A 72,089-nucleotide genomic window follows, 5' to 3' on the forward strand; every position below is an offset into this window, starting at 1 on the left:
CCTGTTTACCGGTGCGTTTGTGAAAGGGCGCGCAGGTAGGGTCAGAGCCCAGGAATGCTTTGAAAAGTACTCAGCCTTTTCGACGGATTGCGAAACTTTGGTGGCAGCCTCGTTTTCGTCGCTGCCGTCTTCCTTTTTTCAATGTTATTGGCATTGTGTGACATTTTCAGCGACCTTCCTCTGTGCATCTAGTCCCATTCACATGCGCGTTGACCCAAGTGGTCAGCGTGCTTCTGGAACTAAGTGTGTGTTGGCTGCTACCTTGCTCTGCAGTCGATAGGGTTCATTGAGAATGTGGCATGTGAGACATTTTGGGAATCATTTTAAGGGACAAATCCACAATTAATGTGAACACACCTACAATGAAGGCTTACGTCGCCGATTTCGATGGATCCGCAGGGCATTCTTCTTGCTTACGTTTTAGCTTATGTTATTGTGTAGGTTGTACTGAAGACTGTTGAATTCCAGCGTCATGGTGACGACGTAATGAATACTATGGAGCCATCACACGCTGACGTCAACGGCGTGAAACGCGGGAGATGGTGACGCTGTGACGAGAGGATCGAACGATGCTGATTCCATGTGAACACCGAAGAAGTTGGGCGCGTCACAATTTCCAAGTTGCCTATTCTGACCAATGTACCCAATGACACAAGGCAAATTGGAAGTGGTTTATGGCTCAGGCTATTTGTACGACCGCGTGCCACGCCGTGTTCGATTGCCGGCCTTCTGTGCCGCTCATCTTTTTGAGGTTTCTTCGTTTGTTCCACAGTTTACGTCGCCCGCCGTGCCGCAATTGGCAGTGTGACGACGTGTCATGCGTGGCTGTTCTCGATGAACACATATGCGCCCAACGACCTAGTGAACACCACCTGATCCGTGGTCTTGCGTCTAGCACACTCGGCAGGAATGGATCAGGCAGGTAGAGGCGTCAGCCTGCTGCCGGCGGTTGGCGGGAAGCAGCTTGTGTACTGGTGCCCTTATGAAAGGGCGCGCAGGTCGGGTCAGAGCCCAGAACTGCTTTAAAAAGTACTCACCCTTTTCGACGGATTGTGAAATTTTGGTGGCAGCCTCGTTTTCGTCGCTGCCGTCTTCTTTTTTTTCAGTGTTATTGGCATTGTGTGACATTTTCAACCACCTTCCTCTGTGCATCTAGTCGCATTCACATGCGCGTTGACCCAAGTTGTCAGCGTGCTTCTGGAACTAAGTGGGTGTTGGCTGCTATCTTGCTCTGCAGTCGATAGGGTTCATTGAGAATGTGGCATGTGAGACATCTTGGGAATCATTTTAAGGGACAAATCCACAATTAATGTGAACACACCTACAATGAAGGCTTACGTCGCCGATTTCGATGGATCCGCAGGGCATTCTTCTTGCTTTCGTTTTAGCTTATGTTATTGTGTAGGTTGTACTGAAGACTGTTGAATTCCAGCGTCATGGTGACGACGCAATGCATACCATGGAGCCACCACACGCTGACGTCAACGGCGTGAAACGCGGGAGATGGTGACGCTGTGACGAGAGGATCGAACGATGCTGATTCCATGCGAACACCGAAGAAGTTGGGCGCGTCACAATTCCCAAGTTGCCAATTCTCACCAATGTACCCAGTGGCACAAGGCCAATCGGTAATGCTTTATGGCTCAGGCTATTTGTACGACCGCGTGCCACGCCGTGTTCGATTGCCGGCCTTCTGTGCCGCTTATCTTTTTGACGTTTCTTCCTTTGTTCCACAGTTTACGTTGCCCGCCGTGCCGCAATTGTCAGTGTGGCGACGTGTCATGCGTGGCTGTTCGCGATAAACACATATACGCCCAACGACCTAGTGAACATCACCTGATCCGTGCCCTCGTGTCTAGGACACTCGGCAGGAATGGATCAGGGAGGTAGAGGCGTCAGCCTGCTGCCGCCAGTTGGCGGGGACCAGCTTGTGTACCGGTGCGCTTGTGAAAGGGCGCGCAGGTCAGGTCAGAGCCCGGAACTGCTTTGAAAGTACACATCCTTTTTGAAGGATTGCGAAATTTTGGTGACAGTCTCGTTTTCGTCACTGCCGTCTTCTTTTTTTCAATTTTATTGGCATTGTGTGGCATTTTCAGGCACATTACTCTGTGCATCTAGTCCTATTCACATGCGCGTTGACCGAAGTTGTCCGCTTGCTTCTGGAACTAAATGTGTGTTGGCTGCTATCTTGCTCTGCAGACGATAGGGTTCTCTGAGAATGTGGCTTGTGAGACATCTTGGGAAACATTCTAAGGGACAAGCTCACAATTAATTTGAACACACCTACAATGAAGGCTTACCTCGCCGATTTCAATGGATCCGCGGCGCATTCTTCTTGCTTACGTTTTGGCCTAAGTTAATGTATAGGTTGTACTGAAGACTGTTGAATACCAGCGTCATGCTGACGACGCAATGAATACCATGGAGCCACCACACGTTGATGTCAACGGCGTGAAACGCGGGTGATGGTGACGCTGTGACGAGACGATCGAACGATGCTGATTCCATGCGAAGACCGAAAAAGTTGGGCGCGTCACAATTGCCAAGTTGCCAATTCTGACCAATGTACCCAATGGCACAAGCCCAATCGGAAATGGTTTATGGCTCAGGCCGTTTGTACGCCCGCGTCCCACGCCGTGTTCGATTGGCGGCCTCGTGTGCCGCTTATCTTTTTGACGTTTCTTCGTTTGTTCCACAGTTTACGTTGCCCGCCGTTCCGCAATTGTCAGTGTGGCGACGTGTCATTCGTGGCTCTTCGCGATAAACACATATATGCCCAACGACCTAGTGAACATCACCTGATCCGTGGCCTTGTGTCTAGGACACTCGGCAGGAATGGTTCAGGGAAGTAGAGGCGTCAGCCTGCTGCCGGCAGTTGGCGGTAACCAGCTTGTGTACCGGTGCGCGTGTGAAAGGGCGCGCAGGTTGCGTCAGAGCCCGGAACTGCTTTGAAAAGTACTCACCATTTTTGACGGATTGCGAAATTTAGGTGGCAGCCTCGTTTTCGTCGCTGCCGTCTTCTTTTTTTTTTTCAATGTTATTGGCATTGTGTGACATTTTCAGCCACCTCACTATTTGCATCTAGTCCCTTTCACGTGCGCGTTGACCCATGTTTTCCGCTGGCTTCTGGAACTAGGAGTGTGTTGGCTGCTATCTTGCTCTGCAGACGATAGCGTTCTCTGAGAATGTGGCATGTGAGACATCTGGGGAAACATTTTAAGGGACAAACCAAAAATTAATGTGAACACACATACAATGAAGGTTTACCTCGCCGATTTCAATGGATCCGGGGCGCATTCTTCTTGCTTACCTTTTGGCCTAGGTAATGTATAGGTTGTACTGAAGATTGTTGAATACCAGCGTCCTGCTGACGACGCAATGAATACCATGGAGCCACCACACGCTGACGTCAGCGGCGTGAAACGCGGGTGATGGTGACGCTTTAAAGAGACGATCGAACGATGCTGATTCCATGCGAAGACCGAAAAAGTTGGGCGCGTCACAATTGCCAAGTTGCCAATTCTGACCAATGTACCCAATGGCACAAGCCCAATCGGAAATGGTTAATGGTTCAGGCCATTTGTACGACCGCGTGCCACGCCGTGTTCGATTGCTGGCCTTCTGTGCCGCTTATCTTTTTGACGTTTCTTCGTTTGTTCCACAGTTTACGTTGCCCGCCGTGCCGCAATTGTCAGTGTGGCGACGTGTCATGCGTGGCTCTTCGCGATAAACACATATACGCCCAACGACCTAGTGAACATCACCTGATCCGTGGCCTTGTGTCTAGGACACTCGGCAGGAATGGATCAGGGAAGTAGAGGCGTCAGCCTGCTGCCGGCAGTTGGCGGGGACCAGCTTGTGTACCGGTGCGCTTGTGAAAGGGCGCGCAGGTTGCGTCAGAGCTTGGAACTGCTTTGAAAAGTACTCACCCTTTTTGACGGATTGCGAAATTTAGGTGGCAGCCTCGTTTTCGTCGCTGCCGTCTTCTTTTTTTCCAATGTTATTGGCATTGTGTGACATTTTCAGCCACCTTCCTCTGTGTATCTAGTCCCATTGACATGCGCGTTAATCCAAGTTGTCCGCTGGCTTCTGGAACTAAGAGTGTGTTGGCTGCTATCTTGCTCTGCAGACGATAGGGTTCTCTGACAATGTGGCTTGTGAGACATCTGGGGAAACATTTTAAAGGACAAACCAAAAATTAATGTGAACACACATACAATGAAGGTTTACCTCGCCGATTTCAATCTATCCGCGGCGCATTCTACTTGCTTACCCTTTGGCCTAGGTTAATGTATAGGTTGTACGGAAGATTGTTGAATACGAGCGTCATGCTGACGACGCAATGAATACCATGGAGCCACCACACGCTGACGTCAACGGCGTGAAACGCGGGTGATGGTGACGCTGTGACGAGACGATAGAACGATGCTGATTCCATGCGAAGACCGAAACAGTTGGGCGCGTCACAATTGCCAACTTGCCAATTCTGACCAATGTACCCAATGGCACAAGCCCAATCGGAAATGGTTAATGGCTCAGGCCATTTGTACGACCGCGTGCCACGCCGTGTTCCATTGCCGGCCTTCTGTGCCGCGTATCTTTTTGACGTTTCTTAGTTTGTTCCACAGTTTACGTTGCCCGCCGTGCCGCAATTGTCAGTGTGGCGACGTGTCATGCGTGGCTGTTCTCGATAAACACATATACGCCCAACGACCTAGTGAACATCACCTGATCCCTGGCCTTGTGTCTATGACACTCGGCAGAAATGGATCAGGGAGGTAGAGGCGTCAGCCTGCTGCCGGCGGTTGGCGGGGACCAGCTTGTGGACCAGTGCGCTTGTGAAAGGGCGCGCAGGTCAGGTCAGAGCCCGGAACTGCTTTCAAAAGTACTCACCATTTTTGATGGATAGCGAAATTTAGGTGGCAGCCTCGTTTTCGTTGCTGCGGTCTTCTTTTTTTTCAACGTTATTGGCATTGTGTGACATTTTCAGCCACCTCACTATTTGCATCTAGTCCCTTTCACTTGCGCGTTGACCCATGTTTTCCGCTGGCTTCTGGAACTAAGAGTGTGTTGGCTGCTATCTTGCTCTGCAGACGATAGCGTTCTCTGACAATGTGGCATGTGAGACATCTGGGGAAACATTTTAAGGGACAAACCAAAAATTAATGTGAACACACATACAATGAAGGTTTACCTCGCCGATTTCAATGGATCCGCGGCGCATTCTTCTTGCTTACCTTTTGGCCTAGGTTAATGTATAGGTTGTACTGAAGATTGTTGAATACCAGCGTCCTGCTGACGACGCAATGAATACCATGGAGCCACCACACGCTGACGTCAACGGCGTGAAACGCGGGTGATGGTGACGCTGTGACGAGACGATCGAACGATGCTGATTCCATGCGAAGACCGAAAAAGTTGGGCGCGTCACAATTGCCAAGTTGCCGATTCTGACCAATGTACCCAATGGCACAAGCCGAATCGGAAATGGTTAATGGTTCAGGCCATTTGTACGACCGCGTGCCACGCCGTGTTCGATTGCCGGCCTTCTGTGCCGCTTATCTTTTTGACGTTTCTTCGTTTGTTCCACAGTTTACCTTGCCCGTCTTGCCGCAATTGTCAGTGTGGCGACGTGTCATGCGTTGCTGTTCTCGATAAACACATATACGCCCAACGACCAAGTGAACATCACCTGATCCGTGGCCTTGTGTCTAGGACACTCGGCAGGAATAGATCAGGGAGGTAGAGGCGTCAGCCTGCTGCCGCCAGTTGGCGGGGACCAGCTCGTGTACCGGTGCGCTTGTGAAAGGGCGCGCAGGACGGGTCAGAGCCCGGAACTGATTTGAAGAGTACTCATCCTTTTTGACGGATTGCGAAATTTTGGTGGCAGCCTCGTTTTTGGTCCCTACCGTCTTCTATTTTCCAATGTGATTGGCATTGTGTGACATTTTCAGCCACCTTCCTCTGTGTATCTAGTCCCATTGACATGCGCGTTGACCCAGGTTGTCCGCTGGCTTCTGGAACTCATAGTGTGTTGGCTGCTATCTTGCTCTGCAGACGATAGGGTTCTCTGCGAATGTGGCATGTGAGACATCTTGGGAAAAATTTATGGGACAAACCCACAAACACTGTGAACACACCTACGATGAACGCTTACGTCGCTCATTTCAATGGATCCGCGGCGCTTCCTTCTTGCTTACGTTTTGGCCTAGGTTAATGTATAGGTTGTACTGAAAACTGTTGAATACCAGCGTCATGCTGACGACGCAATGAATACTGTGGAGCCACCACACGCTGACGTCACCGGCGTGAAACGCGGGTGATGGTGAAGCTGTGACGAGACGATCGAACGATGCTGGTTCCATGCGAAGACCGAAAAAGTTGGGCGCGTCACAATTGCCAAGTTGCCAATTCTGACCAATGTACCCAATGGCACAAGCCGAATCGGAAATGGTTAATGGTTCAGGCCATTTGTACGACCGCGTGCCACGCCGTGTTCGATTGCCGGCCTTCTGTGCCGCTTATCTTTTGACGTTTCTTCGTTTGTTCCACAGTTTACGTTGCCCGCCGTGCCGCAATGGTCAGTGTGGCGACGTGTCATGCGTGGCTGTTCTCGATAAACACATATACGCCCAACAACCTAGTGAACATCACCTGATCCGTGGCCTTGTTTCTAGGACACTCGGCAGGAATGGATCAGGGAGGTAGAGGCGTCAGCCTACAGCCGGCGGTTGGCGGGGACCAGCCTGTGTACCGGTGCGCTTGTGAAAGGGCGCGCCAGTGAGGTCAGAGCCCGGAATTGCCTTGAAAAGTACTCATCCTTTTTGACGGATTGCGAAATTTTGGTGGCAGCCTCGTTTTTCGTCGCTGCCGTATTCTTTTTTTTTCAATGTTATTGGCATTGTATCACATTTTCAGCCACCTTCCTTTGTGCATCTAGTCCCATTGACATGCGCGCTGACCCAAATTGTCCGCTGGCTTCTGGAACTAAGAGTGTGTTGGCTGCTATATTGCTCTGCAGACGATAGGGTTCTCTGAGAATCTGGCTTGTGAGACATCTTGGGAAACATTCTAAGGGACAAGCTCACAATTATTGTGAACACACCTACAATGAAGGCTTACCTCGCCGATTTCAATATATCCGCAGGGCATTCTTATTGCTTACGTTTTGGCCTAGGTTAATGTATAGGTTGTACTGAAGACTGTTGAATACCAGCGTCATGGTGACGACGCGATGAATACCATGGAGCCACCACACGCTGACGTCAACGGCGTGAAACGCGGGTGATGGTGACGCTGTGACGAGAGGATCGAACGATGCTGATTCCATGCGAACACCGAAGAAGTTGGGCGCGTCACAATTTCCAAGTTGCCTATTCTGACCAATGTACCCAATGACACAAGGCCAATCGGAAGTGGTTTATGGCTCAGGCTATTTGTACGACCGCGTGCCACGCCGTGTTCGATTGCCGGCCTTCTGTGCAGCTCATCTTTTTGAGGTTTCTTCGTTTGTTCCACAGTTTACGTTGCCCGCCGTGCCGCAATTGTCAGTGTGACGACGTGTCATGCGTGGCTGTTCTCTATAAACACATATACGCCAAACGACCTAGTGAACATCACCTGATCCGTGGCCTTGCGTCTAGGACATTCGGCAGGAATGGATCAGGGAGGTAGAGGCGTCAGCCTGCTGCCGGCGGTTGGCGGGGACCAGCTTCTGTACCGGTGCGCTTGTGAAAGGGCGCACAGGTCGGGTCAGAGCCCGGAACGGCTTTAAAAATTACCCTTTTTGACGGATTGCGAAACTTTTGTGGCAGCCTCGTTTTCGTAGCAGCCGTCTTCCTTTTTTTTTAATGTTATTGGCATTGTGTGACATTTTCAACCACCTTCCTCTGGTATCTAGTCCCATTGACATGCGCGTTGACCCAAGATGTCCGCTGGCTTCTGTAACTAAGTGTGTGTGCTGCGATCTTGCTCTGCAGATGATAGGGTTCTCTGACAATATGGGTTGTGAGACATCTGGGGAGACATTTTAAGGGACAAAGCCACAATTACAGTGAACACACCTACAATGAAGGCTTACCTCGCCGATTTCAATGGATCCGCGGCGCATCCTCGTTGCTTAGGTTTTGGCTTATCTTAATTTATAGGTTGTACTGAAGACTGTTGAATACCAGCGTCATGCTGACGACGCAATGAATACCATGGAGCCACCACACGCTGACGTCAGCGGCGTGAAACGCGGGTGATGGTGACGCTGTAAAGAGACGATCGAACGATGCTGATTCCATGCGAAGACCGACAAAGTTGGGCGCGTCACAATTGCCATGTTGCCAATTCTGACCAATGTACCCAATGGCACAAGCCCAATCGGAAATGGTTAATGGTTCAGGCCATTTGAACGACCGCGTGCCACGCCGTGTTCGATTGCTGGCTTTCTGTGCCGCTTATCTTTTTGACGTTTCTTCGTTTGTTCCACAGTTTACGTTGCCCGCCGTGCCGCAATTGTCAGTGTGGCGACGTGTCATGCATGGCTCTTCGCGATAAACACATATACGCCCAACGACCTAGTGAACATCACCTGATCCGTGGCCTTGTGTCTAGGACACTCGGCAGGAATGGATCAGGGAAGTAGAGGCGTCAGCCTGCTGCCGGCAGTTGGCGGGGACCAGCTTGTGTACCGGGGCGCTTGTGAAAGGGTGCGCAGATCAGGTCAGAGTCCGGAACTGCTTTGAAAGGTACTCATCCTTTTCGACGGATTGCGAAATTTAGGTGGCAGCCTCGTTTTCCTCGCTGCCGTCTTCTTTTTTTTTCAATGTTATTGGTATTGGGTGACATTTTCAGCCACCTTACTCTTTGCATCTAGTCCCTTTCACGTGCGCGTTCACCCATGTTTTCCGTTGGCTTAGGGAACTAAGAGTGTGTTGGCTGCTATATTGCTCTGCAGACGAGAGGGTTCGCTGAGAATGTGGCATGTGAGACATCTGGGGAAACATTTTAAGGGACAAACCAAAAATTAATGTGAGCACACATACAATGAAGGTTTACCTCGCCGATTTCAATGGATCCACGGCGCATTCTTCTTGCTTACCTTTTGGCATAGGTTGTTGTAAAGGTTGTACTGAAGACTGTTGAATACCAGCGCCATGCTGACGACGCAATGCATACCATGGAGCCACCACGCGCTGACGTCAACGGCGTGAAACGCGGGGGATGGTGACGCGCTGACGAGACGATCGAACGATGCTGATTCCATGCGAAGACAGAAAATGTTGGGCGCGTCACAATTGCCAACTTGCCAATTCTGACCAATGTACCCAATGGCACAAGCCCAATCGGAAATGGTTTATGGCTCAGGCAATTTGTACGACCGCGTGCCACGCCGTGTTCCATTGCCGGCCTTCTGTGCCGCTTATCTTTTTGACGTTTCTTCGTTTGTTCCACAGTTTACGTTGCCCGCCGTGCCGCACTTGTCAGTGTGACGACGTGTCATGCGTGGCTGTTCTCGATAAACACATATACGCCCAACGACCTAGATAACATCACCTGATCCGTGGCCTTCCGTCTAGGACACTCGGCTGGAACGGATGAGGGAGGTAGAGGCGTCAGCCTGCTGACGCGGTTGGCGGAGACCAGCTTGTGGACCAGTGCTCTTGTGAAAATGCGCGCAGGTCAGGTCAGAGCCCGGAACTGCTTTCAAAAGTACTCACCATTTTTGATGGATAGCCAAATTTAGGTGGCAGCCTCGTTTTCGTCGCTGCCGTTTTCTTTTTTTTTCAATGCTATTGGCATTGTGTGACATTTTCAGCCACCTCACTATTTGCATCTAGTCCCTTTCACGTGCGCGTTGACCAATGTTTTCCGCTGGCTTCTGGAACTAAGAGTGTGTTGGCTGCTATCTTGCTCTGCAGACGATAGCGTTCTCTGAGAATGTGGCATGTGAGACATCTGGGGAAACATTTTAAGGGACAAACCAAAAATAATATGAACACACATAAATGAAGGTTTACCTCGCCGATTTCAATGGATCCGCGGCGCATTGCTCTTGCTTACCTTTTGGCCTAGGTTAATGTATAGGTTGTACTGAAGATTGTTGAATACCAGCGTCATGCTGACGACGCAATGAATACCATGGAGCCACCACACGCTGACGTCAACGGCGTGAAACGCGCGTGATGGGGACACTGTGACGAGACGATCGAACGATGCTGATTCCATGCGAAGACCAAAGAAGTTGGGCGCGTCACAATTCCCAAGTTGCCAATTCTCGCCAATGTACCCAATGGCACAATGTCTATCGGAAGTGGTTTCTAGCTCAGGCTATTTGTACGACCGCGTGCCACGCCGTGTTCGATTGCCGGCCTTCTGTGCCGCTCATCTTTTTGACGTTTCTTCGTTTGTTCCACAGTTTACGTTGCCCGCCGTGCCGCAGTTGTCAGTGTGACGACTAGTCATGCGTGGCTGTTTTCGACAAACACATATACGCCCAACGACCTAGTAAACATCACCTGATCCGTGACCTTGCGTCTAGGACACTCGGCAGGAATGGATCAGGGAGGTAGAGGCGTCAGCCCGCTGCCGGCGGTTGGCGGGGACTAGCCTGTGTACCGGTGCGTTTGTGAAAGGGCGCGCAGGTCGGCTCAGAGCCTGGAACTGCTTTGAAAAGTACTCACCCTTTTTGACGGATTGTGAAATTTTGGTGGCAGCCTCGTTTTCGTCGCTGCCGTCTTCTTTTTTTTTAATGTTATTGGCATTGTGTGACATTTTCAACCACCTTCCTCTGGTATCTAGTCCCATTGACATGCGCGTTGACCAAAGATGTCCGCTGGCTTCTGTAACTAAGTGTGTGTTTGCTGCTATCTTGCCCTGCAGACGATAGGGTTCTCTGACAATATGGCTTGTGAGACATCTGGGGAGACATTTTAAGGGACAAACCCACAATTAATGTGAACACACCTACAATGAAGGCTTACCTCGCCGATTTCAATGGATCCGCGGCGCATCCTCGTTGCTTAGGTTTCGGCATATGTTAATGTATAGCTTGTACTGAAGACTGCTTAATAGCAGCGTCATGGTGACGACGCAATGAATACCATGGAGCCACCACACGCTGACGTCAACGGGGTGAAGCGCGGGTGATGGTGACGCTGTGACGAGACGATCGAACGATGCTGATTCCATGCGAAGACCGAAGAAGTTGGGCGCGTCACAATTCCCAAGTTGCCTATTCTGACCAATGTACCTGCTGGCACAAGGCGAATGGGAAATGGTTTATGGCTCAGGCTATTTGTACGACCGCGTTACACGCCGTGTTCGATTGCCGGCCTTCTGTGCCGCGCATCTTTTTGACGTTTCTTCGTTTGTTCCACAGTTTACGTCGCCCGCCGTGCGGCAATTGGCAGTGTGACGACGTGTCATGCGTGGCTGTTCTCGATAAACACACATGCGCCCAACGACCTAGTGAACATCACCTGATCCGTGGCCTTCCATCTAGGACATTCGGCAGGTATGGATCAGGGAGGTAGATGCGTCAGCCTGCTGCCGGCGGTTGGCGCGAAGCAGCTTGTGTACTGGTGCGCTTGTGAAAGGGCGCGCAGGTCAGGTCAGAGCCCGGAACTGCTTTGAAAGTACTCATCCTTTTTGACGGATTGCGAAATTTTGGTGACAGCCTCGTTTTCGTCGCTGCCATCTTCTTTTTCTTTCAAAGCTATTGGCATTATGTGACATTTTCAGCCACCTTACTCGTTGCATCTAGTCCCTTTCACGTGCGCGTTGACCCAAGTTGTCCGCTGGTTTCTGGAACTAAGTGTGTGTTGGCTGTTATCTTGCTCTTCTAGATGATAGGGTTCTCTGACAATGTGGCTTGTGAGACATCTGGGGAAACATTTTAAGGGACAAACCAACAATAATGTGAACACACCTACAATGAACGTTTACCTCGCCGATTTCAATGGATCCGCGGCGCATTCTTCTTGTTTACGTTTTGGCCTAGGTTAATGTATAGGTTGTACTGAAGACTGTTGAATACCAGCGTAATGCTGACGACGCAATGAATACCATTTATCCACCACACGCTGACGTCAACGGCGTTAAACGCGGGTGATGGTGACGCTGTGACGAGATGATCGAACGATGCTGATTCCATGCGAAGACCGAAGAAGTTGGGCGCGTCACAATTCACAAGTTGCCAATTCTGACCAATGTACCCAATGGCACAAGGCCAATCGGAAATGGTTTATGGCTCAGGCCATTTGTATGACCGCGTCCCACGCCGTGTTCGATTGCTGGCCTTCTGTGCCGCTTATCTTTTTGACGTTTCTTCGTTTGTTCCACAGTTTACGTTGCCCGCCGTGCCGCAATTGTCAGTGTGGCGACGTGTCATGCCTGGCTCTTCGCGATGAACACATATACGCCCAACGACCTAGTGAACATCACCTGATCCGTGGCCTTGTGTCTAGGACACTCGGCAGGAATGCATCAGGGAAGTAGAGGCGTCAGCCTGCTGCCGGCGGTTGGCGGGGACCAGCTTGTGGACCAGTGCGCTTGTGAAAGGGCGCGCAGGTCAGGTCAGAGCCCGGAACTGCTTTCAAAAGTACTCATCCTTTTTGATGGATTGCGAAATTTCGGTGGCAGCCTCGTTTTTGGTCGCTGCCGTATTCTTTTTTTCCAATGTTATTTACATTGTGTAACATTTTCAGCGACCTTCCTCTGTGCATCTAGTCCTATTCACCTGCGCGTTGACCCAAGTTGTCCGCTTGCTTCTGTAACTAAGTGTGTGTTGGCTGCTATCTTGCTCTGCAGACGATAGGGTTCTCTGAGAATGTGGCTTGTGAGACATCTTGGGAAACATTTTAAGGGACAAACCCACAATTAATGTGAACACACCTACAATGAAGGCTTACGTCGCCGATTTCAATGGATCCACGGCGCATTCTCCTTACATACAATTTGGCCTAGGTTCATGTATAGGTTGCACTGAAGACTGCTGAATACCAGCGTCATGGTGACGACGCAATGAATACCATGGAGCCACCACACGCTGACGTCAACGGCGTGAAACGCGGGTGATGGTGACGCTGCGACGAGACGATCGAACGATGCTAATTCCATGCGAAGACCGAAGAAGTTTGGCGCATCACAATTTCCAAGTTGCCTATTCTGACCAATGTACCCAATGGCACAAGGCCAATCAGAAATGGTTTATGGCTCAGGCTATTTGTACGACCGCTTGCCACGCCGTGTTCGATTGCCGGCCTTCTGTGCCGCTCATCTTTTTGACGTTTCTTCGTTTGTTCCACAGTTTACGTTACCCGCCGTGCCACAATTGTCAGTGTGACGACGTGTCATGCGTGGCTGTTCTCGATAAACACATATACGCCCAACGACCTAGTGAACATCACCTGATCCGTGGCCTTGTGTCTAGGACACTCGGCAGGAATGGATCAGGGAGGTAGAGGCGTCAGCCTGCTGCAGGCAGTTGGCGGGGACCAGCTTGTGTACCGGTGTGCTTGTGAAAGGGCGCGCAGGTCGGGTCAGAGCCCGGAACTGCTTTAAAAATTACCCTTTTTGACGGATTGCGAAACTTTGGTGGCAGCCTCGTTTTCGTAGCTGCCGTCTTCCTTTTTTCAATGTTATTGGCATTGTGCGACATTTTCAGCGACCTTCCTCTGTGCATCTAGTCTCATTAACCTCCGCGTTGACCCAAGTTGTCCGCGTGCTTCTGGAACTAAGTGTGTGTTGGCTGCTATCTTGCTCTGCAGACGATAGGGTTCTCTGAGAATGTGGCTTGTGAGACATCTTGGGAATCATTTTAAGGGACAAAGCCACAATTAATGTGAACACACCTACAATGAAGGTTTACCTCGCCGATTTCAATGGATCCGCGATGCATTCTTCTTGCTTAGGTTTTGGCCTAGGTTAATGTATAGGTTGTACTGAAGACTGTTGAATACCAGCGTCATGGTGACGACGCATTGAATACCATGGAGCCACCACACGCTGACGTCAACGGGGTGAAGCGCGGGTGATGGTGACGCTGTGACGAGACGATCGAACGATGCGGATTCCATGCGAAGACCGAAGAAGTTGGGCGCGTCACAATTCCCAAGTTGCCAATTCTCACCAATGTACCCAGTGGCACAAGGCCAATCGGTAATGCTTTATGGTTCAGGCTATTTGTACGACCGCGTCCCACGCCGTGTTCGATTGGCGGCCTCGTGTGCCGCTTATCTTTTTGACGTTTCTTCGTTTGTTCCACAGTTTACGTTGCCCGCCGTGCCGCAATTGTCAGTGTGGCGACGTGTCATGCGTGGCTGTTCTCGATAAACACATATACGTCCAACGACCTAGTGAACATCACCTGATCCCTGGCCTTGTGTCTAGGACACTCGGCAGGAATAGATCAGGGAGGTAGAGGCGTCAGCCTGCTGCCGCCAGTTGGCGGGGACCAGCTCGTGTACCGGTGCGCTTGTGAAAGGGCGCGCAGGTCGGGTCTGACCCCTGAACTGCTTTGAAAAGTACACATCCTTTTTGACGGATTGCGAAATTTTGGTGACAGTCTCGTTTTCGTCGCTGCCGTCTTCTTTTTTTCAATTTTATTGGCATTGTGTGGCATTTTCAGCCACATTACTCTGTGCATCTAGTCCTATTCACATGCGCGTTGACCGAAGTTGTCCGCTTGCTTCTGGAACTAAGTGTGTGTTGGCTGCTATCTTGCTCTGCAGACGATAGGGTTCTCTGAGAATGTGGCTTGTGAGACATCTTGGGAAACATTTTAAGGGACAAACCCACAATTAATGTGAACACACCTACAATGAAGGCTTACGTCGCCGATTTCAATGGATCCACGGCGCATTCTTCTTGCTTACGTTTTGGCCTAAGTTAATGTATAGGTTGTACTGAAGACTGTTGAATACCAGCGTCATGCTGACGACGCAATGAATACCATGGAGTCACCACACGTTGATGTCAACGGCGTGAAACGCGGGTGATGGTGACGCTGTGAAGAGACGATCGAACGATGCTGATTCCATGCGAAGACCGAAAAAGTTGGGCGCGTCACAATTGCCAAGTTGCCAATTCTGACCAATGTACCCAATGGCACAAGCCCAATCGGAAATGGTTAATGGTTCAGGCCATTTGTACGACCGCGTGCCACGCCGTGTTCGATTGCTGGCCTTCTGTGCCGCCTATCTTTTTGACGTTTCTTCGTTTGTTCCACAGTTTACGTTGCCCGCCGTGCCGCAATTGTCAGTGTGGCGACGTGTCATGCGTGGCTCTTCGCGATAAACACATATACGCCCAACGACCTAGTGAACATCACCTGATCCGTGGCCTTGTGTCTAGGACACTCGGCAGGAATGGATCAGGGAAGTAGAGGCGTCAGCCTGTTGCCGGCAGTTGGCGGGGACCAGCTTGTGTACCGGTGCGCTTGTGAAAGGGCGCGCAGGTTGCGTCAGAGCTTGGAACTGCTTTGAAAAGTACTCACCCTTTTTGACGGATTGCGAAATTTAGGTGGCAGCCTCGTTTTCGTCGCTGCCGTCTTCTTTTTTTTCAATGTTAGTGGCATTGTGTGACATTTTGAGACACCTTACTCTTTGCATCTAATCCCTTTCACGTGCGCGTTGACCCATGTTTTCCGCTGGCTTCTTGAACTAAGAGTGTGTTGGCTGCTATCTTGCTCTGCAGACAATAGCGTTCTCTGAGAGTGTGGCATGTTAGACATCTGGGGAAACATTTTAAGGGACAAACCAAAAATTAATGTGAACACACATAAATGAAGGTTTACCTCGCCGATTTCAATGGATCCGCGGCGCATTGCTCTTGCTTACCTTTTGGCCTAGGTTAATGTATAGGTTATACTGAAGATTGTTGAATACCAGCGTCATGCTGACGACGCAATGAATACCATGGAGCCAACACACGCTGACGTCAACGGCGTGAAACGCGGGTGATGGTGACGCTGTGACGAGACGATCGAACGATGCTGATTCCATGCGAAGACCAAAAAAGTTGGGCGCCTCACAATTGCCAGCTTGCCAATTCTGACCAATGTACCCAATGGCACAAGGCCAATCGGAAATGGTGTATAGCTCAGGCCATTTGGACGACCGCGTGCCACGCCGTGTTTGATTGCCGGCCTTCTGCGCCGCTTATCTTTTTGACGTTTCTTCGTTTGTTCCACAGTTTACCTTGCCCGTCTTGCCGCAATTGTCAGTGTGGCGACGTGTCATGCGTTGCTGTTCTCGATAAACACATATACGCCCAACGACCAAGTGAAAATCACCTGATCCGTGGCCTTGTGTCTAGGACACTCGGCAGGAATAGATCAGGGAGGTAGAGGCGTCAGCCTGCTGCCGCCAGTTGGCGGGGACCAGCTCGTGTACCGGTGCGCTTGTGAAAGGGCGCGCAGGTCGGGTCTGAGCCCTGAACTGCTTTGAAAAGTACACATCCTTTTTGACGGATTGCGAAATTTTGGTGACAGTCTCGTTTTCGTCGCTGCCGTCTTCTTTTTTTCAATTTTATTGGCGTTGTGTGGCATTTTCAGCCACATTACTCTGTGCATCTAGTCCTATTCACATGCGCGTTGACCGAAGTTGTCCGCTTGCTTCTGGAACTAAGTGTGTGTTGGCTGCTATCTTGCTCTGCAGACGATAGGGTTCTCTGAGAATGTGGCTTGTGAGACATCTTGGGAAACATTTTAAGGGACAAACCCACAATTAATGTGAACACACCTACAATGAAGGCTTGCGTCGCCGATTTCAATGGATCCACGGCGCATTCTTCTTGCTTACGTTTTGGCCTAAGTTAATGTATAGGTTGTACTGAAGACTGTTGAATACCAGCGTCATGCTGACGACGCAATGAATACCATGGAGCCACCACACGTTGATGTCAACGGCGTGAAACGCGGGTGATGGTGACGCTGTGAAGAGACGATCGAACGATGCTGATTCCATGCGAAGACCGAAAAAGTTGGGCGCGTCACAATTGCCAAGTTGCCAATTCTGACCAATGTACCCAATGGCACAAGCCCAATCGGAAATGGTTAATGGTTCAGGCCATTTGTACGACCGCGTGCCACGCCGTGTTCGATTGCTGGCCTTCTGTGCCGCTTATCTTTTCGACGTTTCTTCGTTTGTTCCACAGTTTACGTTGCCCGCCGTGCCGCAATTGTCAGTGTGGCGACGTGTCATGCGTGGCTCTTCGCGATAAACACATATACGCCCAACGACCTAGTGAACATCACCTGATCCGTGGCCTTGTGTCTAGGACACTCGGCAGGAATGGATCAGGGAAGTAGAGGCGTCAGCCTGCTGCCGGCAGTTGGCGGGGACCAGCTTGTGTACCGGTGCGCTTGTGAAAGGGCGCGCAGGTTGCGTCAGAGCTTGGAACTGCTTTGAAAAGTACTCACCCTTTTTGACGGATTGCGAAATTTAGGTGGCAGCCTCGTTTTCGTCGCTGCCGTCTTCTTTTTTTTCAATGTTAGTGGCATTGTGTGACATTTTGAGACACCTTACTCTTTGTATCTAATCCCTTTCACGTGCGCGTTGACCCATGTTTTCCGCTGGCTTCTTGAACTAAGAGTGTGTTGGCTGCTATCTTGCTCTGCAGACGATAGCGTTCTCTGAGAGTGTGGCATGTTAGACATCTGGGGAAACATTTTAAGGGACAAACCAAAAATTAATGTGAACACACATAAATGAAGGTTTACCTCGCCGATTTCAATGGATCCGCGGCGCATTGCTCTTGCTTACCTTTTGGCCTAGGTTAATGTATAGGTTATACTGAAGATTGTTGAATACCAGCGTCATGCTGACGACGCAATGAATACCATGGAGCCACCACACGCTGACGTCAACGGCGTGAAACGCGGGTGATGGTGACGCTGTGACGAGACGATCGAACGATGCTGATTCCATGCGAAGACCAAAAAAGTTGGGCGCGTCACAATTGCCAGCTTGCCAATTCTGACCAATGTACCCAATGGCACAAGGCCAATCGGAAATGGTGTATAGCTCAGGCCATTTGGACGACCGCGTGCCACGCCGTGTTTGATTGCCGGCCTTCTGCGCCGCTTATCTTTTTGACGTTTCTTCGTTTGTTCCACAGTTTACCTTGCCCGTCTTGCCGCAATTGTCAGTGTGGCGACGTGTCATGCGTTGCTGTTCTCGATAAACACATATACGCCCAACGACCAAGTGAAAATCACCTGATCCGTGGCCTTGTGTCTAGGACACTCGGCAGGAATAGATCAGGGAGGTAGAGGCGTCAGCCTGCTGCCGCCAGTTGGCGGGGACCAGCTCGTGTACCGGTGCGCTTGTGAAAGGGCGCGCAGGTCGGGTCTGAGCCCTGAACTGCTTTGAAAAGTACACATCCTTTTTGACGGATTGCGAAATTTTGGTGACAGTCTCGTTTTCGTCGCTGCCGTCTTCTTTTTTTCAATTTTATTGGCGTTGTGTGGCATTTTCAGCCACATTACTCTGTGCATCTAGTCCTATTCACATGCGCGTTGACCGAAGTTGTCCGCTTGCTTCTGGAACTAAGTGTGTGTTGGCTGCTATCTTGCTCTGCAGACGATAGGGTTCTCTGAGAATGTGGCTTGTGAGACATCTTGGGAAACATTTTAAGGGACAAACCCACAATTAATGTGAACACACCTACAATGAAGGCTTGCGTCGCCGATTTCAATGGATCCACGGCGCATTCTTCTTGCTTACGTTTTGGCCTAAGTTAATGTATAGGTTGTACTGAAGACTGTTGAATACCAGCGTCATGCTGACGACGCAATGAATACCATGGAGCCACCACACGTTGATGTCAACGGCGTGAAACGCGGGTGATGGTGACGCTGTGAAGAGACGATCGAACGATGCTGATTCCATGCGAAGACCGAAAAAGTTGGGCGCGTCACAATTGCCAAGTTGCCAATTCTGACCAATGTACCCAATGGCACAAGCCCAATCGGAAATGGTTAATGGTTCAGGCCATTTGTACGACCGCGTGCCACGCCGTGTTCGATTGCTGGCCTTCTGTGCCGCTTATCTTTTCGACGTTTCTTCGTTTGTTCCACAGTTTACGTTGCCCGCCGTGCCGCAATTGTCAGTGTGGCGACGTGTCATGCGTGGCTCTTCGCGATAAACACATATACGCCCAACGACCTAGTGAACATCACCTGATCCGTGGCCTTGTGTCTAGGACACTCGGCAGGAATGGATCAGGGAAGTAGAGGCGTCAGCCTGCTGCCGGCAGTTGGCGGGGACCAGCTTGTGTACCGGTGCGCTTGTGAAAGGGCGCGCAGGTTGCGTCAGAGCTTGGAACTGCTTTGAAAAGTACTCACCCTTTTTGACGGATTGCGAAATTTAGGTGGCAGCCTCGTTTTCGTCGCTGCCGTCTTCTTTTTTTTCAATGTTAGTGGCATTGTGTGACATTTTGAGACACCTTACTCTTTGTATCTAATCCCTTTCACGTGCGCGTTGACCCATGTTTTCCGCTGGCTTCTTGAACTAAGAGTGTGTTGGCTGCTATCTTGCTCTGCAGACGATAGCGTTCTCTGAGAGTGTGGCATGTTAGACATCTGGGGAAACATTTTAAGGGACAAACCAAAAATTAATGTGAACACACATAAATGAAGGTTTACCTCGCCGATTTCAATGGATCCGCGGCGCATTGCTCTTGCTTACCTTTTGGCCTAGGTTAATGTATAGGTTATACTGAAGATTGTTGAATACCAGCGTCATGCTGACGACGCAATGAATACCATGGAGCCACCACACGCTGACGTCAACGGCGTGAAACGCGGGTGATGGTGACGCTGTGACGAGACGATCGAACGATGCTGATTCCATGCGAAGACCAAAAAAGTTGGGCGCGTCACAATTGCCAGCTTGCCAATTCTGACCAATGTACCCAATGGCACAAGGCCAATCGGAAATGGTGTATAGCTCAGGCCATTTGGACGACCGCGTGCCACGCCGTGTTTGATTGCCGGCCTTCTGCGCCGCTTATCTTTTTGACGTTTCTTCGTTTGTTCCACAGTTTACCTTGCCCGTCTTGCCGCAATTGTCAGTGTGGCGACGTGTCATGCGTTGCTGTTCTCGATAAACACATATACGCCCAACGACCAAGTGAAAATCACCTGATCCGTGGCCTTGTGTCTAGGACACTCGGCAGGAATAGATCAGGGAGGTAGAGGCGTCAGCCTGCTGCCGCCAGTTGGCGGGGACCAGCTCGTGTACCGGTGCGCTTGTGAAAGGGCGCGCAGGTCGGGTCTGAGCCCTGAACTGCTTTGAAAAGTACACATCCTTTTTGACGGATTGCGAAATTTTGGTGACAGTCTCGTTTTCGTCGCTGCCGTCTTCTTTTTTTCAATTTTATTGGCATTGTGTGGCATTTTCAGCCACATTACTCTGTGCATCTAGTCCTATTCACATGCGCGTTGACCGAAGTTGTCCGCTTGCTTCTGGAACTAAGTGTGTGTTGGCTGCTATCTTGCTCTGCAGACGATAGGGTTCTCTGACAATGTGGCTTGTGAGACATCTTGGGAAACATTTTAAGGGACAAACCCACAATTAATGTGAACACACCTACAATGAAGGCTTACGTCGCCGATTTCAATGGATCCACGGCGCATTCTTCTTGCTTACGTTTTGGCCTAAGTTAATGTATAGGCTGTACTGAAGACTGTTGAATACCAGCGTCATGCTGACGACGCAATGAATACCATGGAGCCACCACACGTTGATGTCAACGGCGTGAAACGCGGGTGATGGTGACGCTGTGACGAGACGATCGAACGATGCTGATTCCATGCGAAGACCGAAAAAGTAGGCGCGTCACAATTGCCAAGTTGCCAATTCTGACCAATGTACCCAATGGCACAAGCCCAATCGGAAATGGTTTATGGCTCAGGCCGTTTGTACGGCCGCGTCCCACGCCGTGTTCGATTGGCGGCCTCGTGTGCCGCTTATCTTTTTGACGTTTCTTCGTTTGTTCCACAGTTTACGTTGCCCGCCGTTCCGCAATTGTCAGTGTGGCGACGTGTCATTCGTGGCTCTTCGCGATAAACACATATACGCCCAACGACCTAGTGAACATCACCTGATCCGTGGCCTTGTGTCTAGGAGACTCGGCAGGAATGGTTCAGGGAAGTAGAGGCGTCAGCCTGCTGCCGGCAGTTGGCGGTAACCAGCTTGTGTACCGGTGCGCTTGTGAAAGGGCGCGCAGGTTGCGTCAGAGCCCGGAACTGCTTTGAAAAGTACTCACCATTTTTGACGGATTGCGAAATTTAGGTGGCAGCCTCGTTTTCGTCGCTGCCGTCTTCTTTTTTTTTTCAATGTTATTGGCATTGTGTGACATTTTCAGCCACCTCACTATATGCATCTAGTCCCTTTCACGTGCGCGTTGACCCATGTTTTCCGCTGGCTTCTGGAACTAAGAGTGTGTTGGCTGCTATCTTGCTCTGCAGACGATAGCGTTCTCTGAGAATGTGGCATGTGAGACATCTGGGAAAACATTTTAAGGGACAAACCAAAAATTAATGTGAACACACATACAATGAAGGTTTACCTCGCCGATTTCAATGGATCCGCGGCGCATTCTTCTTGCTTACCTTTTGGCCTAGGTTAATGTATAGGTTGTACTGAAGATTGTTGAATACCAGCGTCCTGCTGACGACGCAATGAATACGATGGAGCCACCACACGCTGACGTCAGCGGCGTGAAATGCGGGTGATGGTGACGCTGTAAAGAGACGATCGAACGATGCTGATTCCATGCGAAGACCGAAAAACTTGGGCGCGTCACAATTGCCATGTTGCAAATTTTGACCAATGTACCCAATGGCACAAGCCCAATCGGAAATGGTTAATGGTTCAGGCCATTTGTACGACCGCGTGCCACGCCGTGTTCGATTGCTGGCCTTCTGTGCCGCTTATCTTTTTGACGTTTCTTCGTTTGTTCCACAGTTTACGTTGCCCGCCGTGCCGCAAATGTCAGTGTGGCGACGTGTCATGCGTGGCTCTTCGCGATGAACACATATACGCCCAACGACCTAGTGAACATCACCTGATCCGTGGCCTTGTGTCTAGGACACTCGGCAGGAATGGATCAGGCAAGTAGAGGCGTCAACCTGGCGCCGGCAGTTGGCGGGGACCAGCTTGTGTACCGGTGCGCTTGTGAAAGGGCGCGCAGGTTGCGTCAGAGCTTGGAACTGCTTTGAAAAGTACTCACCCTTTTTGACGGATTGCGAAATTTAGGTGGCAGCCTCGTTTTCGTCGCTGCCGTCTTCTTTTTTTTCAGTGTTATTGGCATTGTGTGACATTTTCAACCACCTTCCTCTGTGCATCTAGTCCCATTCACATGCGCGTTGACCCAAGTTGTCAGCGTGCTTCTGGAACTAAGTGGGTGTTGGCTGCTATCTTGCTCTGCAGTCGATAGGGTTCATTGAGAATGTGGCATGGGAGACATCTTGGGAATCATTTTAAGGGACAAATCCACAATTAATGTGAACACACCTACAATGAAGGCTTACGTCGCCGATTTCGATGGATCCACGGCGCATTCTTCTTGCTTACGTTTTGGCCTAAGTTAATGTATAGGTTGTACTGAAGACTGTTGAATACCAGCGTCATGCTGACGACGCAATGAATACCATGGAGCCACCACACGTTGATGTCAACGGCGTGAAACGCGGGTGATGGTGACGCTGTGACGAGACGATCGAACGATGCGGATTCCATGCGAAGACCGAAGAAGTTTGGCGCGTCACAATTCCCAATTTGCCAATTCTCACCAATGTACCCAGTGGCACAAGGGCAATCGGTAATGCTTTATGGCTCAGGCTATTTGTACGACCGCGTGCCACGCCGTGTTCGATTGCCGGCCTTCTGTGCCGCTTATCTTTTTGACGTTTCTTCCTTTGTTCCACAGTTTACGTTGCCCGCCGTGCCACAATTGTCAGTGTGGCGACGTGTCATGCGTGGCTGTTCGCGATAAACACTTACACGCCCAACGACCTAGTGAACATCACCTGATCCGTGCCCTCGTGTTTAGGACACTCGACAGGAATGGATCTGGGAAGTAGAGGCGTCAGCCTGCTGCCGCCAGTTGGCGGGGACCAGCTTGTGTACCGGTGCGCTTGTGAAAGGGCGCGCAGGTCAGGTCAGAGCCCGGAACTGCTTTGAAAGTACTCATCCTTTTTGACTGATTGCGAAATTTTGGTGACAGCCTCGTTTTCGTCGCTGCCATGTTCTTTTTCTTTCAAAGTTATTGGCATTATGTGACATTTTCAGCCACCTTACTCGTTGCATCTAGTCCCTTTCACGTGCGCGTTGACCCAAGTTGTCCGCTGGTTTCTGGAACTAAGTGTGTGTTGGCTGTTATCTTGCTCTTCTAGATGATAGGGTTCTCTGACAATGTGGCTTGTGAGACATCTGGGGAAACATTTTAAGGGACAAACCCACAATAATGTGAACACACCTACAATGAACGTTTACCTCGCCGATTTCAATGGATCCGCGGCGCATTCTTCTTGTTTACGTTTTGGCCTAGGTTAACGTATAGGTTGTACTGAAGACTGTTGAATACCAGCGTAATGCTCACGACGCAATGAATACCATTTATCCACCACACGCTGACGTCAACGGCGTTAAACGCGGGTGATGGTGACGCTGTGACGAGATGATCGAACGATGCTGATTCCATGCGAAGACCGAAAAAGTTGGGCGCGTCACAATTCCCAAGTTGCCAATTCTGACCAATGTACCCAATTGCGCAAGGCCAATCGGAAACGGTTTATGGCTCAGGCCGTTTGTACGACCGCGTCCCACGCCGTGTTCGATTGGCGGCCTCGTGTGCCGCTTATCTTTTTGACGTTTCTTCGTTTGTTCCACAGTTTACCTTGCCCGTCTTGCCGCAATTGTCAGTGTGGCGACGTGTCATGCGTTGCTGTTCTCGATAAACACATATACGCCCAACGACCAAGTGAACATCACCTGATCCGTGGCCTTGTGTCTAGGACACTCGGCAGGAATAGATCAGGGAGGTAGAGGCGTCAGCCTGCTGCCGCCAGTTGGCGGGGACCAGCTCGTGTACCGGTGCGCTTGTGAAAGAGCGCGCAGGACGGGTCTGAGCCCTGAACTGCTTTGAAAAGTACTCACCATTTTTGACGGATTGCGAAATTTAGGTGGCAGCCTCGTTTTCGTCGCTGCCGTCTTCTTTTTTTCAATTTTATTGGCATTGTGTGGCATTTTCAGCCACATTACTCTGTGCATCTAGTCCTATTCACATGCGCGTTGACCGAAGTTGTCCGCTTGCTTCTGGAACTAAGTGTGTGTTGGCTGCTATCTTGCTCTGCAGACGATAGGGTTCTCTGAGAATGTGGCTTGTGAGACATCTTGGGAAACATTCTAAGGGACAAGCTCACAATTAATGTGAACACACCTACAATGAAGGCATACCTCGCCGATTTCAATGGATCCGCGGCGCTTTCTTCTTGCTTACGTTTTGGCCTAAGTTAATGTATAGGTTGTACTCAAGACTGTTGAATACCAGCGTCATGCTGACGACGCAATGAATACCATGGAGTCACCACACGCTGACGTCAACGGCGTGAAACGCGGGTGATGGTGACGCTGTGACGACACGATCGAACGATGCTGATTCCATGCGAAGACCGAAAAAGTTGGGCGCGTCACAATTGCCAAGTTGCCAATTCTGACCAATGTACCCAATGGCACAAGCCCATCGGAAATGGTTAATGGTTCAGGCCATTTGTACGACCGCGTGCCACGATGTGTTCGATTGCCGGCCTTCTGTGCCGCTTATCCTTTTGACGTTTCTTCGTTTGTTCCACAGTTTACGTTGCCCGCCGTTCCGCAATTGTCAGTGTGGCGATGTGTCATTCGTGGCTCTTCGCGATAAACACATATACGCCCAACGACCTAGTGAACATCACCTGATCCGTGGCCTTGTGTCTAGGACACTCGGCAGGAATGGTTCAGGGAAATAGAGGCGTCAGCCTGCTGCCGGCAGTTGGCGGTAACCAGCTTGTGTACCGGTGCGCTTGTGAAAGGGCGCGCAGGTTGCGTCAGAGCCCGGAACTGCTTTGAAAAGTACTCACCATTTTTGACGGATTGCGAAATTTAGGTGGCAGCCTGGTTTTCGTCGCTGCCGTCTTCTTTTTTTTTCAATGTTATTGGCATTGTGTGACATTTTCAGCCACCTCGCTATTTGCATCTAGTCCCTTTCACGAGCGCGTTGACCCATGTTTTCCGCTGGCTTCTGGAACTAAGAGTGTGTTGGCTGCTATCTTGCTCTGCAGACGATAGCGTTCTCTGAGAATGTGGCATGTGAGACATCTGGGGAAACATTTTAAGGGACAAACAAAAATTAATGTGAACACACATACAATGAAGGTTTACCTCGCCGATTTCAATGGATCCGCGGCGCATTCTTCTTGCTTACCTTTTGGCCTAGGTTAATGTATAGGTTGTACTGAAGATTGTTGAATACCAGCGTCCTGCTGACGACGCAATGAATACTATGGAGCCACCACACGCTGACGTCAGCGGCGTGAAACGCGGGTGATAGTGAAGCTGTGACGAGACGATCGAACGATGCTGATTCCATGCGAAGACCGAAAAAGTTGGGCGCGTCACAATTGCCAAGTTGCCAATTCTGACCAATGTACCCAATGGCACAAGCCGAATCGGAAATGGTTAATGGTTCAGGCCATTTGTACGACCGCGTGCCACGCCGTGTTCGATTGCCGGCCTTCTGTGCCGCTTATCTTTTGACGTTTCTTCGTTTGTTCCACAGTTTACGTTGCCCGCCGTGCCGCAATGGTCAGTGCGGCGACGTGTCATGCGTGGCTGTTCTCGATAAACACATATACGCCCAACGACCTAGTGAACATCACCTGATCCGTGGCCTTGTTTCTAGGACACTCGGCAGGAATGGATCAGGGAGGTACAGGCGTCAGCCTACAGCCGGCGGTTGCCGGGGACCAGCCTGTGTACCGGTGCGCTTGTGAAAGGGCGCGCAGGTCGGGTCAGAGCCCGCAGCTGCTTTGACAAGTACTCATCCTTTTTGACGGATTGCGAAATTTTGGTGGCAGCCTCGTTCTTCGTCGCTGCCGTATTCTTTTTTTTTCAATGTTATTGGCATTGTGTCACATTTTCAGCCACCTTCCTTTGTGCATCTAGTCCCATTGACATGCGCGCTGACCCAAATTGTCCGCTGGCTTCCGGAACTAAGAATGTGTTGGCTGCTATCTTGCTCTGCAGTCGATAGGTTTCATTGAGAATGTGGCATGTGAGACATCTTGGGAATCATTTTAAGGGACAAATCCACAATTAATGTGAACACACCTACAATGAAGGCTTACGTCGCCGATTTCGATGGATCCGCAGGGCATTCTTCTTGCTTACGTTTTGGCCTAGGTTAATGTATAGGTTGTACTGAAGACTGTTGAATACCAGCGTCATGGTGACGACGCGATGAATACCATGGAGCCACCACACGCTGACGTCAACGGCGTGAAACGCGGGTGATGGTGACGCTGTGACGAGAGGATCGAACGATGCTGATTCCATGCGAACACCGAAGAAGTTGGGCGCGTCACAATTTGCAAGTTGCCTATTCTGACCAATGTACCCAATGACACAAGGCCAATCGGAAGTGGTTTATGGCTCAGGCTATTTGTACGACCGCGTGCCACGCCGTGTTCGATTGCCGGCCTTCTGTGCAGCTCATCTTTTTGAGGTTTCTTCGTTTGTTCCACAGTTTACGTTGCCCGCCGTGCCGCAATTGTCAGTGTGACGACGTGTCATGCGTGGCTGTTCTCTATAAACACATATACGCCCAACGACCTAGTGAACATCACCTGATCCGTGGCCTTGCGTCTAGGACATTCGGCAGGAGTGGATCAGGGAGATAGAGGCGTCAGCCTGCTGCCGGCGGTTGGCGGGGACCAGCTTGTGTACCGGTGCGCTTGTGAAAGGGCGCGCAGGTCGGGTCAGAGCCCGGAACTGCTTTAAAAATTACCCTTTTTGACGGATTGCGAAACTTTGGTGGCAGCCTCGTTTTCGTAGCTGCCGTCTTCCTTTTTTCAATGTTATTGGCATTGTGCGACATTTTCAGCGACCTTCCTCTGTGCATCTAGTCTCATTGACCTGCGCGTTGACCCAAGTTGTCCGCGTGCTTCTGGAACTAAGTGTGTGTTGGCTGCTATCTTGCTCTGCAGACGATAGGGTTCTCTGACAATGTGGCTTGTGAGACATCTGGGGAGACATTTTAAGGGACAAAGCCACAATTACAGTGAACACACCTACAATGAAGGCTTACCTCGCCGATTTCAATGGATCCGCGGCGCATCCTCGTTGCTTAGGTTTTGGCTTATGTTAATGTATAGGTTGTACTGAAGACTGTTGAATACCAGCGTCATGGTGACGACGCGATGAATACCATGGGGCCACCACACGCTGACGTCAACGGCGTGAAACGCGCGTGATGGGGACGCTGTGACGAGACGATCGAACGATGCGGATTCCATGCGAAGACCGAAGAAGTTGGGCGCGTCACAATTCCCAAGTTGCCAATTCTCACCAATGTACCCAGTGGCACAAAGCCAATCGGTAATGCTTTATGGCTCAGGCTATTTGTACGACCGCGTGCCACGCCGCGTTCGATTGCCGGCCTTCTGTGCCGCTTATCTTTTTGACGTTTCTTCCTTTGTTCCACAGTTTACGTTGCGCGCCGTGCCGCAATTGTCAGTGTAACGACGTGTCATGCGTGGCTGTTCTCTATAAACACATATACGCCCAACGACCTAGTGAACATCACCTGATCCGTGGCCTTGCGTCTAGGACATTCGGCAGGAATGGATCAGGGAGGTAGAGGCGTCAGCCTGCTGCCGGCGGTTGGCGGGGACCAGCTTGTGTACCGGTGCGCTTGTGAAAGGGCGCACAGGTCGGGTCAGAGCCCAGAAATGCTTTGAAAAGTACTCAGCCTTTTCGACGGATTGCGAAACTTTGGTGGCAGCCTCGTTTTCGTCGCTGCCGTCTTCCTTTTTTCAATGTTATTGGCATTGTGTGACATTTTCAGCGACCTTCCTCTGTGCATCTAGTCCCATTCACATGCGCGTTGACCCAAGTTGTCAGCGTGCTTCTGGAACTAAGTGTGTGTTGGCTGCTATCTTGCTCTGCAGTCGATAGGGTTCTCTGACAATATAGCTTGTGAGACATCTGGGGAGACATTTTAAGGGACGAACCCACAATTAATGTGAACACACCTACAATGAAGGCTTACCTCGCCGATTTCAATATATCCGCAGGGCATTCTTCTTGCTTACGTTTTGGCCTAGGTTAATGTATAGGTTGTACTGAAGACTGTTGAATACCAGCGTCATGGTGACGACGCGATGAATACCATGGAGCCACCACACGCTGACGTCAACGGCGTGAAACGCGGGTGATGGTGACGCTGTGACGACAGGATCGAACGATGCTGATTCCATGCGAACACCGAAGAAGTTGGGCGCGTCACAATTTCCAAGTTGCCTATTCTGACCAATGTACCCAATGACACAAGGCCAATCGGAAGTGGTTTATGGCTCAGGCTATTTGTACGACCGCGTGCCACGCCGTGTTCGATTGCCGGCCTTCTGTGCAGCTCATCTTTTTGAGGTTTCTTCGTTTGTTCCACAGTTTACGTTGCCCGCCGTGCCGCAATTGTCAGTGTGACGACGTGTCATGCGTGCCTGTTCTCTATAAACACATATACGCCCAACGACCTAGTGAACATCACCTGATCCGTGGCCTTCCATCTAGGACATTCGGCAGGAATGGATCAGGGAGGTAGAGGCGTCAGCCTGCTGCCGGCGGTTGGCGGGGACCAGCTTGTGTACCGGTGCGCTTGTGAAAGGGCGCACAGGTCGGGTCAGAGCCCAGAAATGCTTTGAAAAGTACTCAGCCTTTTCGACGGATTGCGAAACTTTGGTGGCAGCCTCGTTTTCGTCGCTGCCGTCTTCCTTTTTTCAATGTTATTGGCATTGTGTGACATTTTCAGCGACCTTCCTCTGTGCATCTAGTCCCATTCACATGCGCGTTGACCCAAGTTGTCAGCGTGCTTCTGGAACTAAGTGTGTGTTGGCTGCTATCTTGCTCTGCAGTCGATAGGGTTCATTGAGAATGTGGCATGTGAGACATCTTGGGAATCATTTTAAGGGACAAATCCACAATTAATGTGAACACACCTACAATGAAGGCTTACGTCGCCGATTTCGATGGATCCGCAGGGCATTCTTCTTGCTTACGTTTTAGCTTATGTTATTGTGTAGGTTGTACTGAAGACTGTTGAATACCAGCGTCATGGTGACGACGCAATGAATACCATGGAGCCACCACACGCTGACGTCAACGGCGTGAAACGCGGGAGATGGTGACGCTGTGACGAGAGGATCGAACGATGCTGATTCCATGTGAACGCCGAAGAAGTTGGGCGCGTCACAATTTCCAAGTTGCCTATTCTGACCAATGTACCCAATGACACAAGGCCAATCGGAAGTGGTTTATGGCTCAGGCTATTTGTACGACCGCGTGCCACGCCGTGTTCGATTGCCAGCCTTCTGTGCCGCTCATCTTTTTGAGGTTTCTTCGTTTCTTCCACAGTTCACGTTGCCCGCCGTGCCGCAATTGTCAGTGTGACGACGTGTCATGCGTGGCTGTTCTCTATAAACACATATACGCCCAACGATCTAGTGAAAATCACCTGATCCGTGGCCTTGTGTCTAGGACACTCGGCAGGAATAGATCAGGGAGGTAGAGGCGTCAGCCTGCTGCCGCCAGTTGGCGGGGACCAGCTCGTGTACCGGTGCGCTTGTGAAAGGGCGCGCAGGTCGGGTCTGAGCCCTGAACTGCTTTGAAAAGTACACATCCTTTTTGACGGATTGCGAAATTTTGGTGACAGTCTCGTTTTCGTCGCTGCCGTCTTCTTTTTTTCAATTTTATTGGCGTTGTGTGGCATTTTCAGCCACATTACTCTGTGCATCTAGTCCTATTCACATGCGCGTTGACCGAAGTTGTCCGCTTGCTTCTGGAACTAAGTGTGTGTTGGCTGCTATCTTGCTCTGCAGACGATAGGGTTCTCTGAGAATGTGGCTTGTGAGACATCTTGGGAAACATTTTAAGGGACAAACCCACAATTAATGTGAACACACCTACAATGAAGGCTTGCGTCGCCGATTTCAATGGATCCACGGCGCATTCTTCTTGCTTACGTTTTGGCCTAAGTTAATGTATAGGTTGTACTGAAGACTGTTGAATACCAGCGTCATGCTGACGACGCAATGAATACCATGGAGCCACCACACGTTGATGTCAACGGCGTGAAACGCGGGTGATGGTGACGCTGTGAAGAGACGATCGAACGATGCTGATTCCATGCGAAGACCGAAAAAGTTGGGCGCGTCACAATTGCCAAGTTGCCAATTCTGACCAATGTACCCAATGGCACAAGCCCAATCGGAAATGGTTAATGGTTCAGGCCATTTGTACGACCGCGTGCCACGCCGTGTTCGATTGCTGGCCTTCTGTGCCGCTTATCTTTTCGACGTTTCTTCGTTTGTTCCACAGTTTACGTTGCCCGCCGTGCCGCAATTGTCAGTGTGGCGACGTGTCATGCGTGGCTCTTCGCGATAAACACATATACGCCCAACGACCTAGTGAACATCACCTGATCCGTGGCCTTGTGTCTAGGACACTCGGCAGGAATGGATCAGGGAAGTAGAGGCGTCAGCCTGCTGCCGGCAGTTGGCGGGGACCAGCTTGTGTACCGGTGCGCTTGTGAAAGGGCGCGCAGGTTGCGTCAGAGCTTGGAACTGCTTTGAAAAGTACTCACCCTTTTTGACGGATTGCGAAATTTAGGTGGCAGCCTCGTTTTCGTCGCTGCCGTCTTCTTTTTTTTCAATGTTAGTGGCATTGTGTGACATTTTGAGACACCTTACTCTTTGTATCTAATCCCTTTCACGTGCGCGTTGACCCATGTTTTCCGCTGGCTTCTTGAACTAAGAGTGTGTTGGCTGCTATCTTGCTCTGCAGACGATAGCGTTCTCTGAGAGTGTGGCATGTTAGACATCTGGGGAAACATTTTAAGGGACAAACCAAAAATTAATGTGAACACACATAAATGAAGGTTTACCTCGCCGATTTCAATGGATCCGCGGCGCATTGCTCTTGCTTACCTTTTGGCCTAGGTTAATGTATAGGTTATACTGAAGATTGTTGAATACCAGCGTCATGCTGACGACGCAATGAATACCATGGAGCCACCACACGCTGACGTCAACGGCGTGAAACGCGGGTGATGGTGACGCTGTGACGAGACGATCGAACGATGCTGATTCCATGCGAAGACCAAAAAAGTTGGGCGCGTCACAATTGCCAGCTTGCCAATTCTGACCAATGTACCCAATGGCACAAGGCCAATCGGAAATGGTGTATAGCTCAGGCCATTTGGACGACCGCGTGCCACGCCGTGTTTGATTGCCGGCCTTCTGCGCCGCTTATCTTTTTGACGTTTCTTCGTTTGTTCCACAGTTTACCTTGCCCGTCTTGCCGCAATTGTCAGTGTGGCGACGTGTCATGCGTTGCTGTTCTCGATAAACACATATACGCCCAACGACCAAGTGAAAATCACCTGATCCGTGGCCTTGTGTCTAGGACACTCGGCAGGAATAGATCAGGGAGGTAGAGGCGTCAGCCTGCTGCCGCCAGTTGGCGGGGACCAGCTCGTGTACCGGTGCGCTTGTGAAAGGGCGCGCAGGTCGGGTCTGAGCCCTGAACTGCTTTGAAAAGTACACATCCTTTTTGACGGATTGCGAAATTTTGGTGACAGTCTCGTTTTCGTCGCTGCCGTCTTCTTTTTTTCAATTTTATTGGCATTGTGTGGCATTTTCAGCCACATTACTCTGTGCATCTAGTCCTATTCACATGCGCGTTGACCGAAGTTGTCCGCTTGCTTCTGGAACTAAGTGTGTGTTGGCTGCTATCTTGCTCTGCAGACGATAGGGTTCTCTGACAATGTGGCTTGTGAGACATCTTGGGAAACATTTTAAGGGACAAACCCACAATTAATGTGAACACACCTACAATGAAGGCTTACGTCGCCGATTTCAATGGATCCACGGCGCATTCTTCTTGCTTACGTTTTGGCCTAAGTTAATGTATAGGCTGTACTGAAGACTGTTGAATACCAGCGTCATGCTGACGACGCAATGAATACCATGGAGCCACCACACGTTGATGTCAACGGCGTGAAACGCGGGTGATGGTGACGCTGTGACGAGACGATCGAACGATGCTGATTCCATGCGAAGACCGAAAAAGTAGGCGCGTCACAATTGCCAAGTTGCCAATTCTGACCAATGTACCCAATGGCACAAGCCCAATCGGAAATGGTTTATGGCTCAGGCCGTTTGTACGGCCGCGTCCCACGCCGTGTTCGATTGGCGGCCTCGTGTGCCGCTTATCTTTTTGACGTTTCTTCGTTTGTTCCACAGTTTACGTTGCCCGCCGTTCCGCAATTGTCAGTGTGGCGACGTGTCATTCGTGGCTCTTCGCGATAAACACATATACGCCCAACGACCTAGTGAACATCACCTGATCCGTGGCCTTGTGTCTAGGAGACTCGGCAGGAATGGTTCAGGGAAGTAGAGGCGTCAGCCTGCTGCCGGCAGTTGGCGGTAACCAGCTTGTGTACCGGTGCGCTTGTGAAAGGGCGCGCAGGTTGCGTCAGAGCCCGGAACTGCTTTGAAAAGTACTCACCATTTTTGACGGATTGCGAAATTTAGGTGGCAGCCTCGTTTTCGTCGCTGCCGTCTTCTTTTTTTTTTCAATGTTATTGGCATTGTGTGACATTTTCAGCCACCTCACTATATGCATCTAGTCCCTTTCACGTGCGCGTTGACCCATGTTTTCCGCTGGCTTCTGGAACTAAGAGTGTGTTGGCTGCTATCTTGCTCTGCAGACGATAGCGTTCTCTGAGAATGTGGCATGTGAGACATCTGGGAAAACATTTTAAGGGACAAACCAAAAATTAATGTGAACACACATACAATGAAGGTTTACCTCGCCGATTTCAATGGATCCGCGGCGCATTCTTCTTGCTTACCTTTTGGCCTAGGTTAATGTATAGGTTGTACTGAAGATTGTTGAATACCAGCGTCCTGCTGACGACGCAATGAATACGATGGAGCCACCACACGCTGACGTCAGCGGCGTGAAACGCGGGTGATGGTGACGCTGTAAAGAGACGATCGAACGATGCTGATTCCATGCGAAGACCGAAAAACTTGGGCGCGTCACAATTGCCATGTTGCAAATTTTGACCAATGTACCCAATGGCACAAGCCCAATCGGAAATGGTTAATGGTTCAGGCCATTTGTACGACCGCGTGCCACGCCGTGTTCGATTGCTGGCCTTCTGTGCCGCTTATCTTTTTGACGTTTCTTCGTTTGTTCCACAGTTTACGTTGCCCGCCGTGCCGCAAATGTCAGTGTGGCGACGTGTCATGCGTGGCTCTTCGCGATGAACACATATACGCCCAACGACCTAGTGAACATCACCTGATCCGTGGCCTTGTGTCTAGGACACTCGGCAGGAATGGATCAGGCAAGTAGAGGCGTCAACCTGGCGCCGGCAGTTGGCGGGGACCAGCTTGTGTACCGGTGCGCTTGTGAAAGGGCGCGCAGGTTTTGTCAGAGCTTGGAACTGCTTTGAAAAGTACTCACCCTTTTTGACGGATTGCGAAATTTAGGTGGCAGCCTCGTTTTCGTCGCTGCCGTCTTCTTTTTTTTCAGTGTTATTGGCATTGTGTGACATTTTCAACCACCTTCCTCTGTGCATCTAGTCCCATTCACATGCGCGTTGACCCAAGTTGTCAGCGTGCTTCTGGAACTAAGTGGGTGTTGGCTGCTATCTTGCTCTGCAGTCGATAGGGTTCATTGAGAATGTGGCATGTGAGACATCTTGGGAATCATTTTAAGGGACAAATCCACAATTAATGTGAACACACCTACAATGAAGGCTTACGTCGCCGATTTCGATGGATCCACGGCGCATTCTTCTTGCTTACGTTTTGGCCTAAGTTAATGTATAGGTTGTACTGAAGACTGTTGAATACCAGCGTCATGCTGACGACGCAATGAATACCATGGAGCCACCACACGTTGATGTCAACGGCGTGAAACGCGGGTGATGGTGACGCTGTGACGAGACGATCGAACGATGCGGATTCCATGCGAAGACCGAAGAAGTTTGGCGCGTCACAATTCCCAATTTGCCAATTCTCACCAATGTACCCAGTGGCACAAGGGCAATCGGTAATGCTTTATGGCTCAGGCTATTTGTACGACCGCGTGCCACGCCGTGTTCGATTGCCGGCCTTCTGTGCCGCTTATCTTTTTGACGTTTCTTCCTTTGTTCCACAGTTTACGTTGCCCGCCGTGCCACAATTGTCAGTGTGGCGACGTGTCATGCGTGGCTGTTCGCGATAAACACTTACACGCCCAACGACCTAGTGAACATCACCTGATCCGTGCCCTCGTGTTTAGGACACTCGACAGGAATGGATCTGGGAAGTAGAGGCGTCAGCCTGCTGCCGCCAGTTGGCGGGGACCAGCTTGTGTACCGGTGCGCTTGTGAAAGGGCGCGCAGGTCAGGTCAGAGCCCGGAACTGCTTTGAAAGTACTCATCCTTTTTGACTGATTGCGAAATTTTGGTGACAGCCTCGTTTTCGTCGCTGCCATGTTCTTTTTCTTTCAAAGTTATTGGCATTATGTGACATTTTCAGCCACCTTACTCGTTGCATCTAGTCCCTTTCACGTGCGCGTTGACCCAAGTTGTCCGCTGGTTTCTGGAACTAAGTGTGTGTTGGCTGTTATCTTGCTCTTCTAGATGATAGGGTTCTCTGACAATGTGGCTTGTGAGACATCTGGGGAAACATTTTAAGGGACAAACCCACAATAATGTGAACACACCTACAATGAACGTTTACCTCGCCGATTTCAATGGATCCGCGGCGCATTCTTCTTGTTTACGTTTTGGCCTAGGTTAACGTATAGGTTGTACTGAAGACTGTTGAATACCAGCGTAATGCTCACGACGCAATGAATACCATTTATCCACCACACGCTGACGTCAACGGCGTTAAACGCGGGTGATGGTGACGCTGTGACGAGATGATCGAACGATGCTGATTCCATGCGAAGACCGAAAAAGTTGGGCGCGTCACAATTCCCAAGTTGCCAATTCTGACCAATGTACCCAATTGCGCAAGGCCAATCGGAAACGGTTTATGGCTCAGGCCGTTTGTACGACCGCGTCCCACGCCGTGTTCGATTGGCGGCCTCGTGTGCCGCTTATCTTTTTGACGTTTCTTCGTTTGTTCCACAGTTTACCTTGCCCGTCTTGCCGCAATTGTCAGTGTGGCGACGTGTCATGCGTTGCTGTTCTCGATAAACACATATACGCCCAACGACCAAGTGAACATCACCTGATCCGTGGCCTTGTGTCTAGGACACTCGGCAGGAATAGATCAGGGAGGTAGAGGCGTCAGCCTGCTGCCGCCAGTTGGCGGGGACCAGCTCGTGTACCGGTGCGCTTGTGAAAGAGCGCGCAGGACGGGTCTGAGCCCTGAACTGCTTTGAAAAGTACTCACCATTTTTGACGGATTGCGAAATTTAGGTGGCAGCCTCGTTTTCGTCGCTGCCGTCTTCTTTTTTTCAATTTTATTGGCATTGTGTGGCATTTTCAGCCACATTACTCTGTGCATCTAGTCCTATTCACATGCGCGTTGACCGAAGTTGTCCGCTTGCTTCTGGAACTAAGTGTGTGTTGGCTGCTATCTTGCTCTGCAGACGATAGGGTTCTCTGAGAATGTGGCTTGTGAGACATCTTGGGAAACATTCTAAGGGACAAGCTCACAATTAATGTGAACACACCTACAATGAAGGCATACCTCGCCGATTTCAATGGATCCGCGGCGCTTTCTTCTTGCTTACGTTTTGGCCTAAGTTAATGTATAGGTTGTACTCAAGACTGTTGAATACCAGCGTCATGCTGACGACGCAATGAATACCATGGAGTCACCACACGCTGACGTCAACGGCGTGAAACGCGGGTGATGGTGACGCTGTGACGACACGATCGAACGATGCTGATTCCATGCGAAGACCGAAAAAGTTGGGCGCGTCACAATTGCCAAGTTGCCAATTCTGACCAATGTACCCAATGGCACAAGCCCATCGGAAATGGTTAATGGTTCAGGCCATTTGTACGACCGCGTGCCACGATGTGTTCGATTGCCGGCCTTCTGTGCCGCTTATCCTTTTGACGTTTCTTCGTTTGTTCCACAGTTTACGTTGCCCGCCGTTCCGCAATTGTCAGTGTGGCGATGTGTCATTCGTGGCTCTTCGCGATAAACACATATACGCCCAACGACCTAGTGAACATCACCTGATCCGTGGCCTTGTGTCTAGGACACTCGGCAGGAATGGTTCAGGGAAATAGAGGCGTCAGCCTGCTGCCGGCAGTTGGCGGTAACCAGCTTGTGTACCGGTGCGCTTGTGAAAGGGCGCGCAGGTTGCGTCAGAGCCCGGAACTGCTTTGAAAAGTACTCACCATTTTTGACGGATTGCGAAATTTAGGTGGCAGCCTGGTTTTCGTCGCTGCCGTCTTCTTTTTTTTTCAATGTTATTGGCATTGTGTGACATTTTCAGCCACCTCGCTATTTGCATCTAGTCCCTTTCACGAGCGCGTTGACCCATGTTTTCCGCTGGCTTCTGGAACTAAGAGTGTGTTGGCTGCTATCTTGCTCTGCAGACGATAGCGTTCTCTGAGAATGTGGCATGTGAGACATCTGGGGAAACATTTTAAGGGACAAACAAAAATTAATGTGAACACACATACAATGAAGGTTTACCTCGCCGATTTCAATGGATCCGCGGCGCATTCTTCTTGCTTACCTTTTGGCCTAGGTTAATGTATAGGTTGTACTGAAGATTGTTGAATACCAGCGTCCTGCTGACGACGCAATGAATACTATGGAGCCACCACACGCTGACGTCAGCGGCGTGAAACGCGGGTGATAGTGAAGCTGTGACGAGACGATCGAACGATGCTGATTCCATGCGAAGACCGAAAAAGTTGGGCGCGTCACAATTGCCAAGTTGCCAATTCTGACCAATGTACCCAATGGCACAAGCCGAATCGGAAATGGTTAATGGTTCAGGCCATTTGTACGACCGCGTGCCACGCCGTGTTCGATTGCCGGCCTTCTGTGCCGCTTATCTTTTGACGTTTCTTCGTTTGTTCCACAGTTTACGTTGCCCGCCGTGCCGCAATGGTCAGTGCGGCGACGTGTCATGCGTGGCTGTTCTCGATAAACACATATACGCCCAACGACCTAGTGAACATCACCTGATCCGTGGCCTTGTTTCTAGGACACTCGGCAGGAATGGATCAGGGAGGTACAGGCGTCAGCCTACAGCCGGCGGTTGCCGGGGACCAGCCTGTGTACCGGTGCGCTTGTGAAAGGGCGCGCAGGTCGGGTCAGAGCCCGCAGCTGCTTTGACAAGTACTCATCCTTTTTGACGGATTGCGAAATTTTGGTGGCAGCCTCGTTCTTCGTCGCTGCCGTATTCTTTTTTTTTCAATGTTATTGGCATTGTGTCACATTTTCAGCCACCTTCCTTTGTGCATCTAGTCCCATTGACATGCGCGCTGACCCAAATTGTCCGCTGGCTTCCGGAACTAAGAATGTGTTGGCTGCTATCTTGCTCTGCAGTCGATAGGTTTCATTGAGAATGTGGCATGTGAGACATCTTGGGAATCATTTTAAGGGACAAATCCACAATTAATGTGAACACACCTACAATGAAGGCTTACGTCGCCGATTTCGATGGATCCGCAGGGCATTCTTCTTGCTTACGTTTTGGCCTAGGTTAATGTATAGGTTGTACTGAAGACTGTTGAATACCAGCGTCATGGTGACGACGCGATGAATACCATGGAGCCACCACACGCTGACGTCAACGGCGTGAAACGCGGGTGATGGTGACGCTGTGACGAGAGGATCGAACGATGCTGATTCCATGCGAACACCGAAGAAGTTTACGTCGCCCGCCGTGCCGCAATTGGCAGTGTGACGACGTGTCATGCGTGGCTGTTCTCGATAAACACATATGCGCCCAACGACCTAGTGAACATCACCTGATCCGTGGCCTTGCATCTAGGAAACTCGGCAGGAATGCGTCAGGGAGGTAGAGGCGTCAGCCCGCTGCCGGCGGTTGGCGGGAACCAGCTTGTGTACTGGTGCGCTTGTGAAAGGGCGCGCAGGTCGGGTCAGAGCCCAGAACTGCTTTAAAAAGTACTCGCCCTTTTCGACGGATTGCGAAATTTTGGTGGCAGCCTCGTTTTCGTCGCTGCCGTCTTCTTTTTTTTTTCATTGTTATTGGCATTGTGTGACATTTTCAACCACCTTCCTCTGTGTATCTAGTCCCATTGGCATGCGCGTTCACCCAAATTGTCCGCTGTCTTCTGGAACTAAGTGTGTGTTGGCTGCTATCATGCTCTGCAGACGATAGGGTTCTCTGACAATATGGCTTGTGAGACATCTGGGGAGACATTTTAAGGGACAAACCCACAATTAATGTGAACACACCTACAATGAAGGCTTACCTCGCCGATTACAATGGATCCGCGGCGCATCCTCGTTGCTTAGGTTTTGGCATATGTTAATGTATAGGTTGTACTGAAGACTGTTGAATACCAGCGTCATGGTGACGACGCAATGAATACCATGGAGCCACCACACGCTGACGTCAACGGCTTGAAACGCGGGTGATGGGGACGCTGTGACGAGATGATAGAACGATGCCGATTCCATACGAAGACCGAAGAAGTTGGGCGCGTCACAATTCCCAAGTTGCCTATTCTGACCAATGTACCTGCTGGCACAAGGCGAATGGGAAATGGTTTATGGCTCAGGCTATTTGTACGACCGCGTTACACGCCGTGTTCGATTGCCGGCCTTATTATGGGCAGTTCGTGGGCAGATTATGGGCAGTTCGTGGATTTTCTCTGCTTTCTCGCCTACATGTACCATCGGGCCATCCACTATCCCCTCACTATATCAATAATGAGGGTCTGTTTTCATGGCGAAACGGCATTACTAGCCTAAAGGCGGAACACGTTGTGTCCTAGGTATGTGACATGCATATGCGCCCCTCTTAGCTGACCCATTTGACACGTACCTGCTTTATGGCTATATTTCGCTGATTACATGTAGATCTTTCATAAAGTCAATGTAACCTCATTTAAATGCGTTGCCGAGACGGTACGTGCCACAATTTAGTGAACGTATGTAACGGCAATCAGTGTAACTGAAAAGGAGACAGTTTTCGTGTGCTTTTCTTCAAAAGACGGGCTCCGCCAGGCTTGCATCAGGGAATAGATGAAAGTAGGCTAGTTCCATATTATTGTACGTCTTTGACGTAAATCTCGGTCACCGCATAGGTGTCACTGCCATGTGCTTCTCTTCAACCAAGCTCATTTCCACATGCACAACTGGGTATACAAAACTAGGTGTGTGCGAAGCTGAAATGAGCTTCCGTGACGAGCATTTGTGTCACTGGAGATGGGCCACGAGGTATGTGCCCCTTTTCAATAAAGCTTGTGGACCCCAACATGTAGCGCTACGTATCAGCCGCACTTCAATGTAGTGAAATAGGAAGATCTGTCAAGTAGTCTATTATAGAAAAAGAAAGGTGTTCGTGCAACCTTGATTTGACCATTCCGTCTACTCTCACTGGTACGTAAGGTCATTGTTAGCCGCATGGGCCGATCGCTGTGGCAAAAAAATAGGCGTTTTTTTAACAAACTCGAGAAAAGTATAGTTTCGGAAAAAACGGGGTAGAGTAACGATAGTTTTATCGCCAATAGGGGGGGGGGTGGTTTTACGTCACAGGGACGCCGTAGTGGAGGTCTACGGAGAATTTTGCCCAACTGGGGATCTTTAACGTGCGCTACGATGCACACGGGCGTCTTCGCAGTGTGCCTCCATTCAAACTGCAATCTCCGGAGCCGGGGATTAGCCCGCAATTTCGAGCCGAGTATACTAGCGCCTTAGGTACTCGGCTACCCCGAAGGGTGACAGAGTAAGGTTATACAGGCATATGAATGTGATGAGTCCAGGTAGGTGGGCAGCGTTTCTCCAGCACTGCGGGTTTAATGTGTGCTTGGCCCAGGTTGTAGAGCTATTAGCTGAATATCTGGGGGTCGTCACGAAAGCGACGGTTTGACATCATTATGGGCAGTTCGTGGATTTTCTCTGCTTTCTCGCCTACATGTACCATCGGGCCATCCACTATCCCCTCACTATATCAGTAATGAGGGGCTGTTTTCGTGGTGAAACGGCATTACTAGCCTATAGGCGGAACAGGTTGTGTCCTAGGTATGTGACATGCATATGCGCCTCTCTTAGCTGACCCATTTGACACGAACCTGTTTTATGGCTATATTTCGCTGATTACATGTAGATCTTTCATAAAGTCAATGTAACCTCATTTAAATGCGTTGCCGAGACGGTACGTGCCACAATTTAGTGAACGTATGTAACGGCAATCAGTGTAACTGAAAAGGAGACAGTTTTCATTTGCTTTTCTTCAAAAGACGGGCTCCGCCAGACTAGCATCAGGGAATAGATGAAAGCAGGCTAGTTCCAGACGTCTTTGACGTAAATCTCGGTCACCGCATAGGTGTCACTACCATGTGCTTCTCTTCAACCAAGCTCATTTCCACATGCACAACTGGGTATACAAAACTAGGTGTGTGCGAAGCTGAAATGAGCTTCCGTGACGAGCATTTGTGTCACTGGAGATGGGCCACGAGGTATGTGCCCCTTTTCAATAAAGCTTGTGGACCCCAACATGTAGCGCTACGTATCAGCCGCACTTCAATGTAGTGAAATAGGAAGATCTGTCAAGTAGTCTATTATAGAAAAAGAAAGGTGTTCGTGCAACCTTGATTTGACCATTCCGTCTACTCTCACTGGTACGTAAGGTCATTGTTAGCCGCATGGGCCGATCGCTGTGGCAAAAAAATAGGCGTTTTTTTAACAAGCTCGAGAAAAGTATAGTTTCGGAAAAAACGGGGTAGAGTAACGATAGTTTTATCGCCAATAGGGGGGGTGGGTGGTTTTACGTCACAGGGACGCCGCAGTGGAGCTCTACGGAGAATTTTGCCCAACTGGGGATCTTTACCGTGCGCTACGATGCACACGGGCGTCTTCGCAGTGTGCCTCCATTCAAACTGCAATCTCCGGAGCCGGGGATTAGCCCGCAATTTCGAGCCGAGTATACTAGCGCCTTAGGTACTCGGCTACCCCGAAGGGTGACAGAGTAAGGTTATACAGGCATATGAATGTGATGAGTCCAGGTAGGTGGGCAGCGTTTCTCCAGCACTGCGGGTTTAATGTGTGCTTGGCCCAGGTTGTAGAGCTATTAGCTGAATATCTGGGGGTCGTCACGAAAGCGACGGTTTGACATCATTATGGGCAGTTCGTGGATTTTCTCTGCTTTCTCGCCTACATGTACCATCGGGCCATCCACTATCCCCTCACTATATCAGTAATGAGGGGCTGTTTTCGTGGCGAAACGGCATTACTAGCCTATAGGCGGAACAGGTTGTGTCCTAGGTATGTGACATGCATATGCGCCTCTCTTAGCTGACCCATTTGACACGAACCTGCTTTATGGCTATATTTCGCTGATTACATGTAGATCTTTCATAAAGTCAATGTAACCTCATTTAAATGCGTTGCCGAGACGGTACGTGCCACAATTTAGTGAACGTATGTAACGGCAATCAGTGTAACTGAAAAGGAGACAGTTTTCGTGTGCTTTTCTTCAAAAGACGGGCTCCGCCAGGCTTGCATCAGGGAATAGATGAAAGTAGGCTAGTTCCATATTATTGTACGTCTTTGACGTAAATCTCGGTCACCGCATAGGTGTCACTGCCATGTGCTTCTCTTCAACCAAGCTCATTTCCACATGCACAACTGGGTATACAAAACTAGGTGTGTGCGTATCTGAAATGAGCTTCCGTGACGAGCATTTGTGTCACTGGAGATGGGCCACGAGGTATGTGCCCCTTTTCAATAAAGCTTGTGGACCCCAACATGTAGCGCTACGTATCAGCCGCACTTCAATGTAGTGAAATAGGAAGATCTGTCAAGTAGTCTATTATAGAAAAAGAAAGGTGTTCGTGCAACCTTGATTTGACCATTCCGTCTACTCTCACTGGTACGTAAGGTCATTGTTAGCCGCATGGGCCGATCGCTGTGGCAAAAAAATAGGCGTTTTTTTAACAAGCTCGAGAAAAGTATAGTTTCGGAAAAAACGGGGTAGAGTAACGATAGTTTTATCGCCAATAGGGGGGGGGGGTGGTTTTACGTCACAGGGACGCCGTAGTGGAGGTCTACGGAGAATTTTGCCCAACTGGGGATCTTTAACGTGCGCTACGATGCACACGGGCGTCTTCGCAGTGTGCCTCCATTCAAACTGCAATCTCCGGAGCCGGGGATTAGCCCGCAATTTCGAGCCGAGTATACTAGCGCCTTAGGTACTCGGCTACCCCGAAGGGTGACAGAGTAAGGTTATACAGGCATATGAATGTGATGAGTCCAGGTAGGTGGGCAGCGTTTCTCCAGCACTGCGGGTTTAATGTGTGCTTGGCCCAGGTTGTAGAGCTATTAGCTGAATATCTGGGGGTCGTCACGAAAGCGACGGTTTGACATCATTATGGGCAGTTCGTGGATTTTCTCTGCTTTCTCGCCTACATGTACCATCGGGCCATCCACTATCCCCTCACTATATCAGTAATGAGGGGCTGTTTTCGTGGCGAAACGGCATTACTAGCCTATAGGCGGAACAGGTTGTGTCCTAGGTATGTGACATGCATATGCGCCTCTCTTAGCTGACCCATTTGACACGAACCTGCTTTATGGCTATATTTCGCTGATTACATGTAGATCTTTCATAAAGTCAATGTAACCTCATTTAAATGCGTTGCCGAGAAGGTACGTGCCACAATTTAGTGAACGTATGTAACGGCAATCAGTGTAACTGAAAAGGAGACAGTTTTCATGTGCTTTTCTTCAAAAGACGGGCTCCGCCAGACTAGCATCAGGGAATAGATGAAAGCAGGCTAGTTCCAGACGTCTTTGACGTAAATCTCGGTCACCGCATAGGTGTCACTACCATGTGCTTCTCTTCAACCAAGCTCATTTCCACATGCATAACTAGGTATACAAAACTAGGCGTGTGCGAAGCTGAAATGAACTTCCGTGACGAGCATTTGCGTCACTGGAGATGGGCCACGACGTATGTGCCCCTTTTCAATAAAGCTTGTGGACCCCAACATGTAGCGCTACGTATCAGCCGCACTTCAATGTAGTGAAATAGGCAGATCTGTCAAGTAGTCTATTATAGAAAAAGAAAGGTGTTCGTGCAACCTTGATTTGACCATTCCGTCTACTCTCACTGGTACGTAAGGTCATTGTTAGCCGCATGGGCCGATCGCTGTGGCAAAAAAATAGGCGTTTTTTAACAAGCTCGAGAAAAGTATAGTTTCGGAAAAAACGGGGTAGAGTAACGATAGTTTTATCGCCAATAGGGGGGGGTTGGTTTTACGTCACAGGGACGCCGTAGTGGAGGTCTACGGAGAATTTTGCCCAACTGGGGATCTTTAACGTGCACTACGATGCACACGGGCGTCTTTGCAGTGTGCCTCCATTCAAACTGCAATCTCCGGAGCCGGGGATTAGCCCGCAATTTCGAACCGAGTATGCTAGCGCCTTAGGTAATCGGCTACCCCGAAGGGTGACAGAGTAAGGTTATACAGGCATATGAATGTGATGAGTCCAGGTAGGTGGGCAGCGTTTCTCCAGCACTGCGGGTTTAATGTGTTCTTGGCCCAGGTTGTAGAGCTATTAGCTGAATATCTGGGGGTCGTCACGAAAGCGACGGTTTGACATCATTATGGGCAGTTCGTGGATTTTCTCTGCTTTCTCGCCTACATGTACCATCGGGCCATCCACTATCCCCTCACTATATCAATAATGAGGGTCTGTTTTCATGGCGAAACGGCGTTACTAGCCTATAGGCGGAACACGTTGTGTCCTAGGTATGTGACATGCATATGCGCCCCTCTTAGCTGACCCATTTCACACGAACCTGCTTTATGGCTATATTTCGCTGATTACATGTAGATCTTTCATAAAGTCAATGTAACCTCATTTAAATGCGTTGCCGAGACGGTACGTGCCACAATTTAGTGAACGTATGTAACGGCAATCAGTGTAACTGAAAAGGAGACAGTTTTCGTGTGCTTTTCTTCAAAAGACGGGCTCCGCCAGGCTTGCATCAGGGAATAGATGAAAGTAGGCTAGTTCCATATTATTGTACGTCTTTGACGTAAATCTCGGTCACCGCATAGGTGTCACTGCCATGTGCTTCTCTTCAACCAAGCTCATTTCCACATGCACAACTGGGTATACAAAACTAGGTGTGTGCGTAGCTGAAATGAGCTTCCGTGACGAGCATTTGTGTCACTGGAGATGGGCCACGAGGTATGTGCCCCTTTTCAATAAAGCTTGTGGACCCCAACATGTAGCGCTACGTATCAGCCGCACTTCAATGTAGTGAAATAGGAAGATCTGTCAAGTAGTCTATTATAGAAAAAGAAAGGTGTTCGTGCAACCTTGATTTGACCATTCCGTCTACTCTCACTGGTACGTAAGGTCATTGTTAGCCGCATGGGCCGATCGCTGTGGCAAAAAAATAGGCGTTTTTTAACAAGCTCGAGAAAAGTATAGTTTCGGAAAAAACGGGGTAGAGTAACGATAGTTTTATCGCCAATAGGGGGGGGGGTTGGTTTTACGTCACAGGGACGCCGTAGTGGAGGTCTACGGAGAATTTTGCCCAACAGGGGATCTTTAACGTGCGCTACGATGCACACGGGCGTCTTCGCAGTGTGCCTCCATTCAAACTGCAATCTCCGGAGCCGGGGATTAGCCCGCAATTTCGAACCGAGTATGCTAGCGCCTTAGGTACTCGGCTACCCCGAAGGGTGACAGAGTAAGGTTATACAGGCATATGAATGTGATGAGTCCAGGTAGGTGGGCAGCGTTTCTCCAGCACTGCGGGTTTAATGTGTGCTTGGCCCAGGTTGTAGAGCTATTAGCTGAATATCTGGGGTTCGTCACGAAAGCGACGGTTTGACATCATTATGGGCAGTTCGTGGATTTTCTCTGCTTTCTCGCCTACATGTACCATCGGGCCATCCACTATCCCCTCACTATATCAATAATGAGGGTCTGTTTTCATGGCGAAACGGCATTACTAGCCTATAGGCGGAACACGTTGTGTCCTAGGTATGTGACATGCATATGCGCCCCTCTTAGCTGACCCATTTGACACGAACCTGCTTTATGGCTATATTTCGCTGATTACATGTAGATCTTTCATAAAGTCAATGTAACCTCATTTAAATGCGTTGCCGAGACGGTACGTGCCACAATTTAGTGAACGTATGTAACGGCAATCAGTGTAACTGAAAAGGAGACAGTTTTCGTGTGCTTTTCTTCAAAAGACGGGCTCCGCCAGGCTTGCATCAGGGAATAGATGAAAGTAGGCTAGTTCCATATTATTGTACGTCTTTGACGTAAATCTCGGTCACCGCATAGGTGTCACTGCCATGTGCTTCTCTTCAACCAAGCTCATTTCCACATGCACAACTGGGTATACAAAACTAGGTGTGTGCGTAGCTGAAATGAGCTTCCGTGACGAGCATTTGTGTCACTGGAGATGGGCCACGAGGTATGTGCCCCTTTTCAATAAAGCTTGTGGACCCCAACATGTAGCGCTACGTATCAGCCGCACTTCAATGTAGTGAAATAGGAAGATCTGTCAAGTAGTCTATTATAGAAAAAGAAAGGTGTTCGTGCAACCTTGATTTGACCATTCCGTCTACTCTCACTGGTACGTAAGGTCATTGTTAGCCGCATGGGCCGATCGCTGTGGCAAAAAAATAGGCGTTTTTTTAACAAGCTCGAGAAAAGTATAGTTTCGGAAAAAACGGGGTAGAGTAACGATAGTTTTATCGCCAATAGGGGGGGGGGGGTGGTTTTACGTCACAGGGACGCCGTAGTGGAGGTCTACGGAGAATTTTGCCCAACTGGGGATCTTTAACGTGCGCTACGATGCACACGGGCGTCTTCGCAGTGTGCCTCCATTCAAACTGCAATCTCCGGAGCCGGGGATTAGCCCGCAATTTCGAGCCGAGTATACTAGCGCCTTAGGTACTCGGCTACCCCGAAGGGTGACAGAGTAAGGTTATACAGGCATATGAATGTGATGAGTCCAGGTAGGTGGGCAGCGTTTCTCCAGCACTGCGGGTTTAATGTGTGCTTGGCCCAGGTTGTAGAGCTATTAGCTGAATATCTGGGGGTCGTCACGAAAGCGACGGTTTGACATCATTATGGGCAGTTCGTGGATTTTCTCTGCTTTCTCGCCTACATGTACCATCGGGCCATCCACTATCCCCTCACTATATCAGTAATGAGGGGCTGTTTTCGTGGCGAAACGGCATTACTAGCCTATAGGCGGAACAGGTTGTGTCCTAGGTATGTGACATGCATATGCGCCTCTCTTAGCTGACCCATTTGACACGAACCTGCTTTATGGCTATATTTCGCTGATTACATGTAGATCTTTCATAAAGTCAATGTAACCTCATTTAAATGCGTTGCCGAGAAGGTACGTGCCACAATTTAGTGAACGTATGTAACGGCAATCAGTGTAACTGAAAAGGAGACAGTTTTCATGTGCTTTTCTTCAAAAGACGGGCTCCGCCAGACTAGCATCAGGGAATAGATGAAAGCAGGCTAGTTCCAGACGTCTTTGACGTAAATCTCGGTCACCGCATAGGTGTCACTACCATGTGCTTCTCTTCAACCAAGCTCATTTCCACATGCATAACTAGGTATACAAAACTAGGCGTGTGCGAAGCTGAAATGAACTTCCGTGACGAGCATTTGCGTCACTGGAGATGGGCCACGAGGTATGTGCCCCTTTTCAATAAAGCTTGTGGACCCCAACATGTAGCGCTACGTATCAGCCGCACTTCAATGTAGTGAAATAGGCAGATCTGTCAAGTAGTCTATTATAGAAAAAGAAAGGTGTTCGTGCAACCTTGATTTGACCATTCCGTCTACTCTCACTGGTACGTAAGGTCATTGTTAGCCGCATGGGCCGATCGCTGTGGCAAAAAAATAGGCGTTTTTTAACAAGCTCGAGAAAAGTATAGTTTCGGAAAAAACGGGGTAGAGTAACGATAGTTTTATCGCCAATAGGGGGGGTTTGTTTTACGTCACAGGGACGCCGTAGTGGAGGTCTACGGAGAATTTTGCCCAACTGGGGATCTTTAACGTGCGCTACGATGCACACGGGCGCCTTCGCAGTGTGCCTCCATTCAAACTGCAATCTCCGGAGCCGGGGATTAGCCAGCAATTTCGAACCGAGTATGCTAGCGCCTTAGGTAATCGGCTACCCCGAAGGGTGACAGAGTAAGGTTATACAGGCATATGAATGTGATGAGTTCAGGTAGGTGGGCAGCGTTTCTCCAGCACTGCGTGTTTAATGTGTGATTGGCCCAGGTTGTAGAGCTATTAGCTGAATATCTGGGGGTCGTCACGAAAGCGACGGTTTGACATCATTATGGGCAGTTCGTGGATTTTCTGTGCTTTCTCGCCTACATGTACCATCGGGCCATCCACTATCCCCTCACTATATCAATAATGAGGGTCTGTTTTCATGGCGAAACGGCGTTACTAGCCTATAGGCGGAACACGTTGTGTCCTAGGTATGTGACATGCATATGCGCCCCTCTTAGCTGACCCATTTGACACGAACCTGCTTTATGGCTATATTTCGCTGATTACATGTAGATCTTTCATAAAGTCAATGTAACCTCATTTAAATGCGTTGCCGAGATGGTACGTGCCACAATTTAGTGAACGTATGTAACGGCAATCAGTGTAACTGAAAAGGAGACAGTTTTCGTGTGCTTTTCTTCAAAAGACGGGCTCCGCCAGGCTTGCATCAGGGAATAGATGAAAGTAGGCTAGTTCCATATTATTGTACGTCTTTGACGTAAATCTCGGTCACCGCATAGGTGTCACTGCCATGTGCTTCTCTTCAACCAAGCTCATTTCCACATGCACAACTGGGTATACAAAACTAGGTGTGTGCGTAGCTGAAATGAGCTTCCGTGACGAGCATTTGTGTCACTGGAGATGGGCCACGAGGTATGTGCCCCTTTTCAATAAAGCTTGTGGACCCCAACATGTAGCGCTACGTATCAGCCGCACTTCAATGTAGTGAAATAGGAAGATCTGTCAAGTAGTCTATTATAGAAAAAGAAAGGTGTTCGTGCAACCTTGATTTGACCATTCCGTCTACTCTCACTGGTACGTAAGGTCATTGTTAGCCGCATGGGCCGATCGCTGTGGCAAAAAAATAGGCGTTTTTTTAACAAGCTCGAGAAAAGTATAGTTTCGGAAAAAACGGGGTAGAGTAACGATAGTTTTATCGCCAATAGGGGGGGGGGTGGTTTTACGTCACAGGGACGCCGTAGTGGAGGTTTACGGAGAATTTTGCCCAACTGGGGATCTTTAACGTGCGCTACGATGCACACGGGCGTCTTCGCAGTGTGCCTCCATTCAAACTGCAATCTCCGGAGCCGGGGATTAGCCCGCAATTTCGAGCCGAGTATACTAGCGCCTTAGGTACTCGGCTACCCCGAAGGGTGACAGAGTAAGGTTATACAGGCATATGAATGTGATGAGTCCAGGTAGGTGGGCAGCGTTTCTCCAGCACTGCGGGTTTAATGTGTGCTTGGCCCAGGTTGTAGAGCTATTAGCTGAATATCTGGGGGTCGTCACGAAAGCGACGGTTTGACATCATTATGGGCAGTTCGTGGATTTTCTCTGCTTTCTCGCCTACATGTACCATCGGGCCATCCACTATCCCCTCACTATATCAGTAATGAGGGGCTGTTTTCGTGGTGAAACGGCATTACTAGCCTATAGGCGGAACAGGTTGTGTCCTAGGTATGTGACATGCATATGCGCCTCTCTTAGCTGACCCATTTGACACGAACCTGCTTTATGGCTATATTTCGCTGATTACATGTAGATCTTTCATAAAGTCAATGTAACCTCATTTAAATGCGTTGCCGAGACGGTACGTGCCACAATTTAGTGAACGTATGTAACGGCAATCAGTGTAACTGAAATGGAGACAGTGTTCATGTGCTTTTCTTCAAAAGACGGGCTCCGCCAGACTAGCATCAGGGAATAGATGAAAGCAGGCTAGTTCCAGATTATTGTACGTCTTTGACGTAAACCTCGGTCACCGCATAGGTGTCACTGCCATGTGCTTCTCTTCAACCAAGCTCATTTCCACATGCATAACTAGGTATACAAAACTAGGCATGTGCGAAGCTGAAATGAACTTCCGTGACGAGCATTTGCGTCACTGGAGATGGGCCACGAGGTATGTGCCCCTTTTCAATAAAGCTTGTGGACCACCAACATGTAGCGCTACGTATCAGCCGCACTTCAATGTAGTGAAATAGGCAGATCTGTCAAGTAGTCTATTATAGAAAAAGAAAGGTGTTCGTGCAACCTTGATTTGACCATTCCGCCTACTCTCACTGGTACGTAAGGTGATTGTTAGCCGCATGGGCCGATCGCTGTGGCAAAAAAATAGGCGTTTTTTTAACAAGCTCGAGAAAAGTATAGTTTCGGAAAAAAACGGGGTAGAGTAACGATAGTTTTATCGCCAATAGGGGGGGGGGGGGTGGTTTTACGTCACAGGGACGCCGTAGTGGAGGTCTACGGAGAATTTTGCCCAACTGGGGATCTTTAACGTGCGCTACGATGCACACGGGCGTCTTCGCAGTGTGCCTCCATTCAAACTGCAATCTCCGGAGCCGGGGATTAGCCCGCAATTTCGAGCCGAGTATACTAGCGCCTTAGGTACTCGGCTACCCCGAAGGGTGACAGAGTAAGGTTATACAGGCATATGAATGTGATGAGTCCAGGTAGGTGGGCAGCGTTTCTCCAGCACTGCGGGTTTAATGTGTGCTTGGCCCAGGTTGTAGAGCTATTAGCTGAATATATGGGGCTCGTCACGAAAGCGACGGTTTGACATCATTATGGGCAGTTCGTGGATTTTCTCTGCTTTCTCGCCTACATGTACCATCGGGCCATCCACTATCCCCTCACTATATCAGTAATGAGGGGCTGTTTTCGTGGTGAAACGGCATTACTAGCCTATAGGCGGAACAGGTTGTGTCCTAGGTATGTGACATGCATATGCGCCTCTCTTAGCTGACCCATTTGACACGAACCTGCCTTATGGCTATATTTCGCTGATTACATGTAGATCTTTCATAAAGTCACTGTAACCTCATTTAAATGCGTTGCCGAGACGGTACGTGCCACAATTTAGTGAACGTATGTAACGGCAATCAGTGTAACTGAAAAGGAGACAGTTTTCATGTGCTTTTCTTCAAAAGACGGGCTCCGCCAGACTAGCATCAGGGAATAGATGAAAGCAGGCTAGTTCCAGACGTCTTTGACGTAAATCTCGGTCACCGCATAGGTGTCACTACCATGTGCTTCTCTTCAACCAAGCTCATTTCCACATGCACAACTGGGTATACAAAACTTGGTGTGTGCGTAGCTGAAATGAGTTTCCGTGACGAGCATTTGTGTCACTGGAGATGGGCCACGAGGTATGTGCCCCTTTTCAATAAAGCTTGTGGACCCCAACATGTAGCGCTACGTATCAGCCGCACTTCAATGTAGTGAAATAGGAAGATCTGTCAAGTAGTCTATTATAGAAAAAGAAAGGTGTTCGTGCAACCTTGATTTGACCATTCCGTCTACTCTCACTGGTACGTAAGGTCATTGTTAGCCGCATGGGCCGATCGCTGTGGCAAAAAAATAGGCGTTTTTTTAACAAGCTCGAGAAAAGTATAGTTTCGGAAAAAACGGGGTAGAGTAACGATAGTTTTATCGCCAATAGGGGGGGGGTGGTTTTACGTCACAGGGACGCCGTAGTGGAGGTTTACGGAGAATTTTGCCCAACTGGGGATCTTTAACGTGCGCTACGATGCACACGGGCGTCTTCGCAGTGTGCCTCCATTCAAACTGCAATCTCCGGAGCCGGGGATTAGCCCGCAATTTCGAGCCGAGTATACTAGCGCCTTAGGTACTCGGCTACCCCGAAGGGTGACAGAGTAAGGTTATACAGGCATATGAATGTGATGAGTCCAGGTAGGTGGGCAGCGTTTCTCCAGCACTGCGGGTTTAATGTGTGCTTGGCCCAGGTTGTAGAGCTATTAGCTGAATATCTGGGGGTCGTCACGAAAGCGACGGTTTGACATCATTATGGGCAGTTCGTGGATTTTCTCTGCTTTCTCGCCTACATGTACCATCGGGCCATCCACTATCCCCTCACTATATCAGTAATGAGGGGCTGTTTTCGTGGTGAAACGGCATTACTAGCCTATAAGCGGAACAGGTTGTGTCCTAGGTATGTGACGTGCATATGCGCCTCTCTTAGCTGACCCATTTGACACGAACCTGCTTTATGGCTATATTTCGCTGATTACATGTAGATCTTTCATAAAGTCAATGTAACCTCATTTAAATGCGTTGCCGAGACGGTACGTGCCACAATTTAGTGAACGTATGTAACGGCAATCAGTGTAACTGAAATGGAGACAGTTTTCATGTGCTTTTCTTCAAAAGACGGGCTCCGCCAGACTAGCATCAGGGAATAGATGAAAGCAGGCTAGTTGCAGATTATTGTACGTCTTTGACGTAAACCTCGGTCACCGCATAGGTGTCACTGCCATGTGCTTCTCTTCAACCAAGCTCATTTCCACATGCATAACTAGGTATAGAAAACTAGGCATGTGCGAAGCTGAAATGAACTTCCGTGACGAGCATTTGCGTCACTGGAGATGGGCCACGAGGTATGTGCCCCTTTTCAATAAAGCTTGTGGACCCCAACATGTAGCGCTACGTATCAGCCGCACTTCAATGTAGTGAAATAGGCAGATCTGTCAAGTAGTCTATTATAGAAAAAGAAAGGTGTTCGTGCAACCTTGATTTGACCATTCCGTCTACTCTCACTGGTACGTAAGGTCATTGTTAGCCGCATGGGCCGATCGCTGTGGCAAAAAAATAGGCGTTTTTTTAACAAGCTCGAGAAAAGTATAGTTTCGGAAAAAACGGGGTAGAGTAACGATAGTTTTATCGCCAATAGGGGGGGGGTTGGTTTTACGTCACAGGGACGCCGTAGTGGAGGTCTACGGAGAATTTTGCCCAACTGGGGATCTTTAACGTGCGCTACGATGCACACGGGCGTCTTCGCAGTGTGCCTCCATTCAAACTGCAATCTCCGGAGCCGGGGATTAGCCCGCAATTTCGAACCGAGTATGCTAGCGCCTTAGATACTCGGCTACCCCGAAGGGTGACAGAGTAAGGTTATACAGGCATATGAATGTGATGAGTCCAGGTAGGTGGGCAGCGTTTCTCCAGCACTGCGGGTTTAATGTGTGCTTGGCCCAGGTTGTAGAGCTATTAGCTGAATATCTGGGGGTCGTCACGAAAGCGACGGTTTGACATCATTATGGGCAGTTCGTGGATTTTCTCTGCTTTCTCGCCTACATGTACCATCGGGCTATCCACTATCCCCTCACTATATCAATAATGAGGGTCTGTTTTCATGGCGAAATGGCATTACTAGCCTATAGGCGGAACACGTTGTGTCCTAGGTATGTGACATGCATATGCGCCCCTCTTAGCAGACCCATTTGACACGAACCTGCTTTATGGCTATATTTCGCTGATTACATGTAGATCTTTCATAAAGTCAATGTAACCTCATTTAAATGCGTTGCCGAGACGGTACGTGCCACAATTTAGTGAACGTATGTAACGGCAATCAGTGTAACTGAAAAGGAGACAGTTTTCGTGTGCTTTTCTTCAAAAGACGGGCTCCGCCAGGCTTGCATCAGGGAATAGATGAAAGTAGGCTAGTTCCATATTATTGTACGTCTTTGACGTAAATCTCGGTCACCGCATAGGTGTCACTGCCATTTGCTTCTCTTCAACCAAGCTCATTTCCACATGCACAACTGGGTATACAAAACTAGGTGTGTGCGTAGCTGAAATGAGCTTCCGTGACGAGCATTTGTGTCACTGGAGATGGGCCACGAGGTATGTGCCCCTTTTCAATAAAGCTTGTGGACCCCAACATGTAGCGCTACGTATCAGCCGCACTTCAATGTAGTGAAATAGGAAGATCTGTCAAGTAGTCTATTATAGAAAAAGAAAGGTGTTCGTGCAACCTTGATTTGACCATTCCGTCTACTCTCACTGGTACGTAAGGTCATTGTTAGCCGCATGGGCCGATCGCTGTGGCAAAAAAATAGGCGTTTTTTTAACAAGCTCGAGAAAAGTATAGTTTCGGAAAAAACGGGGTAGAGTAACGATAGTTTTATCGCCAATAGGGGGGGGGGGGGGTGGTTTTACGTCACAGGGACGCCGTAGTGGAGGTCTACGGAGAGTTTTGCCCAACTGGGGATCTTTAACGTGCGCTACGATGCACAAGGGCGTCTTCGCAGTGTGCCTCCATTCAAACTGCAATCTCCGGAGACGGGGATTAGCCCGCAATTTCGAGCCGAGTATACTAGCGTCTTAGGTACTCGGCTACCCCGAAGGGTGACAGAGTAAGGTTATACAGGCATATGAATGTGATGAGTCCAGGTAGGTGGGCAGCGTTTCTCCAGCACTGCGGGTTTAATGTGTGCTTGGCCCAGGTTGTAGAGCTATTAGCTGAATATCTGGGGGTCGTCACGAAAGCGACGGTTTGACGTCATTATGGGCAGTTCGTGGATTTTCTCTGCTTTCTCGCCTACATGTACCATCGGGCCATCCACTATCCCCTCACTATATCAGTAATGAGGGGCTGTTTTCGTGGTGAAACGGCATTACTAGCCTATAGGCGGAACAGGTTGTGTCCTAGGTATTTGACGTGCATATGCGCCTCTCTTAGCTGACCCATTTGACACGAACCTGCTTTATGGCTATATTTCGCTGATTACATGTAGATCTTTCATAAAGTCAATGTAACCTCCTTTAAATGCGTTGCCGAGACGGTACGTGCCACAATTTAGTGAACGTATGTAACGGCAATCAGTGTAACTGAAATGGAGACAGTTTTCATGTGCTTTTCTTCAAAAGACGGGCTCCGCCAGACTAGCATCAGGGAATAGATGAAAGCAGGCTAGTTACAGATTATTGTACGTCTTTGACGTAAACCTCGGTCACCGCATAGGTGTCACTGCCATGTGCTTCTCTTCAACCAAGCTCATTTCCACATGCATAACTAGGTATACAAAACTAGGCATGTGCGAAGCTGAAATGAACTTCCGTGACGAGCATTTGCGTCACTGGAGATGGGCCACGAGGTATGTGCCCCTTTTCAATAAAGCTTGTGGACCCCAACATGTAGCGCTACGTATCAGCCGCACTTCAATGTAGTGAAATAGGCAGATCTGTCAAGTAGTCTATTATAGAAAAAGAAAGGTGTTCGTGCAACCTTGATTTGACCATTCCGTCTACTCTCACTGGTACGCAAGGTCATTGTTAGCCGCATGGGCCGATCGCTGTGGCAAAAAAATAGGCGTTTTTTTAACAAGCTCGAGAAAAGTATAGTTTCGGAAAAAACGGGGTAGAGTAACGATAGTTTTATCGCCAATAGGGGGGGGGGGGGTTGGTTTTACGTCACAGGGACGCCGTAGTGGAGGTCTACGGAGAATTTTGCCCAACTGGGGATCTTTAACGTGCGCTACGATGCACACGGGCGTCTTCGCAGTGTGCCTCCATTCAAACTGCAATCTCCGGAGCCGGGGATTAGCCCGCAATTTCGAACCGAGTATGCTAGCGCCTTAGATACTCGGCTACCCCGAAGGGTGACAGAGTAAGGTTATACAGGCATATGAATGTGATGAGTCCAGGTAGGTGGGCAGCGTTTCACCAGCACTGCGGGTTTAATGTGTGCTTGGCCCAGGTTGTAGAGCTATTAGCTGAATATCTGGGGGTCGTCACGAAAGCGACGGTTTGACATCATTATGGGCAGTTCGTGGATTTTCTCTGCTTTCTCGCCTACATGTACCATCGGGCCATCCACTATCCCCTCACTATATCAATAATGAGGGTCTGTTTTCATGGCGAAACGGCATTACTAGCCTATAGGCGGAACACGTTGTGTCCTAGGTATGTGACATGCATATGCGCCCCTCTTAGCTGACCCATTTGACACGAACCTGCTTTATGGCTATATTTCGCTGATTACATGTAGATCTTTCATAAAGTCAATGTAACCTCATTTAAATGCGTTGCCGAGACGGTACGTGCCACAATTTAGTGAACGTATGTAACGGCAATCAGTGTAACTGAAAAGGAGACAGTTTTCGTGTGCTTTTCTTCAAAAGACGGGCTCCGCCAGGCTTGCATCAGGGAATAGATGAAAGTAGGCTAGTTCCATATTATTGTACGTCTTTGACGTAAATCTCGGTCACCGCATAGGTGTCACTGCCATGTGCTTCTCTTCAACCAAGCTCATTTCCACATGCACAACTGGGTATACAAAACTAGGTGTGTGCGTAGCTGAAATGAGCTTCCGTGACGAGCATTTGTGTCACTGGAGATGGGCCACGAGGTATGTGCCCCTTTTCAATAAAGCTTGTGGACCCCAACATGTAGCGCTACGTATCAGCCGCAATTCAATGTAGTGAAATAGGAAGATCTGTCAAGTAGTCTATTATAGAAAAAGAAAGGTGTTCGTGCAACCTTGATTTGACCATTCCGTCTACTCTCACTGGTACGTAAGGTCATTGTTAGCCGCATGGGCCGATCGCTGTGGCAAAAAAATAGGCGTTTTTTTAACAAGCTCGAGAAAAGTATAGTTTCGGAAAAAACGGGGTAGAGTAACGATAGTTTTATCGCCAATAGGGGGGGGGGGGTGGTTTTACGTCACAGGGACGCCGTAGTGGAGGTCTACGGAGAATTTTGCCCAACTGGGGATCTTTAACGTGCGCTACGATGCACACGGGCGTCTTCGCAGTGTGCCTCCATTCAAACTGCAATCTCCGGAGCCGGGGATTAGCCCGCAATTTCGAGCCGAGTATACTAGCGCCTTAGGTACTCGGCTACCCCGAAGGGTGACAGAGTAAGGTTATACAGGCATATGAATGTGATGAGTCCAGGTAGGTGGGCAGCGTTTCTCCAGCACTGCGGGTTTAATGTGTGCTTGGCCCAGGTTGTAGAGCTATTAGCTGAATATCTGGGGGTCGTCACGAAAGTGACGGTTTGACATCATTATGGGCAGTTCGTGGATTTTCTCTGCTTTCTCGCCTACATGTACCATCGGGCCATCCACTATCCCCTCACTATATCAGTAATGAGGGGCTGTTTTCGTGGTGAAACGGCATTACTAGCCTATAGGCGGAACAGGTTGTGTCCTAGGTATGTGACGTGCATATGCGCCTCTCTTAGCTGACCCATTTGACACGAACCTGCTTTATGGCTATATTTCGCTGATTACATGTAGATCTTTCATAAAGTCAATGTAACCTCATTTAAATGCGTTGCCGAGACGGTACGTGCCACAATTTAGTGAACGTATGTAACGGCAATCAGTGTAACTGAAATGGAGACAGTTTTCATGTGCTTTTCTTCAAAAGACGGGCTCCGCCAGACTAGCATCAGGGAATAGATGAAAGCAGGCTAGTTCCAGATTATTGTACGTCTTTGACGTAAACCTCGGTCACCGCATAGGTGTCACTGCCATGTGCTTCTCTTCAACCAAGCTCATTTCCACATGCATAACTAGGTATACAAAACTAGGCATGTGCGAAGCTGAAATGAACTTCCGTGACGAGCATTTGCGTCACTGGAGATGGGCCACGAGGTATGTGCCCCTTTTCAATAAAGCTTGTGGACCCCAACATGTAGCGCTACGTATCAGCCGCACTTCAATGTAGTGAAATAGGCAGATCTGTCAAGTAGTCTATTATAGAAAAAGAAAGGTGTTCGTGCAACCTTGATTTGACCATTCCGTCTACTCTCACTGGTACGTAAGGTCATTGTTAGCCGCATGGGCCGATCGCTGTGGCAAAAAAATAGGCATTTTTTTAACAAGCTCGAGAGAAGTATAGTTTCGGAAAAAACGGGGTAGAGTAACGATAATTTTATCGCCAATAGGGGGGGGGGGTTGGTTTTACGTCACAGGGACGCCGTAGTGGAGGTCTACGGAGAATTTTGCCCAACTGGGGATCTTTAACGTGCGCTACGATGCACACGGGCGTCTTCGCAGTGTGCCTCCATTCAAACTGCAATCTCCGGAGCCGGGGATTAGCCCGCAATTTCGAACCGAGTATGCTAGCGCCTTAGATACTCGGCTACCCCGAAGGGTGACAGAGTAAGGTTATACAGGCATATGAATGTGATGAGTCCAGGTAGGTGGGCAGCGTTTCTCCAGCACTGCGGGTTTAATGTGTGCTTGGCCCAGGTTGTAGAGCTATTAGCTGAATATCTGGGGGTCGTCACGAAAGCGACGGTTTGACATCATTATGGGCAGTTCGTGGATTTTCTCTGCTTTCTCGCCTACATGTACCATCGGGCCATCCACTATCCCCTCACTATATCAATAATGAGGGTCTGTTTTCATGGCGAAACGGCATTACTAGCCTATAGGCGGAACACGTTGTGTCCTAGGTATGTGACATGCATATGCGCCCCTCTTAGCTGACCCATTTGACACGAACCTGCTTTATGGCTATATTTCGCTGATTACATGTAGATCTTTCATAAAGTCAATGTAACCTCATTTAAATGCGTTGCCGAGACGGTACGTGCCACAATTTAGTGAACGTATGTAACGGCAATCAGTGTAACTGAAAAGGAGACAGTTTTCGTGTGCTTTTCTTCAAAAGACGGGCTCCGCCAGGCTTGCATCAGGGAATAGATGAAAGTAGGCTAGTTCCATATTATTGTACGTCTTTGACGTAAATCTCGGTCACCGCATAGGTGTCACTGCCATGTGCGTCTCTTCAACCAAGCTCATTTCCACATGCACAACTGGGTATACAAAACTAGGTGTGTGCGTAGCTGAAATGAGCTTCCGTGACGAGCATTTGTGTCACTGGAGATGGGCCATGAGGTATGTGCCCCTTTTCAATAAAGCTTGTGGACCCCAACATGTAGCGCTACGTATCAGCCGCACTTCAATGTAGTGAAATAGGAAGATCTGTCAAGTAGTCTATTATAGAAAAAGAAAGGTGTTCGTGCAACCTTGATTTGACCATTCCGTCTACTCTCACTGGTACGTAAGGTCATTGTTAGCCGCATGGGCCGATCGCTGTGGCAAAAAAATAGGCGTTTTTTTAACAAGCTCGAGAAAAGTATAGTTTCGGAAAAAACGGGGTAGAGTAACGATAGTTTTATCGCCAATAGGGGGGGGGGTGGTTTGACGTCACAGGGACGCCGTAGTGGAGGTCTACGGAGAATTTTGCCCAACTGGGGATCTTTAACGTGCGCTACGATGCACACGGGCGTCTTCGCAGTGTGCCTCCATTCAAACTGCAATCTCCGGAGCCGGGGATTAGCCCGCAATTTCGAGCCGAGTATACTAGCGCCTTAGGTACTCGGCTACCCCGAAGGGTGACAGAGTAAGGTTATACAGGCATATGAATGTGATGAGTCCAGGTAGGTGGGCAGCGTTTCTCCAGCACTGCGGGTTTAATGTGTGCTTGGCCCAGGTTGTAGAGCTATTAGCTGAATATCTGGGGGTCGTCACGAAAGCGACGGTTTGACATCATTATGGGCAGTTCGTGGATTTTCTCTGCTTTCTCGCCTACATGTACCATCGGGCCATCCACTATCCCCTCACTATATCAGTAATGAGGGGCTGTTTTCGTGGCGAAACGGCATTACTAGCCTATAGGCGGAACAGGTTGTGTCCTAGGTATGTGACATGCATATGCGCCTCTCTTAGCTGACCCATTTGACACGAACCTGCTTTATGGCTATATTTCGCTGATTACATGTAGATCTTTCATAAAGTCAATGTAACCTCATTTAAATGCGTTGCCGAGAAGGTACGTGCCACAATTTAGTGAACGTATGTAACGGCAATCAGTGTAACTGAAAAGGAGACAGTTTTCATGTGCTTTTCTTCAAAAGACGGGCTCCGCCAGACTAGCATCAGGGAATAGATGAAAGCAGGCTAGTTCCAGACGTCTTTGACGTAAATCTCGGTCACCGCATAGGTGTCACTACCATGTGCTTCTCTTCAACCAAGCTCATTTCCACATGCATAACTAGGTATACAAAACTAGGCGTGTGCGAAGCTGAAATGAACTTCCGTGACGAGCATTTGCGTCACTGGAGATGGGCCACGAGGTATGTGCCCCTTTTCAATAAAGCTTGTGGACCCCAACATGTAGCGCTACGTATCAGCCGCACTTCAATGTAGTGAAATAGGCAGATCTGTCAAGTAGTCTATTATAGAAAAAGAAAGGTGTTCGTGCAACCTTGATTTGACCATTCCGTCTACTCTCACTGGTACGTAAGGTCATTGTTAGCCGCATGGGCCGATCGCTGTGGCAAAAAAATAGGCGTTTTTTTAACAAGCTCGAGAAAAGTATAGTTTCGGAAAAAACGGGGTAGAGTAACGATAGTTTTATCGCCAATAGGGGGGGGGGGGTGGTTTTACGTCACAGGGACGCCGTAGTGGAGGTCTACGGAGAATTTTGCCCAACTGGGGATCTTTAACGTGCGCTACGATGCACACGGGCGTCTTCGCAGTGTGCCTCCATTCAAACTGCAATCTCCGGAGCCGGGGATTAGCCCGCAATTTCGAGCCGAGTATACTAGCGCCTTAGGTACTCGGCTACCCCGAAGGGTGACAGAGTAAGGTTATACAGGCATATGAATGTGATGAGTCCAGGTAGGTGGGCAGCGTTTCTCCAGCACTGCGGGTTTAATGTGTGCTTGGCCCAGGTTGTAGAGCTATTAGCTGAATATCTGGGGGTCGTCACGAAAGCGACGGTTTGACATCATTATGGGCAGTTCGTGGATTTTCTCTGCTTTCTCGCCTACATGTACCATCGGGCCATCCACTATCCCCTCACTATATCAGTAATGAGGGGCTGTTTTCGTGGCGAAACGGCACTACTAGCCTATAGGCGGAACAGGTTGTGTCCTAGGTATGTGACATGCATATGCGCCTCTCTTAGCTGACCCATTTGACACGAACCTGCTTTATGGCTATATTTCGCTGATTACATGTAGATCTTTCATAAAGTCAATGTAACCTCATTTAAATGCGTTGCCGAGAAGGTACGTGCCACAATTTAGTGAACGTATGTAACGGCAATCAGTGTAACTGAAATGGAGACAGTTTGCATGTGCTTTTCTTCAAAAGACGGGCTCCGCCAGACTAGCATCAGGGAATAGATGAAAGCAGGCTAGTTCCAGATTATTGTACGTCTTTGACGTAAACCTCGGTCACCGCATAGGTGTCACTGCCATGTGCTTCTCTTCAACCAAGCTCATTTCCACATGCATAACTAGGTATACAAAACTAGGCATCTGCGAAGCTGAAATGAACTTCCGTGACGAGCATTTGCGTCACTGGAGATGGGCCACGAGGTATGTGCCCCTTTTCAATAAAGCTTGTGGACCCCAACATGTAGCGCTACGTATCAGCCGCACTTCAATGTAGTGAAATAGGCAGATCTGTCAAGTAGTCTATTATAGAAAAAGAAAGGTGTTCGTGCAACCTTGATTTGACCATTCCGTCTACTCTCACTGGTACGTAAGGTCATTGTTAGCCGCATGGGCCGATCGCTGTGGCAAAAAAATAGGCGTTTTTTTAACAAGCTCGAGAAAAGTATAGTTTCGGAAAAAACGGGGTAGAGTAACGATAGTTTTATCGCCAATAGGGGGGGGGGGGGGTTGGTTTTACGTCACAGGGACGCCGTAGTGGAGGTCTACGGAGAATTTTGCCCAACTGGGGATCTTTAACGTGCGCTACGATGCACACGGGCGTCTTCGCAGTGTGTCTCCATTCAAACTGCCATCTCCGGAGCCGGGGATTAGCCCGCAATTTCGAACCGAGTATGCTAGCGCCTTAGGTACTCGGCTACCCCGAAGGGTGACAGAGTAAGGTTATACAGGCATATGAATGTGATGAGTCCAAGTAGGTGGGCAGCGTTTCTCCAGCACTGCGGGTTTAATGTGTGCTTGGCCCAGGTTGTAGAGCTATTAGCTGAATATCTGGGGGTCGTCACGAAAGCGACGGTTTGACATCATTATGGGCAGTTCGTGGATTTTCTCTGCTTTCTCGCCTACATGTACCATCGGGCTATCCACTATCCCCTCACTATATCAATAATGAGGGTCTCTTTTCATGGCGAAACGGCATTACTAGCCTATAGGCGGAACACGTTGTGTCCTAGGTATGTGACATGCATATGCGCCCCTCTTAGCTGACCCATTTGACACGAACCTGCTTTATGGCTATATTTCGCTGATTACATGTAGATCTTTCATAAAGTCAATGTAACCTCATTTAAATGCGTTGCCGAGACGGTACGTGCCACAATTTAGTGAACGTATGTAACGGCAATCAGTGTAACTGAAAAGGAGACAGTTTTGGTGTGCTTTTCTTCAAAAGACGGGCTCCGCCAGGCTTGCATCAGGGAATAGATGAAAGTAGGCTAGTTCCATATTATTGTACGTCTTTGACGTAAATCTCGGTCACCGCATAGGTGTCACTGCCATGTGCGTCTCTTCAACCAAGCTCATTTCCACATGCACAACTGGGTATACAAAACTAGGTGTGTGCGTAGCTGAAATGAGCTTCCGTGACGAGCATTTGTGTCACTGGAGATGGGCCACGAGGTATGTGCCCCTTTTCAATAAAGCTTGTGGACCCCAACATGTAGCGCTACGTATCAGCCGCACTTCAATGTAGTGAAATAGGAAGATCTGTCAAGTAGTCTATTATAGAAAAAGAAAGGTGTTCGTGCAACCTTGATTTGACCATTCCGTCTACTCTCACTGGTACGTAAGGTCATTGTTAGCCGCATGGGCCGATCGCTGTGGCAAAAAAATAGGCGTTTTTTTAACAAGCTCGAGAAAAGTATAGTTTCGGAAAAAACGGGGTAGAGTAACGATAGTTTTATCGCCAATAGGGGGGGGGGGGGTGGTTTTACGTCACAGGGACGCCGTAGTGGAGGTCTACGGAGAATTTTGCCCAACTGGGGATCTTTAACGTGCGCTACGATGCACACGGGCGTCTTCGCAGTGTGCCTCCATTCAAACTGCAATCTCCGGAGCCGGGGATTAGCCCGCAATTTCGAGCCGAGTATACTAGCGCCTTAGGTACTCGGCTACCCCGAAGCGTGACAGAGTAAGGTTATACAGGCAAATGAATGTGATGAGTCCAGGTAGGTGGGCAGCGTTTCTCCAGCACTGCGGGTTTAATGTGTGCTTGGCCCAGGTTGTAGAGCTATTAGCTGAATATCTGGGGGTCGTCACGAAAGCGACGGTTTGACATCATTATGGGCAGTTCGTGGATTTTCTCTGCTTTCTCGCCTACATGTACCATCGGGCCATCCACTATCCCCTCACTATATCAGTAATGAGGGGCTGTTTTCGTGGCGAAACGGCATTACTAGCCTATAGGCGGAACAGGTTGTGTCCTAGGTTTGTGACATGCATATGCGCCTCTCTTAGCTGACCCATTTGACACGAACCTGCTTTATGGCTATATTTCGCTGATTACATGTAGATCTTTCATAAAGTCAATGTAACCTCATTTAAATGCGTTGCCGAGAAGGTACGTGCCACAATTTAGTGAACGTATGTAACGGCAATCAGTGTAACTGAAAAGGAGACAGTTTTCATGTGCTTTTCTTCAAAAGACGGGCTCCGCCAGACTAGCATCAGGGAATAGATGAAAGCAGGCTAGTTCCAGACGTCTTTGACGTAAATCTCGGTCACCGCATAGGTGTCACTACCATGTGCTTCTCTTCAACCAAGCTCATTTCCACATGCATAACTAGGTATACAAAACTAGGCGTGTGCGAAGCTGAAATGAACTTCCGTAACGAGCATTTGCGTCACTGGAGATGGGCCACGAGGTATGTGCCCCTTTTCAATAAAGCTTGTGGACCCCAACATGTAGCGCTACGTATCAGCCGCACTTCAATGTAGTGAAATAGGCAGATCTGTCAAGTAGTCTATTATAGAAAAAGAAAGGTGTTCGTGCAACCTTGATTTGACCATTCCGTCTACTCTCACTGGTACGTAAGGTCATTGTTAGCCGCATGGGCCGATCGCTGTGGCAAAAAAATAGGCGTTTTTTAACAAGCTCGAGAAAAGTATAGTTTCGGAAAAAACGGGGTAGAGTAACCATAGTTTTATCGCCAATAGGGGGGGGGGGTTGGTTTTACGTCACAGGGACGCCGTAGTGGAGGTCTACGGAGAATTTTGCCCAACTGGGGATCTTTAACGTGCGCTACGATGCACACGGGCGTCTTCGCAGTGTGCCTCCATTCAAACTGCAATCTCCGGAGCCGGGGATTAGCCCGCAATTTCGAACCGAGTATGCTAGCGCCTTAGGTACTCGGCTACCCCGAAGGGTGACAGAGTAAGGTTATACAGGCATATGAATGGGATGAGTCCAGGTAGGTGGGCAGCGTTTCTCCAGCACTGCGGGTTTAATGTGTGCTTGGCCCAGGTTGTAGAGCTATTAGCTGAATATCTGGGGGTCGTCACGAAAGCGACGGTTTGACATCATTATGGGCAGTTCGTGGATTTTCTCTGCTTTCTCGCCTACATGTAGAATCGGGCCATCCACTATCCCCTCACTATATCAATAATGAGGGTCTGTTTTCATGGCGAAACGGCGTTACTAGCCTATAGGCGGAACACGTTGTGTCCTAGGTATGTGACATGCATATGCGCCCCTCTTAGCTGACCCATTTGACACGAACCTGCTTTATGGCTATATTTCGCTGATTACATGTAGATCTTTCATAAAGTCAATGTAACCTCATTTAAATGCGTTGCCGAGATGGTACGTGCCACAATTTAGTGAACGTATGTAACGGCAATCAGTGTAACTGAAAAGGAGACAGTTTTCGTGTGCTTTTCTTCAAAAGACGGGCTCCGCCAGGCTTGCATCAGGGAATAGATGAAAGTAGGCTAGTTCCATATTATTGTACGTCTTTGACGTAAATCTCGGTCACCGCATAGGTGTCACTGCCATGTGCTTCTCTTCAACCAAGCTCATTTCCACATGCACAACTGGGTATACAAAACTAGGTGTGTGCGTAGCTGAAATGAGCTTCCGTGACGAGCATTTGTGTCACTGGAGATGGGCCACGAGGTATGTGCCCCTTTTCAATAAAGCTTGTGGACCCCAACATGTAGCGCTACGTATCAGCCGCACTTCAATGTAGTGAAATAGGAAGATCTGTCAAGTAGTCTATTATAGAAAAAGAAAGGTGTTCGTGCAACCTTGATTTGACCATTCCGTCTACTCTCACTGGTACGTAAGGTCATTGTTAGCCGCATGGGCCGATCGCTGTGGCAAAAAAATAGGCGTTTTTTTAACAAGCTCGGGAAAAGTATAGTTTCGGAAAAAACGGGGTAGAGTAACGATAGTTTTATCGCCAATAGGGGGGGGGGGGGGTTTACGTCACAGGGACGCCGTAGTGGAGGTCTACGGAGAATTTTGCCCAACTGGGGATCTTTAACGTGCGCTACGATGCACACGGGCGTCTTCGCAGTGTGCCTCCATTCAAACTGCAATCTCCGGAGCCGGGGATTAGCCCGCAATTTCGAGCCGAGTATACTAGCGCCTTAGATACTCGGCTACCCCGAAGGGTGACAGAGTAAGGTTATACAGGCATATGAATGTGATGAGTCCAGGTAGGTGGGCAGCGTTTCTCCAGCACTGCGGGTTTAATGTGTGCTTGGCCCAGGTTGTAGAGCTATTAGCTGAATATCTGGGGGTCGTCACGAAAGCGACGGTTTGACATCATTATGGGCAGTTCGTGGATTTTCTCTGCTTTCTCGCCTACATGTACCATCGGGCCATCCACTATCCCCTCACTATATCAGTAATGAGGGGCTGTTTTCGTGGCGAAACGGCATTACTAGCCTATAGGCGGAACAGGTTGTGTCCTAGGTATGTGACATGCATATGCGCCTCTCTTAGCTGACCCATTTGACACGAACCTGCTTTATGGCTATATTTCGCTGATTACATGTAGATCTTTCATAAAGTCAATGTAACCTCATATAAATGCGTTGCCGAGACGGTACGTGCCACAATTTAGTGAACGTATGTAACGGCAATCAGTGTAACTGAAAAGGAGACAGTTTTCATGTGCTTTTCTTCAAAAGACGGGCTCCGCCAGACTAGCATCAGGGAATAGATGAAAGCAGGCTAGTTCCAGACGTCTTTGACGTAAATCTCGGTCACCGCATAGGTGTCACTACCATGTGCTTTTCTTCAACCAAGCTCATTTCCACATGCATAACTAGGTATACAAAACTAGGCGTGTGCGAAGCTGAAATGAACTTCCGTGACGAGCATTTGCGTCACTGGAGATGGGCCACGAGGTATGTGCCCCTTTTCAATAAAGCTTGTGGACCCCAACATGTAGCGCTACGTATCAGCCGCACTTCAATGTAGTGAAATAGGCAGATCTGTCAAGTAGTCTATTATAGAAAAAGAAAGGTGTTCGTGCAACCTTGATTTGACCATTCCGTCTACTCTCACTGGTACGTAAGGTCATTGTTAGCCGCATGGGCCGATCGCTGTGGCAAAAAAATAGCCGTTTTTTAACAAGCTCGAGAAAAGTATAGTTTCGGAAAAAACGGGGTAGAGTAACGATAGTTTTATCGCCAATAGGGGGGGGGGGTTGGTTTTACGTCACAGGGACGCCGTAGTGGAGGTCTACGGAGAATTTTGCCCAACTGGGGATCTTTAACGTGCGCTACGATGCACACGGGCGTCTTCGCAGTGTGCCTCCATTCAAACTGCAATCTCCGGAGCCGGGGATTAGCCCGCAATTTCGAACCGAGTATGCTAGCGCCTTAGGTACTCGGCTACCCCGAAGGGTGACAGAGTAAGGTTATACAGGCATATGAATGTGATGAGTCCAGGTAGGTGGGCAGCGTTTCTCCAGCACTGCGGGTTTAATGTGTGCTTGGCCCAGGTTGTAGAGCTATTAGCTGAATATCTGGGGGTCGTCACGAAAGCGACGGTTTGACATCATTATGGGCAGTTCGTGGATTTTCTCTGCTTTCTCGCCTACATGTACCATCGGGCCATCCACTATCCCCTCACTATATCAATAATGAGGGTCTGTTTTCATGGCAAAACGGCATTACTAGCCTATAGGCGGAACACGTTGTGTCCTAGGTATGTGACATGCATATGCGCCCCTCTTAGCTGACCCATTTGACACGAACCTGCTTTATGGCTATATTTCGCTGATTACATGTAGATCTTTCATAAATCAATGTAACCTCATTTAAATGCGTTGCCGAGATGGTACGTGCCACAATTTAGTGAACGTATGTAACGGCAATCAGTGTAACTGAAATGGAGACAGTTTGCATGTGCTTTTCTTCAAAAGACGGGCTCCGCCAGACTAGCATCAGGGAATAGATGAAAGCAGGCTAGTTCCAGATTATTGTACGTCTTTGACGTAAACCTCGGTCACCGCATAGGTGTCACTGCCATGTGCTTCTCTTCAACCAAGCTCATTTCCACATGCATAACTAGGTATACAAAACTAGGCGTGTGCGAAGCTGAAATGAACTTCCGTGACGAGCATTTGCGTCACTGGAGATGGGCCACGAGGTATGTGCCCCTTTTCAATAAAGGTTGTGGACCCCAACATGTAGCGCTACGTATCAGCCGCACTTCAATGTAGTGAAATAGGCAGATCTGTCAAGTAGTCTATTATAGAAAAAGAAAGGTGTTCGTGCAACCTTGATTTGACCATTCCGTCTACTCTCACTGGTACGTAAGGTCATTGTTAGCCGCATGGGCCGATCGCTGTGGCAAAAAAATAGGCGTTTTTTTAACAAGCTCGAGAAAAGTATAGTTTCGGAAAAAACGGGGTAGAGTAACGATAGTTTTATCGCCAATAGGGGGGGGGGTTGGTTTTACGTCACAGGGACGCCGTAGTGGAGGTCTACGGAGAATTTTGCCCAACTGGGGATCTTTAACGTGCGCTACGATGCACACGGGCGTCTTCGCAGTGTGCCTCCATTCAAACTGCAATCTCCGGAGCCGGGGATTAGCCCGCAATTTCGAACCGAGTATGCTAGCGCCTTAGGTACTCGGCTACCCCGAAGGGTGACAGAGTAAGGTTATACAGGCATATGAATGTGATGAGTCCAAGTAGGTGGGCAGCGTTTCTCCAGCACTGCGGGTTTAATGTGTGCTTGGCCCAGGTTGTAGAGCTATTAGCTGAATATCTGGGGGTCGTCACGAAAGCGACAGTTTGACATCATTATGGGCAGTTCGTGGATTTTCTCTGCTTTCTCGCCTACATGTACCATCGGGCCATCCACTATCCCCTCACTATATCAATAATGAGGGTCTGTTTTCATGGCGAAACGGCATTACTAGCCTATAGGCGGAACACGTTGTGTCCTAGGTATGTGACATGCATATGCGCCCCTCTTAGCTGACCCATTTGACACGAACCTGCTTTATGGCTATATTTCGCTGATTACATGTAGATCTTTCATAAAGTCAATGTAACCTCATTTAAATGCGTTGCCGAGACGGTACGTGCCACAATTTAGTGAACGTATGTAACGGCAATCAGTGTAACTGAAAAGGAGACAGTTTTCGTGTGCTTTTCTTCAAAAGACGGGCTCCGCCAGGCTTGCATCAGGGAATAGATGAAAGTAGGCTAGTTCCATATTATCGTACGTCTTTGACGTAAATCTCGGTCACCGCATAGGTGTCACTGCCATGTGCTTCTCTTCAACCAAGCTCACTTCCACATGCACAACTGGGTATACAAAACTAGGTGTGTGCGAAGCTGAAATGAGCTTCCGTGACGAGCATTTGTGTCACTGGAGATGGGCCACGAGGTATGTGCCCCTTTTCAATAAAGCTTGTGGACCCCAACATGTAGCGCTACGTATCAGCCGCATTTCAATGTAGTGAAATAGGAAGATCTGTCAAGTAGTCTATTATAGAAAAAGAAAGGTGTTCGTGCAACCTTGATTTGACCATTCCGTCTACTCTCACTGGTACGTAAGGTCATTGTTAGCCGCATGGGCCGATCGCTGTGGCAAAAAAATAGGCGTTTTTTTAACAAGCTCGAGAAAAGTATAGTTTCGGAAAAAACGGGGTACAGTAACGATAGTTTTATCGCCAATAGGGGGGGGGTGGTTTTACGTCACAGGGACGCCGTAGTGGAGGTTTACGGAGAATTTTGCCCAACTGGGGATCTTTAACGTGCGCTACGATGCACACGGGCGTCTTCGCAGTGTGCCTCCATTCAAACTGCAATCTCCGGAGCCGGGGATTAGCCCGCAATTTCGAGCCGAGTATACTAGCGCCTTAGGTACTCGGCTACCCCGAAGGGTGACAGAGTAAGGTTATACAGGCATATGAATGTGATGAGTCCAAGTAGGTGGGCAGCGTTTCTCCAGCACTGCGGGTTTAATGTGTGCTTGGCCCAGGTTGTAGAGCTATTAGCTGAATATCTGGGGGCCGTCACGAAAGCGACGGTTTGACATCATTATGGGCAGTTCGTGGATTTTCTCTGCTTTCTCGCCTACATGTACCATCGGGCCATCCACTAACCCCTCACTATATCAGTAATGAGGGGCTGTTTTCGTGTTGAAACGGCATTACTAGCCTATAGGCGGAACAGGTTGTGTCTTAGGTATGTGACATGCATATGCGCCTCTCTTAGCTGACCCATTTGACACGAACCTGCTTTATGGCTATATTTCGCTGATTACATGTAGATCTTTCATAAAGTCAATGTAACCTCATTTAAATGCGTTGCCGAGACGGTACGTGCCACAATTTAGTGAACGTATGTAACGGCAATCAGTGTAACTGAAAAGGAGACAGTTTTCATGTGCTTTTCTTCAAAAGACGGGCTCCGCCAGACTAGCATCAGGGAATAGATGAAAGCAGGCTAGTTCCAGACGTCTTTGACGTAAATCTCGGTCACCGCATAGGTGTCACTACCATGTGCTTCTCTTCAACCAAGCTCATTTCCACATGCACAACTGGGTATACAAAACTAGGTGTGTGCGAAGCTGAAATGAGCTTCCGTGACGAGCATTTGTGTCACTGGAGATGGGCCACGAGGTATGTGCCCCTTTTCAATAAAGCTTGTGGACCCCAACATGTAGCGCTACGTATCAGCCGCACTTCAATGTAGTGAAATAGGAAGATCTGTCAAGTAGTCTATTATAGAAAAAGAAAGGTGTTCGTGCAACCTTGATTTGACCATTCCGTCTACTCTCACTGGTACGTAAGGTCATTGTTAGCCGCATGGGCCGATCGCTGTGGCAAAAAAATAGGCGTTTTTTTAACAAGCTCGAGAAAAGTATAGTTTCGGAAAAAACGGGGTAGAGTAACGATAGTTTTATCGCCAATAGGGGGGGGGTGGTTTTACGTCACAGGGACGCCGTAGTGGAGGTTTACGGAGAATTTTGCCCAACTGGGGATCTTTAACGTGCGCTACGATGCACACGGGCGTCTTCGCAGTGTGCCTCCATTCAAACTGCAATCTCCGGAGCCGGGGATTAGCCCGCAATTTCGAGCCGAGTATACTAGCGCCTTAGGTACTCGGCTACCCCGAAGGGTGACAGAGTAAGGTTATACAGGCATATGAATGTGATGAGTCCAGGTAGGTGGGCAGCGTTTCTCCAGCACTGCGGGTTTAATGTGTGCTTGGCCCAGGTTGTAGAGCTATTAGCTGAATATCTGGGGGTCGTCACGAAAGCGACGGTTTGACATCATTATGGGCAGTTCGTGGATTTTCTCTGCTTTCTCGCCTACATGTACCATCGGGCCATCCACTATCCCCTCACTATATCAGTAATGAGGGGCTGTTTTCGTGGTGAAACGGCATTACTAGCCTATAGGCGGAACAGGTTGTGTCCTAGGTATGTGACATGCATATGCGCCTCTCTTAGCTGACCCATTTGACACGAACCTGCTTTATGGCTATATTTCGCTGATTACATGTAGATCTTTCATAAAGTCAATGTAACCTCATTTAAATGCGTTGCCGAGACGGCACGTGCCACAATTTAGTGAACGTATGTAACGGCAATCAGTGTAACTGAAATGGAGACAGTTTTCATGTGCTTTTCTTCAAAAGACGGGCTCCGCCAGACTAGCATCAGGGAATAGATGAAAGCAGGCTAGTTCCAGATTATTGTACGTCTTTGACGTAAACCTCGGTCACCGCATAGGTGTCACTGCCATGTGCTTCTCTTCAACCAAGCTCATTTCCACATGCATAACTAGGTATACAAAACTAGGCATGTGCGAAGCTGAAATGAACTTCCGTGACGAGCATTTGCGTCACTGGAGATGGGCCACGAGGTATGTGCCCCTTTTCAATAAAGCTTGTGGACCCCAACATGTAGCGCTACGTATCAGCCGCACTTCAATGTAGTGAAATAGGCAGATCTGTCAAGTAGTCTATTATAGAAAAAGAAAGGTGTTCGTGCAACCTTGATTTGACCATTCCGCCTACTCTCACTGGTACGTAAGGTGATTGTTAGCCGCATGGGCCGATCGCTGTGGCAAAAAAATAGGCGTTTTTTTAACAAGCTCGAGAAAAGTATAGTTTCGGAAAAAAACGGGGTAGAGTAACGATAGTTTTATCGCCAATAGGGGGGGGGGGTGGTTTTACGTCACAGGGACGCCGTAGTGGAGGTCTACGGAGAATTTTGCCCAACTGGGGATCTTTAACGTGCGCTACGATGCACACGGGCGTCTTCGCAGTGTGCCTCCATTCAAACTGCAATTTCCGGAGCCGGGGATTAGCCCGCAATTTCGAGCCGAGTATACTAGCGCCTTAGGTACTCGGCTACCCCGAAGGGTGACAGAGTAAGGTTATACAGGCATATGAATGTGATGAGTCCAGGTAGGTGGGCAGCGTTTCTCCAGCACTGCGGGTTTAATGTGTGCTTGGCCCAGGTTGTAGAGCTATTAGCTGAATATCTGGGGGTCGTCACGAAAGCGACGGTTTGACATCATTATGGGCAGTTCGTGGATTTTCTCTGCTTTCTCGCCTACATGTACCATCGGGCCATCCACTATCCCCTCACTATATCAGTAATGAGGGGCTGTTTTCGTGGTGAAACGGCATTACTAGCCTATAGGCGGAACAGGTTGTGTCCTAGGTATGTGACATGCATATGCGCCTCTCTTAGCTGACCCATTTGACACGAACCTGCTTTATGGCTATATTTCGCTGATTACATGTAGATCTTTCATAAAGTCACTGTAACCTCATTTAAATGCGTTGCCGAGACGGTACGTGCCACAATTTAGTGAACGTATGTAACGGCAATCAGTGTAACTGAAAAGGAGACAGTTTTCATGTGCTTTTCTTCAAAAGACGGGCTCCGCCAGACTAGCATCAGGGAATAGATGAAAGCAGGCTAGTTCCAGATTATTGTACGTCTTTGACGTAAACCTCGGTCACCGCATAGGTGTCACTGCCATGTGCTTCTCTTCAACCAAGCTCATTTCCACATGCATAACTAGGTATACAAAACTAGGCGTGTGCGAAGC

The sequence above is a fragment of the Dermacentor andersoni genome, chromosome 2, assembly GCF_023375885.2.
Source record: "Dermacentor andersoni chromosome 2, qqDerAnde1_hic_scaffold, whole genome shotgun sequence".
NCBI classification, from domain to species: domain Eukaryota; kingdom Metazoa; phylum Arthropoda; class Arachnida; order Ixodida; family Ixodidae; genus Dermacentor; species Dermacentor andersoni.